The 72,089-nt window shown below is 45.2% G+C and overlaps 1 protein-coding gene across 1 annotated transcript; it reads left to right on the top strand.

Annotated features, from left to right (window-relative positions):
- The first annotated feature begins 16,845 nt into the window (after nt 1-16,845).
- Nucleotides 16,846-45,413, top strand: LOC8024010 (transcription factor E2F4). The gene is made up of 9 exons (XM_029992509.4): nt 16,846-16,979; nt 19,660-19,769; nt 21,476-21,752; nt 30,314-30,418; nt 32,742-33,134; nt 35,457-35,625; nt 36,827-36,916; nt 38,566-38,604; nt 44,045-45,413. The coding sequence occupies exons 1-9, from the start codon at nt 16,872-16,874 to the stop codon at nt 44,158-44,160; spliced, it is 1,407 nt and encodes a 468-aa protein (XP_029848369.2). The 5' UTR covers nt 16,846-16,871; the 3' UTR covers nt 44,161-45,413.
- Nucleotides 45,414-72,089: the final 26,676 nt, after the last annotated feature.

Below are 72,089 nucleotides of genomic sequence, written 5' to 3'. Positions count from 1 at the left end.
TTTGGGTGGTTGGCCCTTTATTTATGTTGTCAAATGTTCAGTTAGTTATTGAATATATTTTTATAATGATAAATAAATTTTACTTTATAAAGTTCACGTAACCGCTTGAGACTGCCACGGAAGGACGATACTGGAAACTACTCGAGCTGTTGAGTCTGCGCAAACGTGTTTTTTCTTCGCTGATAGGCCGAGTGAAACATCGGGTTGCAGGGTACGCCAAAAAGGACTCTGTGCTCGCATGATAGATCGGAAGGCAAATACACGAAATGTGCAAGGAGAGAGAGACAATTAACGGTATTTTTTCTAAATAATCCCTTACATTCGGAACGCCTTACTGCAAAAAGAGATGCATAAAGATGCATGCAAGGAAACTTAATTTTACATAAATATCGCGAAGGACAGACAAAGATTCTTAAAATCTTAATATACGAACCACCCTAGGGTCGAACTCGAAAAAATTCGATATTTTCGAACCGAAATGAGGTTCGAAATCGAGAGATTTCGATATTTTCGACCGTACCGAGGTTCGAAATCGAAAAGTTCGCAACTTTAAAACACCGTGGAGTTTCGAAAGCGAAAAGTTCGAAGCTTTCATGGTTTCTGAAAGTTCGGGTTCGATTATTTCGAATATTTTTTTACTTGAGGTTCGAGAAATTCGAAGATTTCGACCTTCCCTAACTTGAAAATTGAGAGATTCGGAAGTTTTTGATTTATTGGGATCTAAAGTTCGAAAAATTCGAAGATTTCGGATTTCTTTGAATCTGAAGTGCGAAATATTCGAAGATATTGAATTTCTTTGCATGTAAAATTCGAACGTCTAAGGTCGATAAATTCGAAGATTTCGAATTTCTTTCTCCGAAAAGGTCGAAGGTTTCAATTCTCTTTTAGGGCTAAATTTGAAAAAAAAGAAGAAAAAAAAAACGTTTAGCCTTTCCACTTTCGTGAAGAAGGAAGACCAGCGGAGCTGTACGCGATACATTGCCGCAACGCGCACGCGCCCGTTTCTCGCTTCTCGTCCGACACGCCGCCGATCATGGAAACGTCTCCGACGACCCAGAGTCGGTCGCACACGGCGCACGTGTGCGCCGTGTGCGATCCACGAACCACGAACTCCCTCCGGAACATCGCCGTCGCGCCCGGGAACTGTTCAGCCGGCGTGGAGTGGTGCAGTCGTCTCCTGGCTGGCCTGGCCTCGCGCTTGCGCTTGGCCTCCGTGGCACGATCGTCGTGCGTTGCGTTGGCCCGCCGGCGCCCTTTACATCGCTGGTTCTGTTCTCGGCGGCGGCTTTCCAGGCGAGAGATGAGCTTTTCTTTGGCAAGGGAATCTGAAGCGCTCGACGCGGTGGAAGTCGAGGCGACAGCGGCTTTGCGGCGGTTACGGACCCATTCGCGCTGCTGCGTACGTCGCCGCTCCTTCCGCAGCCAGTCTTCGTTCCCCGAAAGGGCGCTCGGCTGACCCATCCTAAGTCCAAGCCGAAACTGATAAGAGCCTGAGCGCATCAAAGAGTTCCGTGATACGTTTCTCGAACTGCAAAAAACCGACAAGCCCTGTATATACTGTAGAAGGTACCCCATTACCCGCATCAGACCACCTGTCCATCTTGGGTGTCACGTTTTCTCAAAACTTGGATTTTTCCGTACATATTGCCGGCGTTATCGCGAAGTCCCGCAGGACGCTTGGCTTCATCACCCGCGTCGCAAGGCCAGGTGGGCCGGCGGTCCTGCAGGCACTATATACATCCTTAGTCCTGCCTTCATTGGAATACTGCTCTGCAGTTTGGTCTCCCCCTCAACAACACCTAATCGAGAGACTGGAGAGTGTGCAGCGCCGCGCAACCCGCAAAATCTGCGCCTGGTCCCCTGGCACGACCGACGTGCCGCACCACACACGGCTGAGAACCCTTGGCTGGCAGCCCCTCGATCAGAGACGGCGGATTTCTTGAGTTCGCGTGCTGTGCCGATTGCTTGACGGATCTCTTTCGGGGACTCGCCTATCGGCAGCCGTACGTCTCGGTAGAAGATCAGGTCAGCCCGAACTTCTTCGAGGCAGGACTGTTCGTCACACTGAATCCCTGCTGCCTGCCGCCATTAGAGACTTCTTGACCATACCATTAGCTTCTCGTAGCCCTCTGCCCACGTCACACGATGAATCCCGGGAACTTTGCAAGGTATTCGCTAGACTAATGCCTTTGCGTCTGCTGCCATCATGATCTTCACTCCCTCACCCCCTCTTCCTCCTGAATCATAATCATCACCATCGCCATCGTCATCACCACCACCTCCATCATCACTTCCATCATAATTTTAACGCTTCTAAAGCTGGGTAGTGCTTAACTCCCAACGCACATGGCGGCAGGCTGGCAGACGCACACTCGTAAGGGTTTTTGCCTATCTGCTTTGCCTGGCACGCCGCCGTGTGCGCACCAATTTAAGTGCAAATAAATCACTCACTCACTCAGCGCGCAAAACAGACGAGGGCGAAGAAACATACGTGACGAGCGCTGCGCTCGTTACGTGTGCTTCTTCTTTGTCGTCGTCTGTTTTTCGCGCTGTTTCCGACGATGAATTCCCTCCAACGCTGCCAATGGAACGTGGTTATATACGCATTTGGGCATTTGACCGCAGCGTGACATGGATGGAAACGAACGAAAGGCTCGGCATGCTGCGGCTCAGCGTCTACGCAGACAAGCACCAACAGAGCTTCGCCCCAATCAACATCATTCACCACGTGGAGATGCGGTTGTTTTTGCTTGTTTTTGTAATTCTAATTTGCCTATAAGTTTTAGAATAAAGCGAAATTTGAGAAAAGAAAAGTTTCATTATGGTACTACGGTCAATGCGCTCAGGATCGGTGCAAATTAAAATGTCCAAACAGGCTACTACAAAAATCGTCAGGCCACACGACTCCTGCAAAAATCGTCAAAATTGAAGCGTCCGGTAGTCGTCGGTCGAATGTCAGTTTGGACACCGGCCAAGCCAAATTCAGGACTTTCCTCCCCGCCTCTTCCACTTTTCTTTGACGTTGGTGCTCGTCAGACCTGACGTCACACGCCACCTGCCAATCGTGTGCCTGATGCATCTCCCGCGGCTCACGAAGTCGCCGACCTTGCTCCCGTCGTCACCTCGGCAGGAAGGCCAAAGAGGTCCGGCTTGGGGTGGATTTGGGAGATGCCTGCGTCGAAGCGCGCGTTTCGGCCGCCCCGGCTCAGCTTTCTTTGGCTGAGTTTACATGGATGCGATCGTAGCTAATCGAATCGAGATTAACCGCCTATGATTGGGTAGACGAGGAAGGGAAAGGAGGATCGCGGGCGCGTGACTGGTCACATCTCGATTCGATGCGCCATAGTCGCATCCATGGAAACGTAGCCTTTGTCAAGATCCACCTTCGTAGCTCGAAAAGAAAAATAAATAAAGTGCAGTGCGCGACAGTGAGACGTTTAGTTGTATGTAGAAACACTGAGAACTTAAAAGGCCTCTGACACGCCAAAAAAAATATTTTTTTTTCGTGTTAGGCGTTGAAATGGCATGTCAGGACATTAAAAAAAATGTTTCACTATAGAGGTGCGTATTTTTTTTTTTTTCAATAGAAATACGAGGCCCAATTCAAAGTTCCCGCCAGTGCACTGTGACGTAACAGTGTACCGCAAGGTGTCGGGGCGGTCAGAAGGGAGGCATCGACCTACGTCACTAAAAGTGGGTCGCAAGAACCCACTTCATTCCTCGTGCTCTCCGCGACCGTGCCTAAGACCTCTTTTTTATTCTGCTCTTTGTACGAGCGATCGTAGAAAACGAAGTTTCAGTTCCACTAGCTCTTTATCGCTGCACCGTCGGTTAGTTTGCGTGCTGTAAAAGTTGAGGACGAAGAGTCAGTGGATCGACGTGATGGAGGTCAATGATGAAAGCGTTGCGAGTACAAGCCAGTGTGCGAGTGCATGCCGTCCACAAAAGAAGCTATCAAGTTTTGAAGAAAAAAAAAATAGAACGCTCGCAGAAATTAGGATTGCATTGCTGAAGGTTCGGACACCTTCTCCTCCTGGGGCCGAGGCCCCGATGATGCCAGCCCGGCGTGCTCCTACTGCTCTGCCAGGCCGTCCGCAGTTGGCCTCCGACACATTCTCTGGAATTGCCCAAATCTTCAGCACCGCCTCCTTCCCCTGACTCAGGCACGAGACCTCAACCTGGCCTCCCCTGAGGACTACTACAAATGGACCAGAGTGAACGCGCATGCCGGAGCCCTTTTGTGCTTTATACGGGATGCACAAATAGCGCATCTAATCTAAACAATCAAGCTATGCTTGTTGCGCAAAAAAAAGAAAAAAAGTTCGTCGAATTATTGTATACTCTCCAGGCTGAAGATGCCTGCCGTCTCTTGGAAAAGCATGCAGTGTGATCTCTTCTTCAGTTGCTCAAATCCGGGACAGTCCCTCACACAGCACCTTCTAGGCATTGTAGTTGACCACGTCATTTCACTGACTGCATAGGCCACGCACAGTTAGGACTCCCGAGGAGACGCGTGAATACTAGGAGCGGCAAAGGGAAAAGAAACGGCAATACGACCAGCTTCTCCCTTTACAGCAACATTAGGCGATGAAAAGCAAATAAAAAAAAAAAAAGAAACCTTGTCTGCTTGGATCGCTCGTGGAGGTGCGGAGAAAAACAAAAATATTTAAAAAAATATTACACGCGCTCGCGGTAAGCACGAGGAGGAATACAACTCACGTGACTTCCTGCGATGCCTCCCTTCTGACCGCCCCGACACCTTGCGGTACACTGTTAGTACACTGTTACGTCACAGTGCACTGGCGGGAACTTTGAATTGGGCCTTGTATTTCTATTTTTTTTTGTAATGTCCTGACATGCCATTTCAACGCCTAACATGAAAAAAAAAAATTTTTTTTGGCGTGTCAGAGGCTTTTTAAAAATATATCATTAATTTTATTAAACTCCTAACCAACCAGGTTTGCTTGTCTATACGAGGTACGTTGGGAACATAAGAGCCGCGGGAATCCGATCCAATCCACAGAACTGCTTGAAGACGAGGCTTGAAGACGACACGACCTTGGACACGATGCGCGCTTGCCTGGCTTGCCCCCTTACCGTAAACTCTTCCCTTTCCCGTTTTCGGGACTTGCAAAGCGGCGGAGGCCTTGAGTGATTGACCGACAGCCAACAGAGCGTGTGAGTGGCCCTCCGGACCCACGTGATGAGCAGAGCAAGGCCGCTGTGGAGGTAGCGAGGGGGAGACTTGACGGGGGAAGTTCCCCCCAGGCAGATCTGACAGGGGGAAATTTCCCCCCGGCGGCCGGAAGCGGAGCGCCGCACGATTTGTCGGAGTCGTGAGTTTTGTAGTATCCTCTTTGGCATCTAGGCCTCAAAGCATCTAGCTGACTTGGACGTTCCGGTGAATTTCCAGAAGCGCAACCACTATATATAAAAAAAAAAAAAATATATATATATATATATATATATATATATATATATATATATATATATATATATATATATATATAGCAAGCGCTCCTGGGACGTTGATAGCTCTCAGGTATAACTTGAGTCTTCGTAGTGAAGAGAACGAACTTTCCGCTTCAGCGGTGCTAACGGGCTTGGTGGCCAGGATTTGCAGCAGGCGGCTTACATTATTATACAAGGCCTCCGGGCAAAGGCAAGGTACCGCGGAGGCTCGGTCAGCGGTGCGATCCCTCCACATCTGTGCCTAAACCATATAACTTATCAAATCAGTTCATTCAACGAAACGAATGGTCCGTACAGGCTGAAGATTTGCTCGAAGTCGAGGCTCTTCTCAGCTTTGGCGATATTATGGGGCAACAAATCTGAAAGAAGCTCCACAGTCTTCTGTTTCTTGAATCTCTCGGAAAGCTGCATCCGGAAATGGTCGAGAAATGGAAAGAATACGCTCACCCTGAAATAATCTTCCGCGGTGGACACGGCGACATCATCAAAGTGCCTTTGGCGGGCAATGAGTCGCGGCATTTTAATTCGAAGGTTGACTTGTTCATACAGTTTTTCCGCAGTTGTGAAGACTGCGGGGTACCCTGACGTTCACAGCATAACAACAGTGCCCTCCACATCATCAATATGCCCGATTGATTGGACCAAATCAGCTGACGGACATTGCTGCATCTTTGACTACTGAAGCGTCAGTGACAAAAGCTTAGAACAAATTACGATTGTGACAATAAACGAGGACGTGAGAACGCACATGATCAGCTGGTGGGACTTCGTGGCCGTTTCTGCGTTGCCTTCCTCTTGAAGGCCTTCGAGAGCTGCAATGACATGCAGGGATGAGCTCCACAAATGTTTGAATGACTTCGTGCCGTTCTGCCCACCGGGACTTGCAGAAGGCGCGTAAACGTTCTTTGGTCGTTCCGATATTCCTCTGCGCGATCATATGTTTTATCTTGTGCGCTGACTTCTGAAAGAATGCGCACACTTCTCGAACAGTTCCAACGTCATTACGGATCCCTGGAAGAGTACATCGTTCACAGAGCGCCAGATTCAGAGAGTGACTGGCACAATGGGTATACAACGCGCTGCTGGATATTTTTCTTAGATGCCTGCCTTAACACCATTCAAACGACCAGCCATGTTGGCAGCACCGTCGTATCCTTGCCCGCATAGGTACATCGTATCGACTCCCCGTTTTTTTAGCACCTCCATGAGCACGGTCACGTGACGTCAATTTTCCCGCTAAATCTAGCGGAGAAACCGAATTAGTTAATAGGTGACGTGACACCAAGTCGTGACGTCATTTTCCCCGCTAAATTTAGCGGGGAAACTGAATTGGTGTTGAGGTCCCGTGACGTCACTTTTTCGGCTAAATTTAGCGGGGAATTGAATTGCCGTTGAGGTCACGTGACGTCAATTTTCCCGCTAAATCTAGCGGAGAAACTGAATTTGTTCATAGGTGACGTGACACCGTCATGTGACGTCATTTACCCCGCTAAAATTAGCGGGGAATTGAATCGTTGTTGAGGTCACGTGACGTCAATTCTCCTGCTAAATTTAGCGTGGTTACGCCGACGCCGCGAAACCCGGAAACGGGCCCATAAGAGCTGCGCTCTAAAAAATAGTGGGTAGACCTTGTGGGCATTTTGGACACAGAAATTGGGCAGCGACGCGGCGGGCGCGCGAGGGGCAAACGTGGTGCCAGGGCACGTGGCATGAGCGCGTGTCGGCGGAACAGGACATTTCAGCCACGGCGGCGCCTCCGAACACCGGAACATCGGCTCAGATGCCACAGCGATGACCGGAGCCCCTTTCTCCGGACAAGCGGTGAGCGAGAATACTACAACCTCAAGGCATCTAGCATTGAGGTCTACCCACTATCCTTCCAATCAGTGGCGTAGGCAGGATTTTATTTCGGGACGGGTTCAACGGCATTATTACCCCCCCCCCCCCCCCCCCCCCGCCCCCCAAATGACGAAGCAGGGTGAACTCGTGGGCACGGACGCTCATACAAAGATTAGGGAGGCGCTCATTGTCATTTTCAAAACGGAGCAGGCTTCATTTCCAGAAATATGGGCGTGGTGGCTCACTGTTCTACTGCCGTCGTTGTTGCGGCCCACCAACTTTTAAAGCTTCCTCACACAACTCCCTCCGCTTTTTGAGGTACCTCTGCATTACCAACGCGTGTCGGCCAGACAAAACAAAATGATAGCTATACTATCACAATAAATTAAACAGCAACCTACAAAAAAAAAAAAAATCTTGACGCTGAAAAATTAGAGCAAGCGTCCACCCTCCAATAGCCAATATGTTCCAAGTGGCCGAGACAGCGGAAGTTGAAATTCAGATGCGGCGAGTAAGAAGTCGGCAACATCACCGCTCTAACATTCCCGCTGTTCCTTCCTTTCATGGATTGCCTGATCGTTAGATGAAAGATTTAAAAAGCACCGGCGTACGTTGCAATTACTTTCGTCGCTTCTGCCTGCAAAGGTGCTGCGCGTCATTTTTTTGCCAGAACTGGAGATTGAAGCGAACGAAAATATGCTGGAATTCCATTTCCCATGTATTTTGTCACTAAAGGCGACGTGCGCGTTATTTTGTTTACATGCCGCTACTAGAAGCTCGTTACATGGCACGTAAACAGCGTCTCGGTAAGGATTAGGGATGCCGCGAACTTTTTTCGAATCGAATCGAGCGGTTCGAAAGGTCGAAAGATTTCGATTTTTCGAATTGTCTACATCGTAAAATTTGACAGAAGTCGAATTTTCGAACTTTTTAAGCTAAGAAGTTCGACGCTTTTCGAACCGTCGAACTTATCACGCTAAAAAATTCGATCTTTTTCGAACTTTGGAACTTATTGCGCTGCAAAGTTCGATGCTTGTCGAACTTCCGAACTTGACTGACCAAAACATTCGATGAATTTCGAACTTTCGAACTTATTTATCGAGAGAATTCGAAACGTTTCGAACTTTCGATTCCTGAAAAGTCAGAAGTTCGACGAACTTCGAACTTTTAGGGTAAAAGTTCGACGTTCGTCGAACTTCGAAAGACCAGCGGACGGTTTCATTTGAATTCAAGTAGTGAGGTACATTCGTAGTTTTTTTTTTTTTTTTTTTCTCGAACATTTACGCGCGGTGCTGCGTTCCTTACGAAAGGCAATGCCGTTTGTTTCAATGTTCTGGCATGCTTATTTAGTTTTAAAGAAATAAATTCCCGAATGGGCGAGGAAGGACGACGGGTTTTTGACGATTATCGTTTGTGCCAGATTTGAAGCACGCTGCAGCCGAAGCGATTTGTGGTAAAGATGTTATACCTTTTTAAGGATGATCTATGTATAGCCTAGGTAAGTGCCGTCTTGAGATGTGATTATTGTTATTCAACGTAAGTTTCGAAGAGATGTCCAAACATGTATCTACATGCAATTATGCCCTAAACTTGATATTTATTTTCGTCTAAGTTGTTTGAGGTATCGCATGTAAATTAACACCACAGACAGTACATATCATTGCCATCTGCAGAATACAAAATAATGTGTTTATTGTTTTTTCACGCTAAGGAATAAATTAACTCATGGCAGAAGATTTCTAAGAGTGTTCAAGTTCAGCACGTCATTAAAAGAAAACATTTTTTTTTTTTCGCTTCACGTTCCTGGGACGTGTTTCTTTTAGCCTGTACACATTTTGGTAAAAGAAACTTGTTTCGAAGTTCTGAACCTCTGAATATGCAAGAATAGAACACTTCCGGCGAATTCTTGAGTTTTTTTGTTTTTTTTCTCCAACTTTTTATCCCCTAATTTATTCTTTTTTTTTTTTTTTTTTTTTTTTTTTTTTTTTTTTTTTTTTTTTGGCACAGGTATTTAGGTCGAAAAGACATAGCTTTGAACTTCCGAACCACTAAGCATGTGACAAGTAGTGCCTTCTGACGACGAGTTTCTAACAATGACCATCTACGCAATCTTTTATGCGGTGAAGAGCGACAGTAGCTATACATATGCATAAATAATTTCAGATTAAAATAAGCTCGACCGCGCCCTTTTTCCCCGTATTGTTTTCTTTAACAGTCCGAAATATCTGGAAGGGGAAAAAAGGAACTGAAGCCCCGTTGCCCCCCCCCCCCCCCCCCCCAATAGTCTACGCTATATGTTCCAGTAGTATTTCATAGACCACCCCTTCCTTGCAATCAACCGACTTATAACGGTGCGCTTTCCGACACACTTTCTGACTCGTCTGTAACGGTGTCAGACGGTTGCTACATCTATCCCAATATTTTTTTTTTTTTTTGCGAATGCTTAGGTTATGAGAAATTGCGTGAAAATACGAAATAACCTCATAATGCCTTTTCGCTTCCTTTTCTGGTCGTTGCTTAGCCTTTTACTATAATTCCAATTGTCTTTTTAGAACACACTGTCATAGCCTGCATCCTCTAACCTTGACCACTACCGCACAACCCATAAAATGGGCACACGACTTCTCCAGTGCGTTGCTGATTAGAGACCTGACTATATCTGCATTTACTGATTTAGCACGACAACTTTTCCTACTCAAACGGGTTTGACGAGTCAGAAAGCGTGTCGGAAGATGCACCGTGATAAGTCGGTTCATTGCAAGGAAGGGATGGTCTATACGAAATACCACTGGAATGCGGTTCCACGCATATGGAACAAACGGCAAGGTGCGTAAATGAGAAATTGGTTGAGCACAAAATAAATGTAAAAATAAACGCACCCAATTCAGAAATTGCTAAACACATTAGTGAGTGCAACGATTTTACGGCACATTGGTCGCAAACTGACATTGTACACAGAGAGCGCAACAACACTAAGAGGTTCATAAGAGAGACAGTTCGTATCAGATTAGACTACTTCCATAAAGCCCTGCATGCAACACGGCGCGCGTTGCACTCTGGGAACTAGTTGGCCAGGGAGGAGAGTGGCATGGTTTCGGTTTCGATCGACACGTCGACAAGAGATTACACACAACGTGGACTACTAACGGCCGTTATCTCATGTTTTCTGGTCCCGAGAGCCTCATTTGTGGTCTCTAAACTAACCTAAATGGCCAGACCTTGAAGCTTTAGCACAAGCCCGAGACGTATAGCTTGTCTTAATACATGCTTGTTGTATTTTTGTACTTGAGCCTTTCTGTTAGCGTTCCAATCGAGGTATGTGGACGAGCCAGTGCTGGGAATGTCGACGCTGCGGAGCTCGGGGATCTTGCTTATGTACGAATCAACAAGCTGTAGCAACCAAAAAGTATGCACACATCGAGCTCGCGCCTTTAAATTAGTGTTGTTGATCAGGAAGTTTGTTTGTTTCGTGCGTCCATAGACGAAATATTAATTTTTGCACTTACTGTATTCTTAATACGCCTGTGTACGCGAGGTAAAACTCGGAGGCGCCATTGAAAAGCTCAATTATAACACACCTCTTATCTCTTATCTGTACTGACCCGCAGCACTGCACGAAGCGAAAGGCCCCCACTTGCATTTCACTAATATTCAACATCGCGTATGCGCGTAAAGTTATTTTGCAAATCATATAGGCACATTCGCACATACAAACCGTTTTAAGAAAGCAAAAATCGAGCACTTGTGTGAAAAATGTCGCACCATTCGCCAGAAGTACGCCGGACGGGTATGAACCCCTATGCGGTGCGCCAAACGAACGAAATTATTCAAAGTGCATTTGACGTTTGCTAATGGCCATAATATTTGTTATGTGATTGCTTTCTTCCTGCCTGAGTATGCTGAGATAATTTCAGACACAACGTTCAGCCACAGCTCTTGGGCGTCAGTAAAAGCTCGTCCAAAAAGGCTTAGCGAGGAGTAGGGGATGCTTGTTAGGGCCTCCGTCGTAGCTAGCCGATCTCAGCGTTTGCAAAAACTTAATCTTTTTATCAGCATAAAATTTGAGTGGGAGATATATGATGACTCGAGGAAGACATTATAGTAACTATAGTGAGGTCGAATTTATAGCGTTTCCTTAAAAGTTCATGCGTCAACGCTGGGCTCAACTTTGATACTCCTGTGAGGATGCGGCTTGCTTTTCGCCCAATGAAGTAACAAGAAGCGGACGTTTGGCAAACAAAATACGTGTAATGCTCCAGGTGACCGAATTTCACTTGTAGTTCATTGCTACTAGACGGGATTACTGACACGAGCTCAAAGATGCACTCGTGGGGTGAGGTGACTAAGCCACGTCTTACTACGTTTGCATTCGCACGCACTATATCCGGTGTTTCGGGAACCAAGGAAAGTGCCCCGGTCTTCGTTTTTGTATCGCTCGAGAATGAGTGTATTGTAAATTCGTAAAAAAGTCAGATAATCGAAAACGCAAGCAGCGCGTTCGGTCCCGGCGTGATAGCACGAGATGAATCTGCACAGTCGAAACCGAAACTGAGTGGCCAACTAGTTCCCAGAGTGCATTGTGTGGTATTTCGCCGCAATGGAGCGCGTCGGTTTCGGAAAAAGTCCAATGCTTCGATGCAACTCGGAACGGAAGTAGTTCTAAGAAGTTTCTTAAAATGTAATGTTTTTTTTTGTTTTTTTTAATAGTTGTAAGTGAACGTGCGATGAGTCATTTTGCGGGCAGGGGTTCAGTTGAAAGTCCTATCAGTTCTCGTTTAGATGAAGCACAGCCTTTCCATACTCCGGCTAGAAGGGAAGTGGGATTGAGGTCACCGTTTACGGTTGAGGTGAAGACCAGCGTGGGTAGGATTGCATAGATAAAAAAGGTTGATCTTGTGACGTCGGTGGTCGGTGGTTAGGTTGTGGCAGGGATGGGCAAAATACATGCAAATATGTATCGAAATACAAATACAAAATACTTCGTCAAAAATGTATTTAATTACAAATCTAATTACATTTCCGAAAAAAGCATTTAAATACAAGATACAAATAGAACCAAATGTATTTGGTCTCCTCCAAATACTTTTCCAAATACATTCCTCCAAATTTGCGTCAGCGACTTCAGGGCACCTGCAACGGGTTTCTGAATATCTCACGTTAATTTTACATCGCACACTCGGGAGTTAGCGTTCATTTCAGTAGTTGCCTGACCGGCGGGTAGAGAGCGCTGGCGCAATCGCCGCCATTAGGTTGCTTCAATTTGGTCGGTTTCGGTTTCAACCTGCACGCGATTGTGATGCTGTTTCATGTCACTTTCGATTAATTTTGCGATATGAATTTCTTTCTAGTAGCACACAGCGAATGAAACAATAGTATTGAGCCATTTGGCAAACCACGAAGTGGTTTCGAGCCTAAATTGCGATCTTTTTTTACGAACACTATACTTTGTTTCATACTTAGCGTGCAACGCTGTCAAAGCTACTGCCGCGAGTGCGTGGCTTCATCAATGGTGTTGTTTGCGCGAGAACGCTTGCAAAGGATCAACGGGATGAAGCCCCATGCTCGCGCCAGTAGCTTTGACAGCGTTGTACACTAAGTATGAAACAGAGTATATATGCGTCTGATTCCGTCCATCGTTAACTTCGGCCAGGTTCGGCGGTGAAACAACTGCGCTGATGCACAGGAAGGAGCACCATTGTCCACATCCGTACCCGCGGACACTAATTTTAAGAAAAGAAAAAGAGCAGGACAAGCTCCGCCTGCAGCGTGCGCTCGTTGCCTGCCGCCGTGCTTTGGCTGTGCGTGCACCGAGCGGTGCGGAAGGTAGATAGCTCGCGCTCAAGTCAGATATTGAACTGATCATCTTATATTGCAACAGACTATATTGCATGAGTGCTTAGTGAAAAAGCTGGTCGACAACATGATTAACAATCTGCTGAATCACCAAGAACAGATGAACTGCCAAGTTTACTGTTCGATGTTTTGTTTCCGTACACCAGCCTTTTCTAACTTCGAGACTCGAAACGTCTTTTATGATGACTAGAAAAGTTTCATATAATCACGTAGACAATATAAAAAAAGTGATATTGTCTCGGCCTGTTTTATTTGAAGAAATTAAGCGCTCGAGACATATATGATAGACCAGCCTAGGCTGACTGGAAAATTTCTTCAGCTAAAGTACTCATTTACAGCATTTCAAAATATTGGCCCTATGAAATAAACTTTTTGTTATATGGACATTTGCTTACGACGTTCTCAAGGTATGAGAATCGTAAGATAAGTGAATGCCAGACTTTAAATAATGTCTGATATTCATCTTCCGTAAAATTTGCCGAATAAAATTGAAGAGCGCAAAAGAAATGATCTCCGATAAGCTTGGCTCAAGTCGAATGCCAGGCGCCATTCAATGGACCTGTGTAGAAAGCTGTTCACTGACTTGAAGCGATGCGCTTTGCACATTTTGACGTCGCCAGCTACTGAAAGTAAATCCCTATTCGCCGTCGACAACCGGCTGCACTCGGGTGATTTTCACGCAGAACGATTTTTTTCGGCGTTGCACTTTGTGAATCATAGGCACTATCAAGCTGTCTGTGACAGTTTCTTACGCGGGAAGTTCAAATATTTGTGTTGAAATAAATTAACTGAAACTGGCATGGTTATATTAAAAAGATGACTCAAGCAACTGAAAGACTATGAACATGGGACCAATCACGATATACAAATCCGTGGAATTCCTAAATAAACCGATAAAGCGAATGCTTATATCACACATGCGATTAAGAACAAAAAACAAATATAGGTGTAATATTGCGAACAAACAAGTTGCCTAATGTTAAGGTGGCATTATTTCTAGCATAAAAAATAATTCAAACTAAATGTTTGTTCCCGCGCCTTCTCCACTAGTTCCCTGGAGTAATCAAAAGAAACTGTTTTCGATCTGTTGTAACTACAAAACACCATGTTTTTAGGAAAAACATGTGGCTAATTACGCTGAGTGTTTTTATTTCCTTCCTTGACACCACTGCGCACTCATATATATATAAGAACATTGGGTTTCCTATTGCAAATGTTCCGCCCTTATTAGTAACCAAACCTCAGTTTTCATAAGTTATTGGTATTTGAACCCTCGAGGCTCTCTTCAAGTCATATATGTATTCAATGTGCGCAAGTGCTAACGCCGATTCATGTTCCTATAAAACCTTTTTCACACGTATCCCGTACGCCGGCGGTAAAAAATATTCAAAACGTGTTACAAAATCAACTACAGAAGTTGCGCGCATAATGATGTAATGCAACTGCATGGTAAGTATAAGCATCGGAATACACTTTACAGAGTAAGGCAACTTGCAAGAGACGCGGTGAAACGCGACGAAAAACACGAATTCAATTAACGCATCCGCCAAGGCGCGGACGGGAGAGCAGAGCAACAAGTTGAAGCAACCTAATGGCGGCCGCATCACGTGATTCCAAGATGGCAGCGCCCATGCGGCGGAGGGTGAAAAGGTCTATTGGCGGCGAGATGTTTTGGTGGCGCCCTCCTATGGTTACCTTTCGTGACGTCATTACCTAGTGAACAACAACTTCGATGGCGTTTGTAATTAGTACGGTGGAAGCTTGAAATCATTGCGCTCTGAAACCAACGCTGCCAACACCGTCAAAATTGAAGTTCTTACATCACTCTTATTTCCGTCAATGGAAAATCCTTTGCTGACGTCATAGTCAGCATTCGGCCAATCGTGGAAGGCCAATCACAGCGACGCTTTCGATCGCTCACGTCGCCAATAGTCGGTTACAAGTCAAGAAGGTAGGAGAAGCTCCTCCCAGAAGCGTCATGCGCTTGTTTCAAATCTCTCCGCACCCGAAAGAAGAGTTCACTGGAAACGCTCCTTGTTCCGCTCCAATGGATTCCAACTTGTCTCCGATCCCCTTTTTAAGAAAAATAAGAAAAAGAATACCTCTGTATTCATCGGAGGGGGAACCGAGCCCCTGACAGCAGCCTTTGTATCTATTGGAGGGGGAAGCTAATCCCGGAAAGTCGTATTTGTTTTCATCGGAGGGGGAAAACTCTAATCACCCTCTCGTGGTATCCACAATGCTAAGTCAAAGTCTAAACATAAAGTAAATATGTACAAAAGGCAAGACCCTCCTCGCGCGTCGGTCGCAACGTCACGGAAACAAAGGGACGCTATTAGATGCGCAGATGGCGGAGGGATATATGAGTCCCTTTGAGGGGCATTTGCCGCTACCTTCTTAACCTGTAACCGACTATAGTAACATAATAGAAATATAATCACAAAAAAATGTAATCAGCTTGGACGTAACAGGTGAAAAAAGTACAGAACTGCAAGCAGCTTTTTTTTTTTTTTTTTTTTTGCCGATTACAAATTTTGGTATAGAGTCAGACCAACAAAGAACCGAGACGACCAAGACGCGCAGCACTAGCTAGAGAATTTTTTTTTTTTGTTGTTGCAACTCACACCAGTTACGAAACTCTGGACGACCCGTGCATTTAGAATGTTCCAGGCAAAAAAATAGATGGAAATCAGGCTGGAAAGCATCACAAGTTGTCACAGGCACTTATTTATCGAGTCTGCCTGTGAACGTCGATTTCTTCACTATTCTTGCCCTGGACTAGCACCGTAATCACAAAGTCTTTAAACGCTTGTGCTTGATTAAGATTTGGTGCAGAACATGGTTTTCTTCCTGCTCTGGACAGTGACAATAAATTTGAGGGATGTATTTTCGCCCACAAAATTGTATTTAATTACAATTGTATTTGAAATACCCACATTTTAGTATTTAAATACACACGTGAAATACATTACCCAATTTGTAATTAAATACAAATACAAAATACACAAAGTATTTGAAATACGTATTTCAAATACTTGTATTTGAAATACTGCCCATCCCTGGGTTGTGGATATATATATAAGGCATTGAGTAAATAAACGCAGTAGCTGAGTTTGAGGTATTCTTCTCCCCTGTCTTTCTTCTTCGACCAAGTTTCTCTGCTTTTACCACAGTCTCGGGTTTTCTACATCATGATCAATATTCACCAGCTCGCCTGCGCCCTCACTGTTTTTTTTTGTTTTTTGTTTCAAAAACAAATAGTTGGCAAACCTCAATGCATCTAGCACTGATGTCTACCCACTATCCTACCAATCAAAGCCAATCGGAGCTCGGCGTCGTTCTGGCGTCGCCGCAACTCCTGCGCAAGTTGCAGACGACTGCTCTCCGCATTGTTTCGCCTGCGTGACTGAGGAATGTTCCAATCTACCTACTACGTAGGAATTATTCGTGATATTTGCTCTCATAATCAAGCGCAGGGAGAAACTCGCCTTTTCCCATAGAAATGTATTACCGGAAGTCGATTGCCGACTGAACACTGCAAACCGTGCAACGAGGTAGAGCCAGTAGAGCTGATGGAGGGCTGGCGGCTGGCCCTGGGTGGCTCTAGGGATTTGTTTCGAAACTCAGTTGGTAACACTGGCTCTCGCGAAGTCGCGAGTGCTGCGGGGCGCACGCGAGATATCCAACGGCTCCGGTCGTTTGTGAACATGGCGGATGCAGCGCCGAGTCGGCATGAAAAAAGTTTGGGTCTTCTTACGACAAAATTTGTCACGTTGTTACAGGAAGCACCAGATGGAGTTTTAGACTTGAAAATTGTAAGTGACTGTCATGAAATCTTCCTTTGCGTATTTCTGTTACTGCGAGAGCGGTCTTGCAAGCGCTGTGTCTGCCTGCATCGCAGCTTTTCCTACTTTTGAGCTATTCACGGTTGAAGTTATCTAGGTAGTTGCTGCTTCTTATATGCAGACGCTACTTTATTGCCAATTTTTAATTTAATGTCTTTGATTCAGCTGCTTTGTAAATCAATGGCACCTGCCTGTTAGCATGTATGTATCTATCCAACTAGAGCTTTTGTCTTTTCAAATCGTGGCCCAGGAACACCGGGTGCATAAAAAAAATCAGTCAACTGGATTTGGAAGGTGTCCCCACATTGGAAGCCAGGCATTTTTCGGCATCTAGGTCGTGCGTGTTATTTTGTTCTACGCTCGCGTCTGCACGGCCAAAAAGTGCTGCGATGCAAACTTCTTTTTTTTTTTTTTTTTATCCTAATTTCTGCATATGCTTTTTTTGTGTTCAAATCATAGTCTGAAATAACCACTAATCGTTAAAAACAAAATGCAATCAATATACACGCGAGTGGGTTTTAGCACGGTAATGCTAGACAAAAACAACAACGTAGTGATATGTATATAAATAAATAAATATTGTTAAACGCTGTGCTGAGTTTATAACCAGAAAGAAGTGCAGATAATACTGTTTGTGGATTATTATTTTTATTTTGTTTAGTTTGGAATGGGAGCTTGTCACTTGATCTGTTGTCATCCCATATTACATACAAACAGTCATATCCTGTTTGCATAACACAGCCTTCAAGCTTCAGTAACCTTCATACTGAATTCGTTTATCGGTTCCATTTGCGACTGAAAAACTTTAAAACTTGGTAATTTAACATGAATAAACCTAATGGTTTATCTGCTATTTACCTACATTGTTTACCTCTATTATTAATAGATGCTTATGCCCCAAACCACTGTCTTGTTTATTTAATTAATATACCCTCAAGGTAGTACATACTTTTATTGTTTCTCTGACACCATAGAACTTGTTAATTAAGAGATGTACAGGGGAGACTGCGCAGGGACAGAGATAGCTCCCTGTTAGATGTACAGGTTGTCTGGCATTTGTATTTTTTACGAGAAGGGAACAGCCGTGGCCCCATTTCAGCTTTGGCATCAGTAAACAGGTTCCTGGTGGACCCCCTGTCACATCTAATAATACCCCCATGTTGTACAAGTTTATGGCCTCTAACCAATCACAAGGTGGGCCCTGCAGCAAGGTAGGGCAGAGATACTCAAAAAGTATTTGGGAATACAAGTACCGAGATATACGAATTTGAAGGCTAAAATGCAGTTACTGCTATACTTTTGTCTTTTATGTGACGGAATGTCCCCGAGATACTTCTGCGAAAATGGAATACATATACAGATTTATACTGAAATACAGTTTCTTTCCAAGCGGTAGAAGGTGCGGAGGGTGACGTTTGTGGCAAATACAAAGGGTAGTGCTTGTGTTCCTCTTTCTTTCAGTTTATGCCTCGCCCTCTGCATTGAACTCCTCATCTATGCACAGCCATCACCCTCAATGCCGATAAAAAAAACACCAGATTTTTTAACAATATTTTGTGAATGCCGATTAGCCGGTAGATCAGCGCTTTATTGCGATGGGAAACAGCAAGTCAGCGAGGCCAGCCGTGGGCCTTCCGCCACACGCGCATAGTCTCGCTTACCTGCTCTTTCACGGTGCGATAAGGCACTGGTCAACCGGCCGGTCGACATTCGCACAATATTGTTAAAAAATCTGGCGGCTGTACTGCAAGCCGCGGTGACTGCTTGACGTGCTTGACAAAAGGCGTCTGCCAGAAATGAACCGCGTTTTGCCTCATGTGCCATATAGAACTTAGTTATTTTCAGTCAGGTATTTGTGCTTGTAAGAAGTCTCTTCTCACACAATGTTATGATTGAGCGGGGTTTTTCTTTACGATGGTTAAACCTGGGATTGAGGGCATGTCTCAAGCTGGTTGTCTTCCGAGTCACTCAGTGGTTGGGATTGAACAGCAGAGCTGAACCTGTCTGCACTAAGGCATCCTAGTCTGCACTAGAACAAGCGAAGCATGTGCAGTCACTTTAGTGTGCGCGGAACCTACAGGAAACGAGAGACCGCTAGTGCCCAATATCGTATACAACTTTTTTTTAACCACCTTTTTTTTCTCAATATTGATTGCTTTTTTTTTTCTCAATATATCAGGCAATTGACCTAGAGCTCTCCTGCAGAGGAAGTTACACAGCAAGTTCATATTAAATATTCTGGGACCTCTCACACTGAACGCGATTTTCGTTTTATCGTAGCAGCATGGCAGCTAGTTTTCACAACAAATGTAATGAGATAGCTAAACCTGGCAGAGTATAGCAATACAATCGATACATTGTAAATGTATTTCACTACTGAGATGCACATGCATATTTTCAAATGTATCTCGCTATAGCAATGTGGATACTCAAATACTGTCTCGATACTGCTCAGCCCTGCCCTGCAGGCTGATAAAGCTGTATGTTGAAAAGATAGTAGCATTGATAACAGCTGCGAATTCTATGTACCAGTCCTAAACTAGCAATTGAACACTGTAGACCAATGCTTATGTGCCATTTATTGTGAGTATCTAATTGATTTAGATGACTTCATTTCAGTGAGTAGACTTCAATAACTATTATTTTGCAGGCAGCAGACCTGTTGGCTGTGCGGCAGAAACGAAGAATATACGACATCACCAATGTCCTTGAGGGAATTGGCCTCATTGAAAAGAAATCGAAGAACAGCATCCAGTGGAAGTATGTTATTTTGCCTTCACTTGTATGAATATTCTTATCGCTCATTACTTGACATGTTTGCTGCAAACTCTATTAGTTGTAATTTAGTGCTCTGAAATAGTCTGTGGTACTGTTAAGTTACTCTTTTCTGAGGAATTTGTAGAGCACCAATCCTTTCTTCATCCGGATTCATTTTGTGGGACTGTCGTGGTACAAAATTACCACAGTGATAAAACAGCAAAGATCTGCTACTGAAAGTGTATCTGAGGTGCTTATTGCTAAACACATGCAGATTTTTGTGCCTTGGTGTCAAAACATGGCAAACATACTGTAGGCCAAGTCAGATGATCTTTCCATGTCAGACGCCATTGTAACAAGATAGGTAACACCACAGTTCTTTTAAGTCTCTAAACTGGCACTTTGTTGATATACGACCTAATGGATTTTTTCTGCAGTATATGTTGGGGGTTATTGACTTCATCCAGTAGACCTTAAGAAAACCCATGTACTTTTCAAACACAAAACTTCTTGGGCAGTTTTAAGGTTTATTGGCAGCACAGTTTGTTGACACCTTTGGCCTGAAAGTACATTCAGGGCCAACCCTGTCAAGAAAGTGTCTTTCATAGATGATATCATGAGGCACCAATCTATTCCACATGGTTGTGCTCAATGCTAAATTTCCTCTCAAGTGTTGCAAAGACATTGCAGCTTGTGTGCAAAGTTTTCTCAGCATTTCACCATGTTACAATTTCTCAGTAGCATCAGTGGGGCTTGCATCATTGGGGTTATCACTTGTGAAGGCTGCAGCTATATGTGCACTGCACTTGTATCACTTTGAAACTCAATAGCCTTTTCATTTGGTTTGTGCATCAAAAGATCCCAAGGCGGTTGAAATTACTCCTCAATCCTTTGGCTGGGGCATGCCAGATCTGCTGTTAATTTGGTATCCAAAACTCTCAAATTTGACTTCATCTGGTTTGTGGGAAATCTCTTACAACCTGTGAACCTGCTTTATCTCAAGTGCTGCGTGGCTTTATGGAAGCCACGAGAAAAACTGGGAACGAGCCCATTTTGTATACATTTCCAGAGGACAAGCAAATCCCCAGTGGGCATAAAAAAGATGCTTGGGGCACACAGTGGCCAGTCCTAGAAAGGAGAATTTCTCCTATCCAACTGCTGCTATTTTGCTCTCGCACCTGTACCTTTGACAGCGCTGCCCACAACGTGGCTCCGCACCCGAGTCGATTAGTCATCTTGCATCGAGAGTACCTCTGATAGAGTCCTCTTGCAGCATGAGTGTATGCTTTCGTGCCCAGAAACATTGAAGGACTGTGGTACAGTGATGTCTCGTTATGGACGCCTCCGTTCCCCCCAAAAATCGTCCATAATGTGAGTTGTCCATATTAACGAGACAAAAATGAATGAATTTTCCCCGCTTGTCCCTGAATGGTGTCCATATAGCGGGGTATTCATATTAACGGAGTCCATATTCACGAGACATGACTTTAATGCATTCTTTTTGAGGGTTGGTCAAGACCAGAAAAGAGTAACTTTGTTTCATTACTTTACTGGCACAACATGCACGTGTCTCTCGATTATGTAGGCTACTTAACTCTGTACATGCTACTTGGATTTCGTGGAGCACCAGAAAGGTCAACGAAGGTAAAGAAGGAATTTGCCGTCCGAGCTTGACACTGAGGCGTTTATTTTGCCTCTGCGGCTCGCAGGGGAGCCGGGCCAGGCTGCAACACCCGGGAACTGAGCGACCGGCTCTCGGCGCTCCAGAAGGAGCTGGAGGAACTGGAGGCGGCGGAGCAAAAGCTTGACGAGCACCGCGCCTGGGCTCAGCAGAGCCTGCTGAACATCACGGAGGATGCGGCCAATGTGGCCCAGGCCTACCTGCCCATCAAGGCCCTGCATGCCTGCTTCGAAGGCACTGCCTCGACGCTGCTGAGCCTCCGAGGACCCCCGGGCACCTCCATTCGGGTGCCTGACCTGCGCCAGGTACTGTCGCGGCGACGTGCGCTTGCTGCTATGCGGTCGGTCCTTCAATCGGGGTTGGGATTGACGGGTAAAATGACGCTAAAAGTTGTACGAGTTGCCGAGGAGGCAAATAGAGCTAGTTGGGTGGTTTGTACAAGCAAATAATGTAATTTCAGGCATAGAGTGAGCAACATGCATTCTGAAAGTATGGGACTGGCTACAAATAGTAAACAAAAAGATTTACAGAAGTGTTCATTTAAAGGGTAACTCCACTTTTTTTTATATATTCAGAAAACAATACAGTTCTCTTGCGATGTAGTTCCACCTGAAAATTTGTGAAACTTACCTACAAAGTTTGAGATGCGTAAAGTCGCCAAAATCTGCTAATTCTAGCAGGAGGCGCGCGGCATAGTCGGTAGTGCCGTGTTGGCACAGCCAACGTTGCACTAAGCCAGAAGCATTGCAATTTCTTTTTTTTTTTTTAATACTTTTTTAGGGAAGGTTTACAAGTGGCTCTAGCAATGTGCTCGTTGGTGTCTACAGGATTTACGTAACATGCATGCTCTAGTACGTGTTAGTATATGTCCGTGCACTGCACGCTTCATCACTTTGTTGTGAACAAAATATTGAGCCCTCTCCATTCCATTAATGTTTTGTTGACACCCCAAGTGCTCAGGCCCTATCTCCGATGCCTAGCTGCGATGAGTGGCAAGAAGCTTTCAAAGTTGTGTCCCTAGCTGCTCTGACAATCAGTTTTGCAGCCCAGGAGTTGCATTTCACGGGTCCCCTCTCAATAGAGCATGTTAGAAACTCTGAATGGATACAGTGCGCCAATAGGGATTCAGGAAGTCTTTTTCACCAAAAATGATTGTACAGCGCCCAGCATGTCGTATGATGTGCCTGGCGTTTTGTTACGTGTGTGTGTGCCAATTCATGCTCCATTTTCACATCTATACCCCTTCGTGGAAACGACAGGCCTGAGGATGTAGCTTGATCGCCCAATCAAATGGGAGCATTTTTTAACTTCATGGTATACACCAACTCAACTCTGTTACACCACCAAAACCTGCCTTCTCGTTAAAACGTCCCGACATGCTGTACCAAAAGAGCTGAGAAGGGTGTGAAGATAAGTTTTCGTGTGTTTTCTGCCTGCTCAGTTCGTCCGAGAATGTGCATAGGTGCCGTGAAAAAAGAAAACCATACACTGATGGACCAGGTTTGCTTCTGCGGGAAGCACTTTGTGTTGAATTCATAAATACTTGTGGTCGTCAGATTTCTTTGTTTTGTTCTAACATGAACGCAGGCTAATAGTCAAGTTGTCTGGACCGCGGACCACATTCGTGCGTCTTTGCATTCAAGCGGTCGTCTGATCGTTCAAACTGTCTGCTCTTTCAAACTCACCTGCTTGTTCAAACTGTCGTCTGCTCGTTCAAACTGTCGGCTCTTTCAAACTCATCTGCTTGTTCAAACTGTTGTCTGCTCGTTGAAACGACGGTGGCCCGTAGACCAAACATTGACCCGGTAATTGCGATAAGAAGTGCGGGCCTCGGAAGTCTTGAGTTTGAAGGTTGTTCTGGTTAAGTAGGCTCAGTGTAAAAGTAGGTACAAAGAGACCATCACAGACTTGTTACATCTAATTCACTTAGTTTGATTCTGCTTGCGATTTTAAGTATTGTTGTCGAGCTACCTTCCATGCCTTTGCAGCACAAGCGATGGCACGACTAAAAATGGCGAAGAAAATCTCGTCGTGTGAATCGGGCTGTAGCAACCATTCTGCGGCATTCCCGCGGATTGAAGGGGTACACGTCACATTATTTATGCGAAGCTCGCGGTGTTACGAGCATTGTTAATTTTGCTAGGGTCACTAAAATAGTAAGACATTGCTAGGAAGACATAGTATCGACTATTCCAATGCGAAAAAGGGCACGGGGTCATACACCGACGCCAACAACATCATATTCCAATGGTTCGTTGATGCGGGACAGTGTGCTTTTGGCCCACACCCCATGTAACATGCGCAGCACCGGTGGCGGGCCGCGAGGGGCATTCCGGTTTGTTTGTAAACATGAGTTGGTGTATAGACAATTTACAGCAACTTTACATGGGTGCCTCCATCAAATTGATTGTATATACTGCCAGTTGCAAGGCGAAATTCAGTGCAGAGTTTCATCCATGTACATGAATTGTAAAATAAATTATGGTCGTTTTTATCAGGAGCGCACCGACTTTGTTTAGGAAAATTATCGTTAGGAAACAAACATAGTTTTCCTAAAGTGAAATTTATGCCAAAAAAATTGGACATTTACAGTTTTCTTTAACGCCGAATTAGAGTGCAGCTCTTGAGGAGGAAAGGAGGTATGCCCCTCCTCCTCATCCGTACCCTCTCCTCCTCCCGTGCTCCTCCCCTCGTCCTCTGCTCCTCCTCCCCTCCTTTCCTCCTCTCGTTCCTCTCTTGAGGTATTTCGATTTTGTGATATACCGTGCTAAACAATCTGAGAAAGATATATATATATATATATATATACAGGGTGTTTTTTTTTTTTTTATTCTTGCAGATTTATTTTAAGAAAAGCCATGAAAGCTACACTTATGTGGTTTGTGCGAGTGAGTTATATGCCCAGGGGGACATTATGTGGGTGGCTGATATTTGCGATAAGTCATTTAATTAATTAAAATTCCCTAATTAACTTTTAATTGGTGAAAATAGACATATGGTTCCAATTAGAAACTTGCTGAGCATCGTTCAAAACCCCTAAATCAGTTTTTTTCAGAAAGACTTTCAGTGCGTGAGAAGCGTAGTAGTGCACTAAAGTTACCACTCGTGGAGCAGGTACAAGGCTAGCGGTTTCGGTAAGGCGCCCGCGCAATGTTTCGTCTCTTATTCCCCAGCCTTGTACCTGCTCCGCGAGTGGTAACTTCAGCACGCTACTGCGCTTCTCACGTGCTCAAAGTCTTTCTAAAAATTACTGGTCTAGGGGCTTTGGACAATGCTCAGCAAGTTTCTAATTGGAACCATATGTCTATTTTCACTAATTAAAAAGTTAATTAGTGAATTTTAATTAATTAGCCCACTTATCGCAAAGATGAGCCACCCACATAATGTCCCCTGGGCGTATAACTCACTCGCACAAACCGCATAAGTGTAGCTTTCACGGCTTTTTTTTTAAACAAATCTGTAAGAATAAAAAAAATGCCCGGTATATATATTCGGGTATTCTCGCTCACTGCTTGTCCGGAGAGAGGAAATGTAGTTCTCACATCTGGACGCTCCACTCTAAGTTCTGCCGGTGCCAGGAAACAGGACAGCAGGATCACGGCAGGAGATTGAGACAGCGTTAGAGTCAACACTTTCACGAGGAACGTGATACTCTCGATATCATCCTACTTGCTGTCGGCTCTGTCGAAGAAAGACAGCATTAGTCTTGAGCGTGTTACCCTAAGATGGCACAGCACAACAGCGAGTGCACGTCTTTCGGGGCCAACGGTATGTTTTCCTGCATGACTGGCATGAAGTTCTTGTTTGTCTTGCACAAAGTATTGGGTGAGTGCCGCAGGCGAGAGATACAGAGCTACCACAAGCAAGCCGTCGTTGACCTTGGCAGCACACAATTTACCAACTTCATTTGACGTGCCACAGAGATTGATGGATACAGCACAGACCTGTACCCATGTAGATGGCTACTTGGAATGAATACACCACGTTTTCACACATGCCTCTCTGTGATTTATGAATAGTGATATCACTTGCCTGCACAACGGGTAGCTGGGATCTCCCCTCCTCCTTTTCTCCTCCTCCCTCCTCTCCTCCTCCTCCCCTCATCCTCCTCTTCCCTACTTTCTCTTAACTTTCCCAAGTCCTAACTTCCTTCGTCAGTTTTCATCACCCATAAAACCCTCCTCTCTCCTCCTCCCGTCCTCCTCCTCCTTCGTCCCATGATGCAGCGTGCGGGTCACGAGTGAGACCGGTGCGTTGCATCATGGGACGTTTCCCGTTATGCAATGCGCGGGGGCCCTCGTGACGTCACGTGTGACGTCATTATGGGAAACGTCCCATGATGCAACACGTGGGTCATGAGTGAGACCCGTGCATTTCATTTTGGGACGTTTTTCATAATGCACCGCGTGGTTACGCCGACGGCGATGCCGCTCAAACTGGAAGCGTGCACCAGAGAGCTGCGCTCTAAAAGGTGTGAAATAAAGACCCCCCCCCCCCCCCCCCCCCCCCCCCCCCCTCTCCTGAAAATTCAGACGCTCCCCATAATTTTAATTCCTGGGGAAACCCCAGGCACAGGTAATGGTCGCAGTGACGCAATGCACAGGAAAAAAAAAAGTATGATGGGAGCTTTTAAGAGAGAAATAAAAAAATGGTTGGAGGCTGTTTGGCTCATGTTCAGGTTTCTTGATGTATTGTTGCAAATAAGGAGTTTTCTATATCTAAATAAATCACTCTGCTTCTGCCCCGACAAGCTGTCTGACAGGGTTACTTTTAGAATAAAAAGTCCTTAATTAAACTGACATTCTACATGATGTTGGTGAATGTAAATATGGCATTTTTCAAAATCAACTTTTTTTTTCAAATTTTTTTTTTTCTGGGTAGTGTCCCCCTTTAATAAAGTGGGATTAACTTTTGGTGCAATGTTGGCACGAAATCCTCACATTTCGATAATATGTAGCAGAGTAAGCAAGTTGGTAGAAATGGCGCTACAATCACATCACTGATCCGTAGGAATCGTATGAGAGTGAGTGGTTAAGTGTTAGTGCTAAGGGCAGACAAGCAGTGTGTTACATGCTGCGACATTGTTTACGAAATGCGATCTTCAGTTTACCGCATTGCTCGCACGGCTTACACTAACGAGAACACTATGTCTGCGTTTGAATAAACGCATGGACCTCCTAAACTTGCATGGCATTTTTTGTGCAAACAATTTCTTGCGCTCGTAAAAACAAGTGAACCGACGACGTCCAGCTTGAAGTGTGTAAATTATGCATGCCTTGCTTGATGACATTGCTACTTTGATGGTTGTAGTAGTGCATTGCAACACGTGATCAACCTGCACCATGGCTACTAATGGGCACTTTTTAGCATAGTGTAGCTGCAGGCTACAGTACGGTAAGGCATTGCGACCAGAAGTTTGCTCTGCAACTTTGAAGCGCGATTTTTTAGCGTGTGCCAGGAGCTTTGTCATAACCACTGTAGCCTGCGGTAACACCATGCAAGAACTGCATAATAACGTCATCGGCGTGTTCGGGGGTTTTCTTTTTTTTTGCTCTGACAAAAGAAATATAGTAAAATATGCAGTATACTACACCTGTGTACCGTGTTATTTGCATCGTCGAGACCCACCTCGCCAAAGCTGCACATTCTAAGCACACCTCATGATTAGCATACAGACGCACTTAAAATGCTACGAGCATTTCTTTATTTGCCTTTTTAAATAACTGAAAGCCGGTACAATATTTTGTCTTTTGGGAGTGCTCGAAGATTATCTGTCACGTTGCTTGTCACGGCCTTTCGGCGCATAAAAAATATGAACCCATTCCCGATGCCCATTGCTCGGTACACTGTTTGGCGAGTGGTTCTTTCCTACTTTTTGGTAAGAATAAATTCTTTTGTAGATCTTATGCGAGAGCTCTGCACTACTAGCGGGAGGATTTGCCATCATGTTGAGCACTGATTGTGCTGGCAGCCGCTGGACCCGAAATCCGCAGTGTATGTTTTACATACTCAGGGTAATGTGTTTATTAAAACCATAACAGAACGGCGCAGCGTGATGCACGCTGCGTCGTAGGTTGAGAGAGTCTGCTGAGGCCCCCGGTAACAGCAGTCTCCGTGAACAAAACTTGATCTGTGCGAGCGGGCCTCGGTCGGCGGTTGGACTTTGCACCAGAGTTCTTATACGCACAGTCTCGGTATATAGCTGAGCACGCCGCCAGATACTAGCAATATATATCAGTTTCTCCCTTCTGGGTTAAAACTCAAGACATAGTCTTGCAAATGTGCTGGTTGCTTGATCCTGCGGCCGAATCTATTCCTTGAATCGGAGGTTGTTGGACCGTCCGCGGTGTTGTTGTTCATGGTGATCTCTTCTCCATGTGGTTCCGGTTGTCCCAAAGCTGCGGGTTCGTTGGCGGTCTCGGCGTTTGGGTAGCTCATGAAGGGAGATATTTTCTCTTCCATGTCCGGAGCTCCTCTGTTTTCTTGTCGACAACGAATATGGTCCACGTGTCGACGCTGAAGTCTTCCATCATCCAACCTTGTCTGGAATGATTGAATTCCCATCGGCTTCATGATTACCGCTGGCAGCCAGGTCGGACTTCCGCTGAAATTCCTCACGTAGACTGGTTGTCCGATAGAATAATCTGCCGTTACTCCACCGCTGGGAGCCTCTCGGTCTTCGTTCATAGACCCTAACTTCATGAGATCGAGGGGTGTGGCTATTCGTCAACCGAACATTACTTCGGCGGGTGTTTTTCCCGTGGAACATGAGACCGTCGTGGCTATCGGAACAAGAACCTGGCGATTCTGCACTGAATTGTTCCCTCCGTAAGCTTCAAGAGGGCTTTCTTCGTTTCGCCCACCATCCGTTCTGCTTGCCTGTTAGTTGCCGGATGGTACGGTGCACTAGTGTGGTGCTTGATGCCGTTTTTTTGTCAAAAACTCGTTCATTTCGCTTGATACGAGATTCGGCGCATTGTCAGAGAAAAGTATTCTCGGTACGCCAAAAGTTGCAATAACAGAGCGTAGACCGCCAATGACGTGTGTGGACGTCGTGGCATGCATCGGCTTCACTTCCAACCACTTGGAGTACGCGTCGACGATGATCAAATATGATACCCCATTGATTAGTCCTGCGAAATCGATGTGGATTGTTTCCCAAAGTCGGGTGGCAGGTGACCAGTCAGGTGTTGGTGCTGCTGTTTTTGCCCGATGATGTTGCTGGCAGGTCTCGCACACAGCTGCAGTGTCCTTAATGTCGGCATTTAGCCTTGGCCACCAAAAAAGACTTCGGGCAGTGCTTTTCATCGCCACAATGCCTGGATGATTTGTGTGCAGCATCTTCAGGGCTTGCTCGCGCGCTGCTTGTGGTATGACACATGCTCCCCAAGTTATGCATTTTGTGTTGCCAATTCAAGTTCCCGACGCTTGTACGGTGTGAACTCGTCTCCTGTCCACTTGGAGGTTGTGCCATCTTGCAGTCCCTTGTACACTTGCGACAACACCGGGTCATCTCGAGTGAGACTTGCTATCTGCTGAGCAGTGAGGGGTGGACTCTCCATGGCTTCCAGCAAGAGTACATCACCTGGTGGCGCCGGTTCGTCCTTGTGTCTGACAGAGGTAGCCGGCTGAGCGCGTCTGCGTTCTGGTGATTACTCGACCTCCGAAGGCTTCTTGGGCGCTAGCAGGGCTCGTACAATGTCATAAGTTGATTCAACGCAGGACGTCAGAAGGACGGCTCGCTTCTTTGCGGAGCTTGTGATGTTTTTAGCCTCGAAGTAGAATTCGAGGCGTTCCAACCACAAACTCCAGTTTCCACCGGGGAAAAAACTCCGGAATCTGTCCGTGATGAGCGTAGTCGTCCATCCTTCGAGAAACTTCCTCGTCGCCAGTTTCACATACTCAGGTTAATGCATTTATTAAAACCATAACAGAACGGTGCAGCGCGATGCACGCTGCGTCGTAGGTTGAGAGAGTCTGCTGAGGCCCCCAGAAACAATCGTCTCCGTAAATGAAACTTGAACCGTCCGAGCGGGCCACGGTCGGCGGTTGGACTTCGCCACAGAGTTCTTATACGCATAGTCGTGGTATATAGCTGAGCGCGCCGCCAAATAGTAGCATTATATATCAGTATGCAATTTACAAAAAGTTCCTATTGAAATGAGATGTCCCGGTCCCCTTGTGCAATGCCATTGTGAAGCGGACCGCAACAGTTATATTTTAACGCACTCACTTCCGTGAAAACCGCACGATGCACGAACACGCCGAACAGAACGAGAGGACCAAGGCCAACAGTCCCTGCCACCGTCTCCGCTGTCGTCCCCGCCCCTCTGGTTCTTAGTTCGTCTGCAAGAGGGCGAGCAGCAGTCTGGAGTTGCAAATAGGAGGGATTCGTGGACTGTCGTAAACGTGGATAGTCGTTTGCAACAAGACACTATAAAAACATGATCACAAGAACAGCAAATGCAATGTAATGTTGACCGCTTTACACTTTCGTTTCATCAAAAATAGCGGCATACTTCTTTGTACTCGTCGCAACATATTTACGTGCGGTTTTCCAGACTTTAGCTTTTACTGATGCTCACAAAACATGCTTTTTTTTTTACCTTTGCACCGCACATCATTTGTTATTAGCTCTGATGAGAGGAGTTTTCTACGCTAACCTCGGTCTCTACATTGCAAATTCAGAAATTCCTGGAAACTCTGAATGGTGAGCCGGATTGCGACTTGGCTACTACCGTAAAGGTTTCTGTCTCTCCCGTTGTATCGTCTATTTTTCTCTATGTATATGTACCTTGTGAATGTCACATAATTATTGTAGATCTGTATTTTGTTCTCATTGCTTTTTTGTTCCTTTTTTTTTAAGGATGTGGAGAAATGCTTTTGGCTCCTTGCCAAGTCTGACCAGGGACCAGTTGATGTCCTCCTCATGGATAAACGATTAGAGTGCGATTCCCCTGTCGTGAGCAAGGTAGGTGGAGGTTGCATCGATGTGTTGAACGAAAACATGGGATACGAGGGTATTCTGACAAGATTCCCGTGTAAGGACCACGGTACCCGCGGTACTGAAAGCGCGTGATATGTGATGTCTTTGGTCCTGGTCTTGCTACTAGTCGGAGCCGCTAAAAGCATCTTTTTAGTCAAAATGCAAAATATAAGTGGCGCAGGGGTGAAACGGCTGCGCCATTTTGCGCCAGACGCATTTATCTGCGCCATCCTTCGCCATATTGCGGAAACTGCGCCACAGCCAATACCTCGCGCCATTATGCACCAAATCGCAAAACGTGCGCCAAAAATTTTTTATATTGTCTTGGTTTCGGTTTCTATCGACTGGATTGGCAACAATGAGCTTTTTTCAGCTTGGTTGGCCTCGGTTGGCCTTGCAATACTTTCTTTTGTTTATTTTCCTTGTGTATCCTAAGTCAGAAGCTCGTGAAAAAACTCGCGGGTCGGATTCTGAGTGCTACACCACATACAACTTGATAGTTATTCTTGAAGACTTAACGCTTCAACCATAAGCGATTAAGCAAGTCGGCCGAGGTGAGGTCGAGTCGTTCAGCGTCAGATTACCTGAGGCTCTGCGGCCTGGGATCTGGACGTCAGCCAGTTGAAAACAAATAAGCAAAATATTCCTTTTAGTACTTCATCATTATAAGTTGGATCCGCATTCCTGCAAGATAAATCGTGATTTCACAGAACTGAAACGCGGTCTGATCCGAAACCTTGCCGGCCAGCAGCTCTCACGCGAGCGGTAGATCTGCTCGGCGTACTTTAACCTTGCTCCTGCTTATCGCTTAGTACGATAACTCCGTTAATCGTGGTCTGCTGCTTCGATATTGAATTGCACAATAGGATAAATTCGAAATTTTTTGCCCTGTTCCTCAGCACAACTGCACGTCCGTTGCTTACGCACATCGCGTGGTTCACACATATAATTACTATGTCGAGTATGTGTGGGTTGTGCGATAAGCAGTGCTGTTTTGCATTTTGAGCATCTGAAAGCAACTCAGAAAATATCAAGGACACTATCTTCAGAAACATGGTACTTGCTTTTTGGTTCTCATTAAGGCTCACAAAGTTTCAAGTTTTCGCATCTGTCACACTGTTATCCCATCTACCTATAGCCGGTAACAGGTCAAGAACGAAGTGGAAGCTTTTCCCACCTCTTTCCACTTTAATAGAGCGAACGCTGGAGAGGAGGCGACCTCCTCTCCACCATTCGCTCCGTTGAGTCTAAGACACAAGCTGAAGTGCAATGAAAACTGATCTGAGCTGCTCCCAACCTGCTCCAAAACAGTGTTTCAGCTGCTCCCGTGGCTGCTCCCAAGTAGATTTCATGAGATCCACCCCTGGTGGCGCCAACCGTTTCAATTATCTATAAATGTAGTTTTTGTTCAGTATTTTAGATCAGAAAAGGAACAAATGCAGTTTATAAAGTACGGAAACAAGAAATGACCCGTGGACATATCTGCCACCAAGCGGCAGAAAAGGTGGCGCATACTAGAAAGGAGTAGTGGAATCAGGCGCTGACACGGAAAGGTCCCGGATATACGCGGCAGCGCTGCGGTCGTAGGGACTGGGGGATCCTAGCGGCTCCGAGCGTTCCGAAAGCCTTCGGCGAGCAGTTTTCTCTGGCGGTTTGGCCGTTTCGCGGTATGGCAGTGCGAAGTGGCTCCCATTCTGAACTGATCTTTACCCCGTGTTTGCTGTCGTTTATGGCCAATGAAGTGTCATGCCGAATTAGTGTTTAATCGCGCAGCAAATGCAATGAGAGCCGCTCTGGCTGCCCGCTGCATACAGCCTATCCAGAACATGCTTTAGTGGCGCCCTCTAGCGCCGTCTACACGGAGTGCGGCAGCCCATGAGCGCTCGCTAAGCTCGCTACCCCTCATCTAGTTCATGGCCTCTCAGACAACCAAGGACGTCATGAAGGAGGTTATTTTTTGCTTGTTTTTGTAATTTTAATTTGCCTATACTAACTGTTAGAATAAATTGAAATTCGAGGAAAGAAAAGTTTTATTAAATTACTTAGTTTAGTGCGCTCAGGTTCGGTGCAAATTAAAAATTAGTAAAAAAAGTAATTTCAGGGCCCCTTTAAGCTGCATATCGCTTCGCGCAAACGCCAAGACTATGGCTAACACGCAAATAATTTTTTTAATCTTTTCTTTTAATGCTTTGGTTTAAATACGGGGAGTGCCGGCCCTTACTCGTGTGGCCCACACATGCAATTAGACAGTAGTATCGCGGTGTGTTGTTTGCTGTTGCCGAGCTTGGGGCCAACACCTCTTGCACAGTTCCAGCCCGTCGAAGGACAGGAGACGTCGGGCGACGTGTGCAAGGCCAGCAAGCTGGTGGTTGTGGCTCCGGCTGCCGAGCGGGGCGACAGTCAAGAGGCTGAGGCCAAGGAAGCAACTGCGGCCAAGGATGCAACTGCAACCAAGGATGCAACTGCGGCCAAGGATGCAACTGCGGCCAAGGATGCAACTGCGGCCAAGGATGCAACTGCGGCCAAGGAAGCGACTGTGGCCAAAGAAGTGATTGCGGAAGTGACCACCACGAAGGAGCAGCCTCTGACAGAGCTCCAGGAGGCGGAAGAGCCCCTGCCCAAGGTGCCCTTGACACGACGGAAGTCCAGGCAGCAACAGGTTCCCCTCAAGCGCAAGCAGAATGGCAGGATGCCCTCCAATGTATGTGCCTTCCATTCTTTCACACTTTCAGTGTAGACTTTTGTAAACATGCTTTCGTTAGATGCCCATTTGCACATTTACAGATTTTCCATTTTGCAGTCAAGGCTCTGTTTAAGGGGAATCTGAGAAGCTTTTGATAAAAATGAGTGAATGGTGAATTCTGGCAGTCATTTAACCTAAAACTATCGCCAAATGCAAAAAAAAAAAAAAAGAAAAGATTGGAGAGAATGCAATTAGTAGCATGCCTCTGGCTGGTCGAGAAAGGGTCCCGTGATTCTCGGTTGCTTTGCAGCTTGTGAGAGTATTCAGGTAAAAGACTTCTAGCTTCTGTAATTCAGGTTCGGCTTCCAATGCTGCGAGTGGAGCTCAAAAGATCCTGGAGTGACACGTGTCCGGAGGGCCTTCGATGGGACAATGTACCTATGTGTTCAGGCCCTTGTTAAAGCTGGAAAAGGGCTTCTTTGGTGGCACAGGGAGTCGCACGGAGCAATTTCCTCAAAAGGATAGTGGCATGGCATGTCGGGCTCCGTCCGTGCTGGAAGCATCCCCCCCACCCCCGCTATTTAGGAGACACATATACTTTCGTAGAAAAGCCATACATGTTTGGCAGCGAGAGTAGAGAAGCACTCAAGTACTGAAGTCCTGGTGGTGATTGTGATACCATTCTGCTGCATTTCATGGGTTTACCACCAGTTATCATACCCTTCCAGCTTTAGAGGAGGCATGATTGGGCATCCAGTAGCTCTCAATTTTTTGTTGAATTAGCAAAAGCTTCCTCAACCCCTACAATCGGATGCTTGTCTCGAGATTTTTAGACTGCATTGGACATCCACCGTGTGTTATTGTCTAATTGTATTTTTATGATACAAAGAATAATTCCATTACAGGCTAGATTATTCCAAAGCTGGCCGGTTTCATTTGAAATCGGAACACGCGTGTCGGGGTGGGTATTTTGATTTGTCTAAAAGATATATATATATATATATATTATAGCCCCATTTTTGCAATGAACAAAAACCTGTTTTTAAATTTTTGTAGAAAAGTTGTTTTTCCCCACAAATATTTTGAAGTGAAGCAACGTGAAATGCTACATTTAGGCTGCTTGATTTTGGTAACCAGTTCTGTCGTTTGTTATAAATGGGTAAAGATGAAAACACTCGCATTAATTTTTTTTGCAGGTGGCCTTTTTTTTTTTTTTAAACTAAACTGCTTTGGTTGTATTTGTTTAGTCTTGACTTTTATATAGGTGTGAGTGAAGTAGAACTGAATTAGCAGGAGCAATGGATTAATTGTTCACATGCCAATTTTTGTTATGAAGTTCTACATACATATAAAATGTATTTGACGTTCATAATCAAGTGACAAGTGCTTTGTTTTTTTATCTGAATTATAAATTGCAGTTTTATTACAACCTCTAGAGTAGTGGTTCTGAGATGGGGGTCTGCGAAGCCCTACCTCATCAGTCAACCCCAGCAATAAAAGTTGTCTTTTATCCGATTGAGAAAAAGCGTTGCAATTTTCGGATGAGTTTTCTTGTGTATATGTCAACGAGAGAAGTCTAGCTCACACCACTCCTTAGTAATATCCACTTATTAAATCATTATCATAATTAGCCTATACCTTTCACTTCCCCTCACCATGAACGGGGTCCTCCATCATCTCCGCCAATCAACAAGGGGTCCGCGAATCATCAATGGTTGAGAACCTCTGCTCTAGAGCTTGAAGGAAACATGAATTTAGGTGCTCAAAATTTTTCTATTCTAACATTATTTCAATGGGATTCAGTACATAAATACTACAATTCACTGCAGTTTCTGTTGTCCTTCATAAGTCATCTTGTTACCGTGTCTGGTACTTCTCCACACAAATGAACAGCTGATTCTGTGTTTGAGGGAATCGCTCCTGCTGTGCTGTCGATGCTAACAAAGGGTTGCACATAACACAAGTTAGAGAGCAAAATAGACATTGTCTTTTACTTGGACTGGCCAACACATGAAGCTTAACATAATATCTGCACTTATCCTTGAAAAGTTTTTTGCTTGTACAAGTTGACTTTTGGCTGCTCCAAAATTAACTTGGCTGCTCCAAGAGCTGCTTCACAATGACCAAGACCAATCACGTCACTGCAGTATGCCATTAGGGCACACTAGGTGAAGTTTTAATTTGTTTCAAGCACAGCAGTAACCAAACATGAGCCCCCTGAAAAGCCAGATGTATTTGGGAACAATTTGTCTGCATTCCTATTGCATGTAAAATCCTCAATTTGTAAAAGCAACTTGACTTTTCTCTCGATCTGAATGAAATGAATGGTCTTCTGTACAGGGAGAGGTGAAGAAAGTTAAGGAGGCTGTTGTCGAGGCCCCCGTGACACGGATGACGACGCGCAATTCGCCCCGGAAGAACCTGCAAGGCTCCCCGGGACTGTTGACGCGGAGCCAGAAGGCAGCCGCCAAGTTCACCGATGTGCCCGACCGCACACTCCTCTCTCCAAGTGAGAAACACTCCCTCACTCTTATTGCTTGTCTTTTCACTGTCCTTGTTTTGCGGGGAAAGTGTTAATGTTAGTGGCCTCCGGTGTTCATTACGTCGGTTGATGGTGCGAGGCAGGTTGTGCTTGGTTTCGTTTGTCCTTAAAGGCTGATCTACAAAATCATTTTCCGCACGGGCTGTAACTACTGTAGATGGGCCATGATGGCCCTCCATCGGGATATCTTTGCCAGCAGAGAAAAATTGGTATTGTCGAAGACTGTGTTCAGCCTGGAAAACCTCAGAAGAGTTAGGGAAATTTCTGAGTAAATGTTGCTCTATTGCTTGCTTTTATGTACTCTTGTTCCAAAGACAACTTTTGCTGTATTGGTAGATCATTCAATAAAAAGTAGATAATCGTACAGGTACCAGTGGAAGTTCCAAGCACGAATATTGTTGTTACTTTGAGCTCACTGGAGGTAAGTCTACAATGGCCCACCGTCATTGTCATTACTTGGGAGCATTAGTTAATTTTTTGCATTCTGGTCACAATACCCAGTTATTATCATGGGTGCCATATTGTGTGTATTGGGTTACTAGGAGTATTGCTTTGTGATATTGGGAAGTTGTGAACTGTCTTTATTTGGCCAACTGCAGCTTGCATTTTGCTTGCTTCGATTTGGATTTTTCATTTTCTGAGACAACTGATTTTACAGCTGTGTTTTGTGAGACTAAAGATTAGTTTATTAACCTATGGCTTCTCAGAGGTCATTTACATTTACTTTTGACTATCATTTTTCCATCATTCTAGGAACTTTTCAGATGTCACTTCCAGGGAAAACTGCCCCACAAGTTGGCAAAATTGACCTTGCTATAACCTATAGTTTATTTTACAAATGTATATAGTTGAATATTTCTATTTGTTTACCATGTTGTTATTGGGCATCATTATTGGGATGCAAAAACAATCTATTAGAGCTCCCTATTGATTTTTTTAAATTTATTATATTAGTTTAGTAACATTTTAGTGAATAGCCAGGGAAAGCCTGGAGGGCTCGAGGGAATTGAGAGATGTAATTATGGTATACACCTGTTTCACATTGTGGTGTTCGAACCAGGTGGTGGTTGCGTACTCTTTGTAGCTTTCACTGCTTAGTTTGGGATCTGAAATTACATGGAGTGGGAAATGTGGCCTTTGGAGCTGCTCAGAAAGGTTTTTCTTCCAGTTTCAGGAAATTTTGGGCCCTCTCCTCCGTCTTCTAACAAGCCAGACTCTCAGAAAGACCTTTCATCAGAAGAGCTGTTTGATATGAGTGGTATGGAATGGAATATTTCAATCTTTCTGATATTTTCTTACAAACAAAAAGAAGGGTTTTTGCAAACAGTTTTGCTATATGTGAATGTTATGTGGGCCGGGGGCCCAAAAATGAAACTCAGTGCAACCAACCAAGTAACAAGACTGCCAGCACATCCACTTTGACAAATGTGCAAATAGCTTTTGTCTGAGCATGTGTAATTGCACATTGTAGGTCCACATTCATACCCCATCTTTGTTTTCAACTGAATGCAGATGTGAGGGTTGCGAGTATTTTAGCTACTAACCCTTTGATCGTCAGATTATTTTCCCGGAAGACGTCCCCCCGGCGGTCGGATTTTGTCTTCAAAGGAATCACAGTATTAGGAAAGGGCCAGTGCAGAGGTTTTTTTCTTAGTTGCCTGGCAGGAACATTTACAGTGTTCACAAGCCGTTCAGGTTTAGAACCATCAAATGGAAATATTGAAGGTGAGAAGCTGTCACCTTTCTTCCATTCGGTTTCATTTTAGCACGTCTGCTTCTGCGACATTCTGGCTGTTTCAGATTCTGAACCGGAGTTACTTTGCAGAGCTTCTTCATCGGATGGTAGACTCATCATCTGAATTAAATTTTGAGAAACATTAAAATGCCTGATTTGGAAGAGCCGGTGCTCTAATTGCCACTACTGTCAGAGCAGTCGACATGCAAATTGAATCAAACGTCTGGCGCGTATCACGTGTCTAATTTCACAACTATAAATACCGTATTTACTCGAGTAATAGCCGCAGTGTTTATGAAGAAAACCCGAGGGTTTGCTTTTCCACGGAGCACGCGGATCGCGAATCACCGCAATCGACAGCATAATTCCAGCTGTTTACAGGACAGAGATAACGTCTTTGCGCGAAGATACCATCTGTGAAGATTGCATTTGTATGGAGAATCGTGTTCTCGATCTAGTTATTCGCTATGTTATTTATGCACAACGCAATGATTGGCTGTATATGTGCTTTGCGGAAAAGTAGACTCGAGGACCTTGTTCATAAATAGTGCGGCTATTACTCGAGTAAATACAGTAGCTCCAGCAAAGCAGAAACTCCCCGAGAATATGTTTATAGTTCGCCAAAGACGTAACAAATGGTACACTTACCACAGCATGCACAATTTTCCTTTTAGGCAGGCACTTTCAAATGCGTAATCGCCGCTGTACATATACGGCAACGACCAACCCTCAAATAATAATCTTTTTTACAGCGTAGCTGTTAAGGGCTAGGTTCCCCAGGACCGTGTCAGTGTATGTCGACACAAACCTACCTGGACTGCTACCACCATCTATAAGCGATAGCAGCAAGCACACAACCAGTATGGTTTCCGCCATCGCTTGTAGATGGCGGCTACCTTTCCAGCTATAATAGATGAATGGATACTTGGGCGTGTTGGTGGGAGTTCATCGTAGGAAACAGCGCGAAAAACAGACTAAGACGAAGAAGAAGCACGCAGTGTATCGAGTACAGCTCCGCTGGTCTTCCTTCTTCACAAGAGTAGAAAGGCTGAACGTATTTATTATTTTTTTTTTTTTTAATTGCCGACTTTTTGTATTTACGAAAGCCTCAGAGTCCTAGGTTTGCACCCTTGTGTTTAATGCAAGCTTCAATTTTTTTTTTTTTTTTACAGACATGACATTGGAAGGTTCGGAAGAATTTCTCGAAAACAGTAAGTTTTTGTTTAACATATTCACATCTTTCAAATAATATATCTAAATTTAGTTATAGTAACAAAGGCTGGTCTGGACATTTGCTTCGGTTGCATTCACAGCATCCAAAGTAACAGCATTGACAAGATCACCGAAACAACTTAGAGTTCCTGTATAGGCTCCCTACGGGAGCCAGAGTTGCGCATTTGTTTTCCCCGCGCCGCCACGCCGCTATTCGCCGAGATCCATCACGTGAGGAGCAAAGCATCCGTTGGCGTGCAAGAAAGCCACCTTTACGGTCGCTCCGCCGACGTTTCTCTTGCCCCGGCGTATGTTTCCCTGCTTTCCGCCTCCTTTTCCTCCTCTCCTGTTTTCCATGCGCGGCGGCGCGCGCGGCGCCGCTATTCGCCAAATTTAGTCACGTGAGGAGCAAAGCATCCATCTCGCGCGGGAAAGCCGGCTTTACGGCCACGCGCCGAGGCTGAATGCGCAACTCTGCTACCGTAGGTAGCATATACAGGAACTCTAAAACAACTGTGCTTCGTGTGCCCCCTGGTGACCAGCTGGTGAATTTGGCGGGTCGGTCGCAGTTAAACGAGGCAGCTCGTGATTGCTTCTTGCAGCTAGTGCCCTTTGGATTGGTTGCCTCGTAAACATCACACGGTACCCACAGTTAACCTGGTGGTTCTCTCATGACTGTCCCTTTAGTCACAGTGAATGCCAGTCTATGAACCTGGTGTGTCCCTTATACCAGAGTCTTAAACTCGTTCGAGTGTGGGGGCCAGATAGCCCACCCTCAAAGCGTCGAAGGCTAGTGTAGGGTCCTTGGCAAACATGACATATATTGAGACCAAAAAAAAAAACGAAAAAGGGCGATGGCGTTTTACGTTGCAAAGCAGCCAACTCTTTCAGTGACACCCAGAGATTTCCTAAAGAAGGGTTCTCATGCTGCTTGCTTTTTGTAAAATAGCCATTTTGCCAGTGCCGTCTTGAGCTTTGATTCATTCATGCAACTACTTCGGGTTTGTACCTAGTGTGATTAAAATATAAAATAACATCATCGAGCGGACACGCTTAAATTTTGCGATACTCGGGAAGTATCGGAGTTTAATCTCTCTTGAAAGAAATTCTTTTCCTAGGGTAGTGTTGGCTTTCCTGACGATTTTTTATAGCAAAATTACAAGAAAATACTAGTTTCACCGGTATGTAAGACAGTATGTAACAAGCCTTGATCTGAAAGAAAACAGATTAGTGCCAAACATGTTCGTTATGAGAGCAGAGCTACGTTTCCAGTGGAAATGAATGGACGACAAGAGGTCATTATGGTTGGTGCATGCAGCGCTTGAGGCATAGGAGCGGGAGCTTTCGGCTACGGGATAATTGTGGGCCGCATCTCAGAGAGTCGTGGGCTGCGTGTTTGACATCCCTGCCGTAAACAGTAGTCCCTCATTATAACCAAGTCAACGGGACGGCAAAAAAAAATTCTGTATAAGCGGTAGTTGAATTTAAAATGATTGGGCCAAAAAAAGGGCGACGGCAGCCATGAAAGTGGACATGAACCATAGGCGTAGACTTCGGGGGGGCATTGGGGCTCGTGCCCCCCTCGTGAGATCTGGGGGAGCAGAGCCCCCCCCCCCCCCCCGGGGCCCAGGCCATGATCCTTACCGAGACGCTGTTTACATGCCATGTAACGAGCTTCCATAGTAGTGGCATGTAAACAAAATAATGCCCACATTGCCTTTATTCATAAAATACATGGGAAATGGAATCCCAGCGTGCTTGCGTTAGCTTCAATCTCCAGTTCTGGCGAAAAGGTAACGCACAGCCCCCCCCCCCCCCCCCCCCCCCCGGGAAAATGGAAAGTCTGTGCCGCTGACAGGAACACTATAAAACACTCAAAGCATATATTTAACCGTACAAACCTTGGTAGTGAACAACTTGTGGCACCTTTACGGAAGAGTGAAAAACCAAAATAACTAAGTGGAGTTTGCCAATCATTTTTTCCGGGCATCAGTCCCGGAAAACAGGGACTAGGGTACTTAATTATGTTTTTGTATCTATTGAGATACCTTGCTGAAAGTTGGCATGCATATGTATCATTGGATGGTGATTTCAAATCTGCAGTTGAATTTCAGATATCTCTTTTAGAACAAAAGATATGGCAAAATATAAAATTCCAATAAGGTAATTTCTTACAGCTCGTTATGGTAATTTCACATAAAAAAAATTTATATTTTAACAATATGTAACAATATGCAGTGATTTCCAAGGGTTCACCATATATCCTAAAGCTAATTGAATGTTTACAAAGCCATTTTGTCTACCAGAAATAAATCATGGAATTTCAAAGCAAAAACTTGTCACTGAATAATCTATGTTTCAGCTAATTACTTTTTATCTATTGATTCTAGACGAAAAAGAAAAGCTTTGGATACACCTCAGTTGTTACTGAAAACAATGATACCAAGCTGAAATCCGCCCATGCAAACATTATGAAAACTTCCTTAAGGCAATGGCTCTGGACAAAAAAGACAAAGCTGAGACAATCGTACTTGAAGTTTCTCCGATGTTGGCACTTTTATATATCAAGTCTAGAGAAAAAAGAAAAGCTTTAGGGTGCAGTTCAGTTGTTGCTGAAAACAACAGCACCGAGTTTATTGTGATCGGCTTATGGAAACAATCAAAACCTCCGTAAAAAAATGGCGTCTGACAAAAAAAAAAACATGGAACCACGAAATTACTTTAGTAGTCTCCGATGTGCGCACACGGTCATAGCAGTCCTGGGTCCTGGCAGGCTAGTGTCTCTTGGCCATCCTCTTCTTGACCTTTTCACTCTCAGAGTGAGCCTTGTTGGCCTTGCGAAGCCTCCGCCTGTCCTTCTCAAGACTCCTGCTAATCGGGCAGCCACCTGTGCTGTAGTCAAGCTGTGCTGCTACAGCCTTGTTCCTCTTTGACATTCCCTGGTAGAAGCGTGACACGGCTTCAGCGACAGCCCTTTCCACTGACAGCAGAGAGTCATGTGTGTTCTTAGAGTTCTGGCCCCAGATCATAGAGTGTAGGCATTCTGCGTCATGCCATCACTGCAGCACTTCAGGAGTGCCCGGTTGCCCAGCCTCTCAAAGACTGGCTCCAGTGCAGTGCGAATGAAGCCTGGCAGTGGGTTCTTGTGTGGTGGTGGCTCCTCGTGGTTGGCCAGTGCCCGATTGTAGGAGCACCAGAAACTGTCCTCCTCGGGACAGTGGCTGTGGTCCGGGGCTTCATCTGTCGAGGTCATGTGCAACAAAGTTGCTTGCACTGCCTTTTCCATCCCTGGCACATCATGCTTGTGGCTTCTCAAGGCGTACCCATAGTAGTTTGTTATTTTTTTTATGTTGTCCTGGGTCAGCTTTCCCTTTTCTCCGAGCGACTCTCCCTGTGCCTTCTTCTTCTCCACCAGGGTACGAAGAGCTGCTCCCATCCGCTTGTGTACGTGGTTCAGGCAGTTTTTTTTTTCTCAATGTCGAGGTATCCATAGACGCTGTCTTGTGTCAGGGCATGGAAGGTGCGGCTGTCACCATCGGAAAGGATGGGGGTGTAGTGCAGTCCATTCTTCGCCAGGGACCGCCTAAACAGAATGAAAGCTGCCTCGGCTTCCATTCGTTCTGCGTTGCAGTCAATGTTCTTCATACACTTGTGGTTGATCGCCCAGTCCCCATTGCTGTCATCGTCTGGGTCAGGTGCACCCTGGCAGCCACGGCAGTACCTTGAGGGGACAACGTGGTCCAGCACCAGGCCAGTGTAAAGCTCGAGGATGTACCCCACTGCGATGTTGGAGTTGTATCCGCGTGTCTTCCATGTTCCGTCAAAAATTAAATCCACGTTTCCAGGAAGATTGAGGAAGCTCTCGTAGACGTCCCTCACCACCTCAACACTCGCTGCTTCTGTGGCTGTTGCTGCTGCCTGGCAAGCCTGCACCATGGTGTCCATGTGTCCCCTGAACGCCTTATGATGAAGCCCTCGGTGGGAGAGGTTCAAGGTTGCACAGAAGTCTGCAAGCGCAGTCGCCCCCTTTCCTATGCTCTGTATTCCCCTCATCGCCCTCAAGTTGATCTCGAAGGGCGTAATCTTGGCTTCCCCGGCCACTCGTGGAGAAGAAAATAGACTAGGCGAAATCGCAGCTCGAACACGTGAAGACCAACTTCACTGCCAGGCCGTACTGCCTCTCTTCGCACTTCAAAAGTCCTACGGTAGCCATTCCGCACTTGCCGCATGCCGTGGACGCAAAGAGTTCTTGTAGCACTTTCATGTCCACGATGACGCACTCCGTGCCGCGGTCGGTGTCGTCGCTCTCCATGCAGACGTCGAGGAGCTCAAACTTCCGTGAAGTCGCCGACTGAACTGCCAACGAAGCCTTTCTGTCGTCCGCACGTTGTTTTCGCTCCACGCACTCCTCCTCCGTGTAGAACACAGTGTCGATTCGATCTCGTTGCAGCTCTGGGAATCGTGCGCTGACTCGGCAAGAGTGCGCGCACCAGAAAATCTGACATGCGCGAAGCAGTTGGCGATCTTTGATCTTCGAATCACAGGCGCACCTTTCTCTTGCATGAGAAACTCTTCTCGAACCTGCCCAGTAAGTCTTGCTTGTTCTGCAAGAAGGTCGACGGTGTCGAGCAGTCGATGCCGGAATGTCGAATGCCTTGGAGATTTTGGACTTGGGCCGGCTGCTTTTTTCAACCACACAGATCAAAGCGACTTTCGGTGTACGTCGCAGACTTGCACAGGTATGCGTGCCAAGGGGCTCTTGAAGGGATGACCTCCTCCGGGCTCCTTCGCTTCCTTGACCCAATTGCGACGGGAGTTGGGCTGCGGGCACCTTGCGTAGCGTCGGAATGTAGACGCGCTGCTTCCTGACTGCATCGGCGCATCAGCGTCGGAAACTTTTTTTTTTTTTTTTTGCGGTTTTTCGTTTGCTTTGGTGAAGGAGAAGGAGGGAACTGGCTGCATCGGCCGTCGATACGCTTAGAATAATCCGGATAAAGCAAGTTTGTTGCGACGAGGGACTACTGTATGCCACTAATGGACTGAAATTTGTTGAAACCTCGCCTTTAATTGCATTTAAGAATTGTGAACTTTGGACATTATAAACTGAGACTGAGGGGGAAAAACAGACCTGTGTCCCCCTTTTTTTTTGTCAGTTTAAGGTTTTAATATGTCAATTTCTAACCAGCTTGCCCACCTAATTACACTTTCTTATAAGTGTTAGCTGTGACAAAGTTTTACCTTGCAAACTTCATCGTGAGCGGTGGCAAGCTTTGGCCGAGCTTCACCTCTTGTTCCTTGAAGACCCATTCGTTTGCTCAGGCAGGCTGTACTGTATTTAGAACAAAGTCAGACTCCTCACAGTTCTTTATAAAATGTTTTTATTGTATAGCGAAGCTGTTGGTCAATTGAGAAATGACACCACTTTATTTGTTTCTCTAGTGTCTCCACCGTCTGCCTTCCTCTGCTTGAGCCCACCACTCAGCGAGCGAGACTACTACTTCAACCTCGATGACTCGGAGGGAATTTGTGACCTCTATGACATGCTTCCTGTATGACAGCTCAATTTCTCATTCATCTCACTTTGTGCTGACTGTCTAAGTGGAATGTTTGTTTGGCTGCGGGGTTGGCAACACCCTTGCTTTCTTGGGCGTGTGTTGCATAGCGTGTCTGCACATTTTCGCGCTTGTCATTTTTTGTTGTGGAAGTGTGGAGGTTACCGGAAGGACATTTTTACATGTGCAAAGATTAATACGGGGGGATTCAACATATTTTTAGGCATTGTGATTACTCGAGGATAATTTATTCTTGTCTGCTTTTTTTTTTTTTTTCTCTCTCTTTTTCTTTGGGAAAAGTTTTTGGCGGATGGGCTTTTAAGTTGGATTTGGAAATGAGTTGTTTTGTCTGAGGAGGCTATAGAAAGAAATGCTGGGGTGGAGACAACACTGTTCAAGTCAAACCGGCTTGCCTGTAGCAAGATGGCGGCATGCCAGACAAATGAATGGGACTTGCTGCCATCTTGGTGTCTGCCGTTCACAAGGCACGGTAGACACTGGTTTGCGCAGTAGGCAAGGCAGGTTGCCTGGTTCACAAGGATATCTGAATAGACGTAACGGCATGCAACACGAATACGACAAGCATGGTTCACTCCTGCATTACATACAGATGAACAAAGTGCCAGTCAGGCTTCACTCCCTCTAATTGGTAGGTACAGGTGGCCTCCACTGCAGCAACTCTTTACATAACTCCCTTGGTTTTGTCTATTTTGCTTTTGCTACTGCTCACCACCACTGCAACCTATGGGCATTTTGGTTTATTTAGGAAATTGGTTTAGTTATTGGCATAGTAACATTTGACTCCTGTGTGCACGAGTGAGGTGAATTAGTTACGGTAGTAATCGCTGAAAATGAAAAGCAGCATTTTGTGAAAGGTCTACTCCGGCCAAAACTCAGTATTTTGTGCTTGCCTTAAAAACTACAGTAGTGGTTTACGGACAGCGCAATTAAATATTTTAGGAAATTTTGCCTGGATATAGGAACTAAGCCGTGCTAGTCGCATCTCAAAATGAGCATCTGAAGACATTCTCCATGAGTGCTGTGTGACATTGGGAAGATGCTACAAGCCTTTCGTCATGCTCTTCCTCATCTGTGTACCTGCTATGTTCTCTTTTTTGCTAATGATGGAGAGGACAAATTGCGATAAATGTGAATATGTTCGTTTCTGGTTAGTGGTGAAACTAAAATTGTATTAGCATGATTCCCAGCTTCTAGGGCTGATTTGGTAATTAAACATTTGGCATTTTGGTTTCCAATATTGGTGATGTAAAAGCTGAAATTACTTGGACTTCCTTAGCATAACAAAGCCAAAGATTTGCTTCCAAAGGGACTTCTTTTGTTGATTGGTTACATGCTACATTTGGTTTCTTTTTTTCTTTTGTTTTATTGCATTGTCTTTTTTATGAGAAATCCTGTGGCTTATGATGATCCTTCAGGGAGGCATTTTGAACTTGGAAGGATGCTTTGACTTGATGCTTGCCTAAATGGACCACGAAATGGAAGCTAGAGATAGCGAATCGGACAATCCGTCACTATGTCGTATGATTATGTCAATGGCCCGCTGTATGGAGGTGTCTTTGATGTGTCAAGTGGCACACATGGCTTTCACCTCTAGCCAGCCTGACTAGACATTAACTGCTGCTAAGAGATAACCCTACTTTTCTCGGTTTTGCTGATACGGTAAGGCTTTGTCAATTGCAGTGGACATGTGCATACCTGCCAACTCTCCCGAATTGTCCGGGAGCCTCCCGAATTTTGATCACATCTCTCGATTGTACGTACGCGACCTCAAATCTCCAGAAAAATAGCCGCCATAGTTTTTTTTTGTTTTTTTTTTCAATTACTTTTTTTGTTATAATTATTACGCGTGTGTCGGTGCGAGTTATTCGAGAATAGGTTCAGGTTACTCTGGCGGGTTACCGCTTGACAACTCAGAGCAGTAGCGTAGAGCACGGCCGTTCTGGACTCGGTGCGTGCGCGCCTCTAGCCCGGCCGTGGTACGAGGAGGTGTCAACGCAGTTCCCTGGGCGGCGGGTCCGATTATTTTTATTACAGTTTTTCTCCACTTCGATTTGTCACTTTTTGCTGCAGGCAACCGCTGCACTGGCAGCACTAGGCTTTCTCCACCCTCTTCCGGGAGCTTTGTGTTCTTTCTGTCGAGTTTGGTGCATGGCTTAGCCATGGCGTTGAGCAAAGAGCATAAAAAATATCTGCAAGTATTCTTGAAACATCAAAGTTTGGGGGTGCATTTTGGCATCACGCAAAGGGGAGCATTATGCCTTCTGCACTGTGTGCAATTGTGATATTAGCATCTCACACGGCCGGAGAACCGACGTCGCTACGCATGTTGCATCGAAGAAGCCCGCCAGCAACGTTCAGTGCAAAGAGAAGCAACATCGTCTCCAACAATTTTTCGGTAGAGAAGGCAGCGACGTCATACATGCGGAATGCCTGTTCACAGATTTCTTGCTGGAGCACAACATCCCGCTGAGTGCCTCTGAGCACGTTGGACCTTTGCTGCACAAAATGTTTCCGATGTCGGACGTTGCGAAGTGCTACGCATGTTCTGCTACTTTTTCTCTCCCTCAGCCCCCCCCCCCCCCCCCCCCCCCACCGGTCAGATCTCCCTAACGCCATCCTGGCGAGCCTGGCAGGTATGCATGTGTTTATCTGGCTCCATCCATTGCGAAAAAACTGTGCACTGTAAATACAAATTTAGTGTTTTTCTTGTTTTTTCTTTTTTCAAAAATGTTTACATGTAAGCAAGATCTAATACATTTGCCATGCTTTTTAAGTGTGTGTCCTGAGCATGAGGTAGCCAAAGTTACAAAACCATTTCATGGTCCTTTTAAGCTCCTCACAGAGCTTGTACATCAGGATGTGTAAAGAAAGTTCTGTAACTCTCAGCTCTTCTAAATCAGCCAGAAGTTTCAGCTTTGAAATAATCAATGTAAGTATTGTATATGTTTTTTTTGATAAATTAGATTAAGAGGTGCTGATTGCACATTCATAACAAAGAAACTGTTCCCATGATGTATCTTATTCATGTTTGTAAAGGGTATGATTTGTGCTCTTGTGCTGTGTATTGTTCTTGTTTATTTTGGCAGCTCTTGAATCTGCTTATGCATGACTATTTTAAGGGGACACATTTCAATAAGCTTCCATCCCACAGTCTCATTTTGTGTATATAGTTGCTGTGCGTCACATCATTTTCACAAGAGAACTGCTGTAGAATTTTACTAAAGGGTATGTATGTATATATATATATATTATACAGGGTGTTTATTTTCAGGCTTTATAAATTTGTTTTAAAAAGTAAAATAAACGGGGAGGACGCTATTTTAAAAAAAAAATTCTGCAAAAAAAAGTTGATTTTGAAAAATGCCATATTTACATCCATCAACATCTAGAGAACATTCCCATGAAGTTTCATTAGTTTACATTGCATAGTTCATTTTTTATAACTTGTTTTCGGTCCACTGATGCTAAAGAAAAGGTAGAGGCTGAAGCACTTTGAATGCATTTTTCAACGTTCCACTTTTTGGCATATATTTCACTTTAGGAAAACTGTCGTTTTCCTATTACACATTAGAGAATCGTTATTAGGTGGTTTTCTGGGTAGATTAGTTATTACAATTATCATAGAATTTTGTGACGAGCATGCCTGGCTGGTTAGTTTTTCTACTCTAACATTCTTTTATGCTAAAAAAAAGTACATTTGTAAAAAAGCACAGACAAAAAAAAACATTTTTAATCTTGTGTAGATTTACTTATAAAAAACAATGCAATATATAGCAAAATAACTATCTGGGTATGTGCTATGGGTATTCCTATTACTATATTACACATAAAAATCACAATTTTTTAATTTTATTTTAAAACTAGTTTTCCTAAGCAAACACTCTGACTTCCATATTGTAACATTCATAACAAGTTTCAGTATTGACATAGGACAATGAAATTTCGCAGAGATGGTCTTGCCACTCATAAACGTCCACCGCAAATTTGATTTAAATCAAGCAAGCAGTACAGAAGTTGACTCTTCTGGGTAGTTTAACCAAAAATTGTTTACTATTTAAAATTCGTAGATACAGATGGTTCCAATCAGAAACTTGCTGAGCATCATTGAAAACCACTAAAGTAAATATTTAAAGATTGGGGCGCATGGGAAGCACGCTGGTACGCTAAAGCTACCACACTTGCAACGGTCATAATGCTGGCTGTGCGAAAGTGCAGATAAGAGAGAAGGATGCGTAAAAGACACGGATGGCTAGTGATGTGAAAACCGCACGCGAGTTTTTACACCACTAGCCTTGCGCCTGTTGCATGAGTGGCAACTTTAGTGCACTTCCAGTCTAGCCATGCACCCTAAATATTTAAAACAATTACTTATTTAGTAGTTTCCAATAACGCTGAGGAAGTTTTTTTTTTTTTTTTTGGAATTGGAATCTTTTTGGAATTGGAATTTTTTTGGAATCTTCATCTCCAATTAAAAAAAAGTTGACAAATTTTAGTTAATTTACCAACTTACTGTGACAATTATCTCCCTAAGTGATTTCCCCCTGGGCATAGAGCTCGCCTGCACAAATTGCATTAGTGTAACTTTCTCTGCTTTTTTCAAACAAATCTGTAAAGTCTTACAAAAACACCCTGTAAATGTGTCAGTGTTTATAAATTGAACATCAGTGGTTTTTCAAAGCATGTTATTGATTTATGATAGATCACTTAAAAATATTAAATCTAGAAATGAGCCTAACTAATTTATGTTTGCATCTTGTTTGAGTATATGTAGTTGCATTAAAAAGCTGCATCATATTTCAGCAACACTGTTGCATCTTTAGTTGTGCGTTGTGCCTTTTCCAACATTTGTTAAACTAAGATTGGTGGTCAGAATAAAGGAAAGGCAGGTGAGCTTTGCTTAGGAAGAGATGTATGTCTACGCCCCCTTTCCTCTCCGCTTGGGCTTGTTGACTGATGTGTCATCCGCTATGCTGTGATGAATTGATTGGCAATTTTTTTAAACTTAATCTGCAAAAGAGATGTTCCAAATGGAATGTAAGCTGATTAAAAGGCCTCTGACACCCCAAAAATAGTAATTTATTTACTGCAGAATGCTAGAACATGGTGTCGGGCATGCAATTAATTTTTCGCTTCAGAGTTTGGTATTCTCTAGAGAGACAGATAACGTCAAACTAAAACTAGGGGACCAGTGCGGAGGAATGCTATGGCGGTGACTCGGGAAATTCAGTTGATTCACTCTCCACAGCTATGCTGTCCATATTTTAGAAATAAATGAACTGCGTAAAGGACGAGGACAGAGGTAGAAACGAGTACGACACACGGAGCGCAGACTTCCAACTGTTTATTTGGCGCAGACACAACAGTATATATGAGTATATATCATGAACCAACTAGCCTGCCAAAGGGTGTTACTTGATGCTGTCCATACTTTCTTTAAATCAACATATTTTCAATGGTTTGCGGGTCATCTTATTAATGAACATATGCTTGAGATGGTTTAGGGCTTCTCAGATATTGCGAGTTCTTTGTCGTCATTTCACGCGACTGAGAAGAAAGGGGAAGCCCTGAGCATGGGGTTTTTGCACAGACAAAACCAAATTATGAAAGCTACCCTTCTTTTTTTTTTTTTTTTAACATAGTGGGGATTTTGTATGTTCAGTTTAAGTTCCCTGTCGGAGGCTCTTTTAGCAATATAAAGTGTTCTGTTTATAATGCCACATTCTACTATAGAATGCGTCTACTACAGTCGGTTCAGGTTTGATACCGTATTTACTTGAGTAATAGCTGCACTATTTGTGAACAAGGCCCTTGTGCCTACTTTCCCACAGAACACACATGCAGCCAATCATTGCGTTGCGCATAAATAATGCGGCGAATAACCAAATGGAGAACACGATTCTCCATACAAGTGCAATCTTCACAGATGGTATCTTTGCACGAAGACGTTATCTCTGTCCTGTAAACGGCTGAAATCATGCTGTCAATCGCGGTGATTGGCAATCTGCATGCTCTGCGGAAGAGCAAACCCTCAGGTTTTCTTCATCAACAGTGCGGCTCTTACTCAAGTAAATACGGTATTTCAGGAGAAGCTCTTCTGGCCTCTTTCCGCTCTAGCAGAGCAAATGCTGGAGAGGAGGTTGCCTCCCCTCCAGCGTTCGCTTTGCTAAAATGGAAAGGTGAGGGAAGGTTCTCCTGAACTATTAACCCATCACCCACTATAGGAATGTTTCAATTAGTGTCTATATTGTAGTTAGGAGAATTGTATAAAGTGGAAAAAAAACAAACCTACAATTTCTTACTGCGTAAACTGCTTGTCCGATTTCATTTGCCAGAATTGTCTGTAGTCCCTGCAGCTGTGAAATGGCAAACAGTGCACAGGCGTGACACTGTTAGCACGAAGAAGTGGTGGCTTATTCATGCTTTATTTCTGTTTTGGAGCGCAGCTCTTGGGCGCCCGTTTCCGGCTTGAGCGGCGTCGCCGTCAGCGTAACCGCACGCGTTGCATTATGGGAATAATGCAAGCCGGCACAACTATGCGTTGCATTATGCAAAAATTTCCCCGCTAAATTTAGCGGGGAAATATTCACTAAATTTAGCGAACATTTCGCGCTAAATGGGAGAGGAAAAGGGCCCTCCACCCCCCTCTATACCCTTTCCTCCTCCTCCTCAAAAGCTGCGCTCTAATTCGGCATTACAGAGAATTGTAAACGTCTTTCATTTTTTTCCCTTGCAAATGAAAGGCTTTTGTAAAAACTAGGAGTGTAGCGGAACATGCTCACTTGACCCAACCGCTTGGACTCTTAACGTCTATTCCTCACTATCATATGAGTACAATGCAAAAACAGTGATGCTGTGTTTGAGCTGTCTCTGGAGTTTTACGTTTTTCTCTGAGAAATAAAAGGCCGTCATTAAAACTACTAGCGTGGTGGAAATTAAGTGCTACTTTGGAGCACTTTAACTCATTATTGAAGTAAAATGCAAAGCCGTTATCCTGTTCACGCTTAAGGTCGGTTCACACAGGGGAGTTTGCTTACGATTTCTTGCGTTACATGAGGAGTCACCGGGACATTCGTGTTTCGTATGCCACGTGCAAAGCTGCTCCTTGAACCGGTCGCCATGTTTCATTCGAAGCAGGGGTGTCCTGGTTATTCGCGTCGTAAGCAGTTTCAACGTAACGTAAAAAAGCGCCCCTGTGTGAACCAAACTTTACGGTGTCGTGCAATGTACAGTCGTAATCAAACTCGCGCGAGCTTGCGTCTTCCTTCGCTTTGAGCTCTAGACTGGTGAAAAGCTGTTAGGGCAATGGAAGCTGCGTGCTCGTTGGATCAGTCGTACGTCTACCCTTTGCCACGTGATCGCGCTTCTGGTCATACCCACGTGCAGAGATTGGTCAGGGGGTCGAGGAGGGCGTCGATTGGTCCGGCGAGCATGTAGTTCCCACCGACCTTAGGGAGAGAGAGAAGAGGGGAAAGGGCTGTTGGCGATTTGCCTTTTGCTGGTGCGTTGAAAAGAGTGAAAGTCCCGTATGGGTGGCTTTGCCGGTGTTGGGTGTATGCATTGTTCGCGCTTTCTTCTCCGTTTTTAACTCCCAAACTTAAGTCGAGCCACGGGCTTCGATGGCGACAGTCCCCAGGCATCGGGACACTATTGCTCGGTTATAGGGTGCACTAATAACGACAGAAAGCGTCGAATACTCTCCGAGAACCTATGTTGTCACGGAATCGGGCAAGTGCGGCAGCAGTGTCTTTAAGCTACATCGCTTTCCACATGACTGCGATCTCCAACGGCAATGGGTTCGTCTGTAAACCGAAAACACCTTTCCCCAACGCCATCCTCTTGACTGTGCTCAGAACATTTTGTTAATGGAGCGCGCTCCCAACGCTCTACCGCCGATGAACACGGGGTACGCTCGCAAGGTGCGTGCAAGTTTTCTTGTGATAATTGCTGTTTCAGCTTGTAACTTTTTGTAACTGAATTTATCTTAATACTGATATTTTGAAGTTGTGACATTGACTCCATTTTATCATCTACAACACTTAGTTGAAGACTCATTTCCGCCGCCGCCCAGGTAACACGAAAACATTAGAATAACGTTATTTTTATGTTCGTCCCAAACGTTCGAGGAATGTTCTTAATGTCCGCCTGTATAAAGCTATTTGAACGTTTGGCAGAACATTCTTATAACGTTTTGACAAACATTATTTGAACACTTGGAAAACAATGTTGCAACGTAAATATAATGTCTGGAAAACATTAACATAACATTACTGTAAACATTGTAATAACATTTGTACAACATAAATAAATCCTTTACGCAACGTTATTACAACAGAAATATAATGTTTACAAAACATTAAAATAATGTTCTGGTAAACGTTATAGTAACATTCGTAAAACATGTTATTACTACACTTTAGCCGGTGACAGGTCAAGAACGAAATGGAAGCTCCTCCCACCTCTTCCACTTGAGCGGAGCGAACGGTGGAGAGGAGGTCGCCTCCTCTCCAGCGTTCGCTCTACTAAAGAGGAAAGAGGTGGGAAAAGCTTCCACTTGGTTCTTGACCTGTCACCGACTACAGCAAAATGTATGCAAAATGTTCGGAGGAGTGTTCTGAACCATGAAGACAAATATATACTGTAAGAGTCTGGTTCAGACAGTTGTGTTTGACTGCATTGCTAGGGCTGTTGCCGAGAGACGGTGAATTACCATGGCAACACCTGTCACGTACGGTAACTCAGTCGTCTTACCAAAGTGCAACACCCTGCAACGCAGTCAAATTAGTGTTTGAAGTAGCCTTAGTTCAGATGTGCCCTACACACAACATATATTTGCCTTAATGGTTCATAAGTATTCCTCCAAACTTTGCAGGCATTTCACCAGTGCAGTAACATTCTCTTCTGTTTCACAAGCATTAACACTCCTTGAAACAATATATGGTGAGCAAAAAACAATTCTACACAGCAATGACACCCTAGCTATTATTGAGTATTGTTTACTCAGAAGATGGCGGCTTTGCAATGAGCATAAAAATTTGAGGCACAGTCATTATTAGACCTTTTCAAAACAACAGATTAACACATTTCAATATTCCACACCAGTGAAAAGACTAAATAAAACAGACATGTATGGTTTGTCTTCATGACTCTTAACAGTCCCTCCAAACATTTTTCCATAGGAGCAATTGCATTTCTTTTTCGCAAGCACTAACCAAGCTAGCTGCGCTTTTTGCTAATATAATCGTAAAAAAAAATAATAAAACCAACAAAGCCACAGTAGCGTGCAACCTCGAACTGTGTGTGCGCGTCCTGCCGGTGGCGTGGGGAACTATCCCCTTCAAGTACTGGCAGATTGCGAGATTAGCGACTATCAACACCCAGTTATATGACCTGCCCTGCTGCCGTACTGACAGTCATTTGCCTAAAGTGGCGCACTGTACACTGACATTGATATGTTCTGTCAGCTGAATAGACAATGCGCTTTTCAAGAACTTTATTTGCAACGATGCATGCTTTTGGTTGAATATGGTTGTCGTGATGTGAATCAAAGCTTATTGTGCTTCACTGGAACTGTAGCGAAAACAAAAAGGAAAGACATTCTGTTGCATTCCGCAATTCAAAGTACACACGATCAGCTTATTCGATACAGATAACCAGCCTTATCGAAACGCAGCGTAGAGAGTGCCACCTAGGCGTATGGTCATTAGTACGGTAGCAGGGCGGCAGAGCAGGTCATCTAAACGGATGCTGACAGCAGCTAATTTCACAGCTAGCTGCAGCAGCCATCGATACTAGTTCTTTTCGCTGCCGTCATGAAGTGCGCGAGTATCTCGAGGACGCAGGCTCCTGTGGCTTCGTTGAATCTTTGCACGTCTGTACATATATGTCAGAAAAGGATTTTACTCCAAGTGGCCTTTTAATTTATGATTATTGTAATATCTTTGCACTCTTCACCCAAAGTTTCAAGTGAGATCTAAGCAGAGAATGATAAACAAGCAAAAGTGTTCCCTTGGTAGAAAGTGTGGGATACGACTATCACCAGATTTAGCACAGCACAAACAAGCATCCATACAGGTGATTAATTGTAGAACTTGTAGTTGGGCTAGTTGGTGAACGTTGGAAATCGGTGTAAGGCGCAAAAAAGCAATGGACACAAGAGAGAAAACAGACATACAGGTGCCACTCACAACTGTATTTGAAAAGTGCAGAAAGAAAGGAATACATACATTGTCATCTTCATCACGTCCATGCGTGCGCTTAGCTATGTGTTAGATGAAGCGTAAATCACATGGCTAAGTGCATGCGTGGACGTGATGAAGATGACGATGGATGTATTCGTTTCTTTCTGAACTTTTCAAATACTGTATATACAGTTGTGAGTGGCACCTGTATGTCTGTTTTCTCTCTTATGTCCGTTGTTTTTTGCGCCGAACACCATGATTCCCAGGTGATTAATTGCAGTCTACCCCTGCTGTGAAAAGAAAACAGTTTGGTACATGTTTATGAGTACATTTATTGACTCTCCAAATTTGAAACATGGAAGTGTACATGAGCAGCGACAATATTGCTAGACTATGCAGTTAAAATTATATTCCCTCTAAAAAAAAAATTAAAGTGAACAATTATGAAAAACTTTCTCACTTTCGAAGAAGCTTGAAGGCCTGTAAATTGGGTTCATGAAGCTCAATTATTAAAGAAAGGAGCGAGAAAACTCAACGGTGTTTCTCTACCGCAAAAATAAACTAGACATCACAACGACCTCAAACTCTGGTAGAATGTAGCCCTGGCGATTGGAGTAGGGTGCAAAAGTTTGAGAACACGACATACATGGATCAAAAGATAATAAAGAAAAAACTAAATTTCTCTATGAGCTGACGTCCATCTTAGGCCTAATTTGTGGTACATAAAAAATAGCACCGAGAATGCTAGCACTAATTTTGGTGGAAAAAGCTTGCCATCATGAAAGAAAGCATGATTATCTTTCCTGCTCACAAACTTTCTCATTGAAATGAATGCCACAAGAACTAAAATGTCATCTTACGGTTTTACTGTGGACTCGCTTCATACCAAAATTGTTTCGCTTTATTATCATTTTATTAAATGTTCTCAAACGTGCACATCCTACTCCAACCGCGAGGGCGTTTCAGAGGAGTTTGAGCTCTCCGCATTCGCATGCCAAGCAGCTATAAATGTTCAAGTTGCAAAAGTAAAAAGAGCTATAAAAAGCTTAAAAACCTGTCTGGAACACATGATTAGGAAAAGGCTTTAAAAGAAATGTCCACAACCGATGACTAGATGAAGCAAGACATACCAAAAAAAAAACAACATTATTGCCATATTGAGGAGGTGGAAAATACTCATGAATAAATTGTTTTTAAAGGATAAAATAAAAGTAAACACCGAATGTCGTCGTTCTATAGAGCTGAGATTCGCACCAGCACTTCCTGCTTTGGACACGATGCTTACGACTTCTTTGCCTGCAAACAAAACAACACAATACTAAATGCAAAACACCTAAACAATTGTTAACAAGGTGCTATAAAGGAAGCATAGCATGCTTTCCTGAACTTACTTCGCTTAGTTCAATATTCAGCCCTTGTCAAAGGGGATGACGGAGAGATAATGTGGGCAGTTGTCGAACTAATAGCAAACATTTTTGTTGAAAAAGTAGTGCGAGTTGCACCTGTTTTCATACAAGGTTCTCCAAAAGTTCTCCTGCCCTCCTTGCCATTGTGCATACCCGTGGGGACTGACATTTTCAGCTTTCGCAACAGTCAAAACAAACAGTCATGTCTCCATGTGGGACCAGACCTCTCCCTAGCATTTGCCCAAATTTCACGAAAAATTTCCAACATCGCAAAGAAACTGCTGGGCACACCGTCGCACTGATGACCCAGCCCATGTCGCTACTATAGCTCGCTTGCCAAGCTGGACGACCGGATTTCAGTACCACCCGACTCTGAATCTGTGTCCACGCAAAGTTCACCGAAACCGTTCGGTAGCACTGCTTAAAACCTCTTTCGCTCCGTTGTCGCTGTCGTCTGCTCTGTCGACCATCAAATCCCTATCCGCCGCCACAAAAACCGAGTTCGGAAAAATGTCTGCAAGATGGTGGCGCGCGCTCTCGGCAATAATTCTTGTTTGCCGGTTGCACAGACGATGTAACGGTTTTCTATGTCATTTCAATTTTCTCCCTCTTGTTACTTTTGAAACAAAGAGAACGACAGGATACCAGTTTACGTCAGATTGTTTTCAAGAAAATAAGCACGCGCACAGTGGTTATAAAAAAGGTGGTTACTTACGGTTCTCGAGACCCGCGGTCCAGAAGCTGTTCGGTTGTCCGCTTTATCAGTCAGCAGTCACTGTTGTGGACGCGGCTGGACGTAGCTTAATTGGAAATCAAAGTAACTCACAGTTCAAACTAGTTCAAGCTATTCAAACTGTCCCAGAAGTTCGCTCGAAGAGAATCGAACCGGCGAATCCAGCGGTGGCAGTTGCAGTGGCGGGAACGCGGATGGATGAATATTAGCTGTTCCGGCCGTTCCCTTTATAACGGGCGGTAGCTTGCGCCACCTAGCTTTGAATTAATTAATTGAGAAAAATTTCCTTTTTTCTTCTTTCTGTTTTCTCCCGTACTTAATCCTCTTTTCCCTTCACCTTTTTGCAACTATCACCGGGCAGGTAGACTACTTTTCAGAAAGCCCTTTAAAAAATCAGGCGAAAAAAAAAGGAACCGGCGAACATATATTTTTTACATTATTTTATTTCTTTTACGAATAAAGTTGTATAAATGTTTCATTATTAACACGTAAGTAACGTTTTTGAATATTATATTTTCAACATTATTTTATTGTTCTACAAATAAAGTTGCATTAACGTTTTATTATTAACACTGAAATAATGTTAGTATTAAATGTTCCAAAATCATTATTTTAAAGTTTTATTTTTAACATTATTTGACAATTACGTATGTGATGTTACATTAACGTTTCAATATTAACACATAAATAACGTTAGTAATAAATGTTCCAAAATAATTATTTGAACGTTCTATTTTCAATGTTATTTCAAAATTACATATGTGGCGTTACATTAACGTTTCAATATTAACACAGAAATAACGTTAGTAATAAATGTTCCAAAATCATTATTTGAACGTTCTATTTTTAACGTTATTTCACAGTTACATATGTGAGGTTACATTAACGTTTCAAAATTAACACAGAGATAACGTTAGTAATAAATGTTCCAAAATCATTATTTGAACGTTCTATTTTTAACGTTATTTCACAGTTACATATGTGATGTTATATTAACGTTAATAACACAACATATAACATTATATGTTTTACTGGAACGTTATACTAACGTTTCAAATACAACTAAAACATAATATGTTTAACTTGAACGTTACATTAATGTTCAGGTATAACACATAACGTTATTTAAACATACGCAACAATAAAATAACGTTACTACAATGTTTGGTGCTACCTGGGCGGGTGTAGCTGGAAATTGTTGAAAAGTTAGTTCTATTGGTTTTCCTGAATCGCGATCTCCTGCGCGATACCAGAGAGCCGTGAACCTATGTTGAGCGGTACAATGCGGCTCGATTCTTCCTATTCTCAAAATTAGTACATAATGTAACTGAAAAGAAACCTTCAATTGCTGTTGCTGAAAGTTCAAACATGCTCATGCATCGATTTCGAATCGTTGAATCATTGATCGACTCGCTCCAGCGATAGACCCATTTCGACTTTGCTGTTTTCAGTTCTCGACAAAAGACACACTCGTCCACATGGGATCCTCAATTTAAAGGCAAGCTGCTTCTGCTAATTCGTACCACTAACTCCCCACTCCACCGAAGTGACCACAACAGATATATGATCCACAATATCTGTAAATGACAATCGCACGTTTGTATTTTGAGCCTGATCGCTGTATTTTTCGTTATAAACTACCCACTCTGGCAAGTGCTCGGACAGCAGCCAGCGGAGAGCACGTCACATCCGCCGCAATCGTGACGTAGTTCGTCTCGGGACCTTACGTCCGTACGCACGGACGCCTTCGAGCTATCCCAGCTAATCCCGCTCTGTGGACGTAGCCCGTGATACACTTTCTGCGCGTCGTTGTGACCCCTCTCCAAGGTCACGTGACATTCACACGCCCTTAGATAGGCCCCGATGGCTCGTAGCATCCGCTGAAGGCAGCCGAAGCACACCAGCGATCGGGCCACCGCAAGTAACCCCAAAGCTGTCTTTGTATGTATTTTGAGTGACGGGTTAATCTTCTATAATTTTGTAGAGGGATAGTAGCGACTTCTGGGACACAAAAGAGTCTTGTGGAGAGGGGAGTTCCTCCTTCAGCTCTTCACTCGTGGTGGCCGGAGGCGAGACAGTAGGGAGTTGTAGAAGATCGTTTTTCTCCTCCGCTACGGTATCCGTGAAGAAAACGCCGCAGCTACGCATGCGCGCCACCAGCTTTGTCTGCATAGTTCAAGGTCTTGTGGCGGATTACGGAGCGCTATCCGGGTGCTTAGCGGGCTGCGGAAACGGTCTACTACAACCCCCTAGTTACCGTCACAGTGGTTACCGTCACTATCTGTTAAGGTTCCTAAACGGGTATTACAAACTGTTACAAACGAGGCGTTAGCGACATCCACCAGGTGTTCTTTGGTCTGCCTGATGTGATACTGCTCCCCTGAACACGAATAGACCAAGAAATAAGCGCCGAAATTTCGATGTAGTATCCCTTTAATGCAGCCCATGTGCCTGTAAAAAAAAAAAAAAAAAAATCGGAGGACACCTAGACACTTTTTATGAGTTGTGAATGCGGAAGCATTCTTGGCGCCGAGAGGAGCAGAAGCGGCCGCAGCGCCGGCAGGGAGTGCGGCGGTGCGCCGCGCAGACTGCCCTTCCTCGCTGGTGATTGTTGCGCCGCTGGGCGTGGCAGCGGCGCGAGCGTGAGGCGCGGCGCATGCTGAAATTGGCGGAAATGCTAAAATCATGTGCCCTCTCATCATCATCGCTCCAGCTGCAGGTACCGGTTGACGACGTCTGTTTTGAACCGACGAACTTTTGCCAGGTGTCCGACATTTTTGCAAACATGACGCTTGTACTTGCGGTACTTGCAGGGCTGTCCAGTGTGTACCTGTCCGCAGCAGGAACATGAAGTCGTGGCGTTTCCCGTATGACCGGACGTCTGTTTGGTCATCGAAGCTCGTGGACCCTCAGTTGACTTGTAACACGTTTCCCTTTTTTGTTGCCAAACCGCGTTCACGTCGTCTCCTCTCGTTGGCTAGATGACCCTTGATGACCTGCAGCAGGCTGGAACGTGATGGTTTCCTTGCGTGCGAGCTCGATGCTTTTAGCAATGTCACACGTGACACCAACTGTCAATGTCGTCGTCTTCAACGAGTCGGACTGTGTTCACCTGTCTTTTAATCCCGCGACGAACCTGTCGTGCAAAGCATCATGGAAGGAACCGCTAAACTCCCAAGTCGACGCGAGCTTCTTCAACTCCACTAAGAAAGTGGCTACCATCGCCTCTTCCTTTTGCTAGCGACGGTTCAACTTAAATCGCTCGGCTACCATCGGCCTCGGAACCCCAGGGGCAGCGAATAGAGTTAACGTACAGTAGGCTCGCGATAATTCAAACTCGGATATGTTGTACTTCCGGTTAGATTTGACAATTTTGGTTGTCCCGCTATGTTTTTAATGTATTTATAAGCCGCTTAATTCGAACGGAGTTTTCGCTTAATTCACACCTTTTTGTTCTCGCGGCCACCTTGAGTGCGCTTCTTTCCGAGCACTGGTGCGCCGCAGAAAAGCAATACCCGCGGAGCTTGCTTTCGCGAGTGTTGCTTCTCCGCAGTGCACCGGTGCCCGGAAAGAAGCACACTCAACGGGGCTCAAGCGGCACACATTAGCGCAAAGCGGCGTTCACATTATGTGGTTCAAGTCTAGCAATGATGACCAAGACGACATCGAGGATGAGGAGCATCTCACTGGCATCATGTTTTCTGGCCTTGAAGCACATAATGTGAACGCCGAGCTGGCGGAATATGCTAGTCTTGACGACGATGTGCGTGCTTGTCGTGATGACTCATTAGAGGACATAGTACAGGAAGTAATGCCAGCACAGTGCAGCAGTGAGAGTGAAGATGACGGTGAAGAAAGGGATGACCCACTACCAACTGTTGCAGCCGCAGAGGCCTTTGAGCACATCGCTCAGCTCCGGAAGTTTCAGTCTGCAAAAGAAGAGTCCCGTAAAGAGTTACTTGCGTTGGCTGGTATTGCAAATTTTGTTTTGAGATCTCATGTGCTGACTAAACAGTCCACTATCGACAACTTTTTTGCCGGATGAATAAACTTAACGTCACAGTTCTTCCACCAATGTGTTATGCCTGTACTGGTTTATAATTAGGCCTATGTAGAGAAAACTGGCAAAAATCTGCTTTGTATGTGTAGCTATCCATGTAACCATAGGCATAGACTACGGGGGGGCATCGGGGCTCGTGCCCCCCCCCCCCCTGGTGAAATACGGGGGGGGGGGGGGGAGGGAGGGGAAACAGAGCCCCCCTCCCCGGGCCCGGGCCATGATCCTTACCGAGACGCTGTTTACGTGCCATGTAACGAGCTTCTAGTAGCGGCATGTAAACAAAATAACGCCCACGTTGCCTTTATTGACAAAATGCATGGGAAATGGAATCCCAGCGTGCTTTCGTTAGCTTCAATCTCCAGTTCTGGTGAAAAGATAACGTGCAGCACCCCAATAGAGCCTTCCCCATTAAGTGAGCATATTAAATTGATGTTGGCATGCCTTTGTTCTGGGCCAAACACATTCAGTCTATTAAATAATGCTTCCAGATCCCCTGGTACACTTGATGCTGCCTCCAAATCTGCATCTAAGCTCTTGAACAATTGCTAGACATCTTTGTCTGCCCAAGGTTTGAATCCAGTGCTGCTGCGTGCTTTTAACACAAGGTACCTCCAGAGCCATTCAACACTACTTATGCTCACTAACATGAAGGACATACTAAGAGGCTGCTGTCATTTTCTTCAAGAATCTTAATGTTTTAATAATCTTGTCAGCTGTCGCAGCTTCAGCTTTAAGTAATTTTTCCCTAACTCCTTATAATAATCAAATAATCTTCACATATACAATATGTACCATCATTTATCTTTGTGCTACAGTACATTAACAACTCATTTTTTGCCATGCCGTCTTCGGCACACTTCCAGCTCTTTATGTTTCATGATTTGTGGGCATTTGACTGATGTCGCGAGTGTTGCTGATGTAAACTTGCTTTTACAAATGCTACCTCACAGTGTAAAGTGGCAGCCGGTTTTCTTGCATAAAAATAAATGAATGGATGGATTTTTAAAATTTCTGTTAGCTGATTACTGTCAGTTACATGCCGGGCTTGGAATGTCTGCTTCTCGGCCTAGTTTCTTGTGTGCTGTGCTGCGCGACCAGCGGGGCTGCCATAGATTTCGTCCGCGACGACGTATTCGAGTGTACCAAGATTTCCAGTGTTTGAAAAGTCCTACGCGTATATCGGCAACACGCGATTTTTTTCAAAAGAGCCAAAGGAATTCATGTGATGCGTTTAGTGTTTGGTTCGGCAAATTACTGCTTCTGCCACATCGTGTTGGATCTTCACGGACCCCTTTCCTTTCTTTTCTGTGTTTGTGTTGTGCTGCAGTGCCCGTGTCGACATATATTTCGGATTACATATTTCGAGTCCGGTATTTTCATGGTAAGTGCTCTGCAACCTCCTTTGCAACAATTGACCGTTCCGTTCCGGATTACCTCTAGAATTAGGCAGTGTCTATTTTCTAGCAGCCGGGAGAACCATTTCCCCGAAATTCTATCGGCAGTCGCCTGCCATTAGCTGACTACAACCATGTGACAACTGCAAGTAGAATACTGACTTTCTTATTCTCCTGGCGTTTTGTGAAAACACGTTTTCGTTGATACACGTTTTGTAGACACGTTTCATGGATACTAACGTTTCATCGTCACTCGTTACGCGGAATGCACGCTGTAGGGACATTTTGTCGAGGGTGTATCTCTGAGACTCGTGCTCACCGACTCAGCCCACCCGTTTACGCCGCTTCGTTGCGACAGTCTGCGGCGGCCCATTACAAAAATGTTAACCCACCTGTCTCACCCGTACACGTCACTTCGCCGATACATTCCGTGGCGGCTCATTAAAAGAAAAAAAAAGAAAAGCTAATGTAGGAAAGCTAATCTGAGCTGTCGATGAAACGCCGTTCGATGAATGAATGGTGACTGCCGGTGGAAGTTTCGTGGAAATAATTCTGCCGGCTACTTGGAGAATAGACCTAAGACTCACCCCCGGTTCATGTTTGCTTAGTAATCTTCTCAGTTGTGTAACAGCTTCTTCGTACCTCTTCACATATCACGGATTGCTTGCAAGTTTGTACTTGTTTACGGAATAAGCTGTCTAATAAACTTCTATGAGATTTGAAAACAATGCCGTGTGTCCGTTTACCTGCCTTTTGCAATCACCGGGGCGCATACATTTTTCAAGGGTTTCCTTGTTGTCTTAAATAGGTTCATGAAGTTAGTTGTCAAGCGGGTGTATAAAGTGGTGTGACCATGCACCTTTGAATCGGGTGCATCTGTGTTCTCTTCGAATTCATTGGGTGCAGAAAGAGGTGTAACAGTACTCTATTGAACGGGGTGCATCTGTGTTCACTTTGAGTGAGGTGGGTTTATGTAGCGGTGCAATGGTACACCTTCGAATGGGGTGCATCCGTGTTTCCTTTCATTTCATTGGGTGTCGAAAGAGGTGTAGCCGTACACCATTGAATTGGGTGCACCTGTGTTCCCTTCGAGTGAGATTTCTGTAGAAAAAGGTGTACATGTGCACCACACCAACGGGTGTACACATATTCCCATATTTGGGGTGTACAAGTGTTCCCCCGAAGGGTGTAGTATATATAACAAGCGCTTACACCCCCTTTGGGTGTACCCCATGAAACCTTTTTTTTTTTTTTAGAGTGTTGTTCTGGTTAATTGCGCTAAAAAGCGTTTGGATGGAAAGTATGACAGCTACAGCATACAAGGGACGATCGAGGTTTTTATCCTGCGTTCTATGTATCCAAACAGCGGTATCCTTGGTTTCATATTGCGATCAGCTGGTCGCCGACCGTCCTGTTTTTACGCATATGTAAACAAGCCCCGGAAGCGCCAATCGCATTTCTATGTGCTTGTGCACTTCGCAAGCCTCATTTTGGCTCTCGTGGGAACCTTCATTGTAATAGCAATAGTCTCATCGGTCGTTTAAGTTGTACGTGCTACGGTGATATCTGCTGACAAACGTCTGTATTAAATGCCAGAAGGAGAACAAAGGTGAAGTTTTTAAACTTTTTTTCTTTTTACGAAACAGGGCAAAGCTTCTAAAACGAGAAAAATTTAGGCTGATATTTGAGTGTGCTCAAGAATGAATGGCAAAAGGTGCTTATGCCAAGTGGTAGGTGTACACAGTTGATTTTCTTTTCGCCTTTGCATTTTAATTGGAAGATATGTATCAGCAGAAGACACATGTCCTTTTGAAAATGTCTTTTATTAAGGCAAAAATAGGTTTTCATAAACAAACACATATACTGGGTATTAGAAACATGGCAGATAGTTTTGGTTTAAGGATCTGTTATTCAAATGTACGCTGTTGTTTACAGAGTGGATACACATCTAGTTATATGAAGGTTAAGAAGAATCGCGGGGTCAGGGAAGTCCACCACAGCATTTGTACCAGGGTTATCCCTTTACTGCCCGACCTTTTCATTTTGACAAAAAGTTGCTTTGTATAGGTTGGAGATTATAAACAACCCTTTCTCTGAATTTGCAGACGCGCTGGTCTCAGCGACTCCGCTACACTCACCATTTGTACGAGAAAATCGTAGTTCTCCTTTATGTTGGTCATCCAAGAATCATGTAGACCGGCATGAAGCTCCATTCTTCCTCCGAGAAGTTCTCGGGTGAGACTGAAGTGGGGTAAGTCTTCCGAAGACATTTTCTCAGCGAGGCAGCCGAGTCACGGTTGCAGAGCGGGATACCGAAGTGACGCCTGCTGCAACTGTCATTACGTCATCCAAAACAGGCACCAGTGTCCATGCACGCAGAATGCAGAATAAAGACTTTGATCGTCCCTTGTATGCTGTAGCTGTCATACTTTCCATCCAACTGCTTTTCAGCACAATTAACCAGAACAACCGAAGAGTTCGCAACACCGTTTAATCCGAGGCCTGAATGGTTACATCATCTAAGCAATGTCGACAAAAATATTTGTAGCCGCAGACCGATAACTATAGGTTTAGATAAAGTATGCATCATAGTTTCAGCCTCAACGCGCAAACATTGTTGATATTGTCACGAGTTACAAGTGATGAGGCGCAAATAACTGAAGAAACTAAACGTTTAATGGGGCGAACTTGTGCCCAAGAATAAAAGGAAAAAGAAAGATAACGGCGTCGCGGGCGTCGAAGGCGGCGAAGCAGCAGGGTCGAACGCTGAGGCGAAACTGACTCCGGCTTGCCACGCGGAGCCGCTTTTGTACGCGCGTGGGCTTCTGGAGCATTTGGCGTAGAAGGTTCGGCGCGTAGAACATTCTAACCTCGAATCAGCAAGACGGTTCTCGAATTCACCATGCAGAACATCACATTACAGTGTCAATAAAAATGTGTAGCCGCGGCCAGGAATCGAACCCTGGCCTTCTGCGTGGAAGGCAAGCGCAATAACCGTTAAGCCACGGGCGCTCTTTTTTTTTTTTTTTTCTTTATTCGGCCACGGGCGCTCTGCCTATTTTGTCAGCTGCGCTCGCGGCAGTATGTCCCTTTCTTGATGACAACTGCACCACAGTGAGAGAGCCCACGTCGAACACTTGAAGACATATCTTGACTATGACAAGATTTCTTGCCTTCGGCTGGCTTGAACACTTCATTTGTAGCATCATGGTAGGTCTTGCTTGAAGCGATGATAATCTCGCTACGACTGTAGCTACGACCACCCGCTGCGGCGACGCAGGCGTCGAAGGAGCGCAACCTGTGTACTACGCAGTCAGTCGCCGTCACTCGACGCTGCTCGTTTGGCATTCAGGACTTTCCGCCCAGGTTCTTTGTTTGTACTTGGCACCGAGTGTTATTTACTGTGCTTGTGTGTGTGCTCAGTGGCTGGATATGGGCCTCATAGAGCAGTTTTTCAGGCTCAACAGCGTTCGCCGAAGAACGTCTAAGAAAAATGCCACCTAGGAAAAAAAGCACGAAGACACAATGCACCAGCTTGACGGACTATGCACTGGGTGCGGAAATCAGGCCCTGCGGATTATACACCAAATGCAAACTATCTAAACAAAAACAATTTTTTAGTCTCAAATTGGTTTTTGCGGGCTATACGCCTGGACACAGGTGCCTGTTATTAAGCATTGTATATTCACTGCTGTTTGTTGTGGCGTTGAACTGCCTTTCTGTAATGATGCAGAGAAGTCAACTGAACCTTGAAATAAATATATTTAAGCACATCTAGATGTGATGTCCCTTGAAGCCACATGGTAAGGGAAAAGGACTGTCATCACCTAGTGTGCCAAGAGCATACCAATCGGCACGATCAAAACCCACCGAATCAATGGTCAGTTTCTGGATCTGTGAAGCTTATGCTATAGACATGCATCATCACATGAACATGTTTCTTATCAACCTTAAACGTAAAACGCTAGTTATGCAACGAAATTCCCATTTCGGAACATTTTTAGCAAACTGAATTGTCCCACCTGTTACGCTTTTAGCTTTGGAAGCAAACCAATTCACGATACCACCAGTGGCATACATCGTGCCAAGCATTAGTGCCGCATGTGGCAGCAAAATGTTTTAACTAGGGAAGCAAACCTAATCGATCCTGTTGATTAAAGCACCTAGATACGGGAGAAATTATCAATAAAAAAAGAGGTCACTCGAAAGGAAGTTTTTTTTCGCTAAACAAACACGACTTTTTATTGGACGTTACGCAATATAAGGCCGAAGACATTCACTCCGTGATCGGTACAGAAGCATTTGCTTATACTTCGTTTCACCTTATGTCCGAGCGCGGACGATGTTATGACCCGAAGGGCCAATCAAACAGCGGAAAAAGCGCAACGTCATGGCGTGCTCTCTGCGCTTGATAGGACTAGCCGGTATTTGCCGTGTCTCTGTGCGTGCTCCTTCGCCGGCTAGTCCTATATATCAAGCGCATAGAGCACGCCATGACGTTGCGCTTTTTGCGCTGTTTGATTGGCCCTTTAGATTATAACATCGGCCGCGCTCGGACGTAAGCTGAAACGAAGCATAGTAGTCGGTAGTACATGATAAAAACAACAAAAACAAAGGTGGATTAGAAACACGATACGATAATAAAAGCGACGCCGTCCGTGGTCCGAGTCCTCGCAAAGCACGTAAGCTTACCACCGTGGTCGAGTGCTTTCGTACTCGTCGGGATCGATTAAGCTTCCTGCGGCGAAGTTCTGGAGAGAAGCCTTCAATTGCTCCTGGGAAGAGGAATAGGCGTCGCAAGAGGAGTAGATGAACGGATGGGCGGACTGTGGTCCTCGCGACAAATTTCCGAAGTGAAACGCAACATCTCATGAAAGGTGTAGCTGTGGGCCACGTCGAGGAACTCCGAAACTGCGCCGAAATTGCCGCGATTACTGACGAATTCTCGCAACCTCAGCAAGACACTACGTCGCCAGCGCAGCTCGACATTGACCCTAAGCTTCCGAGCCCCAAACGACGGCAGCTGATTAACCTCCTCGCCAAATACCGCGACTGCTTTGCGACGTCGTCGAAGGTGCGCCAAACCGCCGTAGCGAAGCACCGCATCGTTACCGAGGACGACGCGCGCCCTGTGCATCGATCGCCGTACAGAGTCTGCGCTAAAAAAAGGGAGATGATTCAGGAGCAAGTTTAAAAGATGCTGAATGACGACATAATCCAACCTTCAAGCAGTCCGTGGGCCTCTCCAGTCGTGCTGGTTAAGAAGGATGGAACGCTTAGGTTCTGCGTGGACTACCGGCAGCAGAACGCGGTGACGAAGAAAGACGTCTGCCCTCTCCCCCGCATCGACGACACTCTAGACCGGCTGCGCCACTCTCGATATTTCTCATCGATGGACCTGAAGAGCGACTACTGGCAGATCGAAGTCGACGAACGGGACCGAGAGAAGACAGCCTTCGTTACGCCGGATGGACTGTACGAGTTCAAGGTGATGCCCTTCGGATTATGCACGGCGCCAGCAACTTTCCAGCGTGTCATGGACACAGTACTAGCAGGGCTGAAGTGGCAGAGCTGTCTCGTCTACCTAGACGACGTCGTAGTATTTTCAGCTGACTTCGACGAGCACTTGAGACGACTCCGAGCTGTTCTTCAAGCCATTCAGACCGCCGGGCTCACCCTCAAACCGTCAAAGTGCCGGTTCGCCTATTGCGAACTGAAGTTACTAGGCCACGTGGTTAGTAACGAAGGTGTCCGCCCAGACCCCGAGAAGACTCGCGCCGTCGCTGCCGTCGCGGCATTCCCAGCGCCGACAGACAAGAAGGCCGTGCGAAGATTCCTTGGACTTTGTGCCTACTATCGACGCTTCGTTCGGGATTTCGCAAGGATTTCCGCACCGCTCACAAACCTCACGAAGGACGCCGAGAAGTTTGAATGGGCCGAGGAGTATAGCAGCAGGCATTCGACGAGCTGAAGCGAAGACTCCAGACTCCTCTTGTCCTTGGACACTTTGATCAGGATGCTGAAACCGAGTTTCACACGAACGCTAGTAAGGAGCGGTACTAATTCAAGTGCAAGAAGGCACCGAGCGAGTCAAGTCGGACGCAGTCCAAGTCGGGAGAGAAATTACTCCACGACTGAAAAATAATGTCTTGCGGTAGTATGGGCAATCACGAAGTTCCGCCCGTACCTGTACGGGAACCCGTTCCGCCTAGTCACGGTCCACCACTCGCTCTGCTGGCTTGCGAACCTCAAGGACCCGTCAGGACGCCTCGCTCGATGAAGCCTCCGACTACAAGAGATCAACATGACTGTTTTTTACAAGTCAGGACGCAAGCACAGCGACGCTGACTGCCTGTCCAGGCCCCTTGTCGAAACACCTTCCGGCAGCAGCGACGACGATGACGAGTGCTTCCTAGGACCAATGAACACCGACGACATGGCACGACGTCAACGAGACGATCCGGAGCTGCGCGCCTTAATCGAGCACCTGGAAGGGTGCGGGAGTACCGTACCACGTGTTTTCTATTTATTATTTTTTATTTACATATACTGCAGGCCCCACATGGGCCCAAGCAGGAGGGATAGCATACATAATAAATATAATGTAATACATACGGCAAAACACATGAACACAGACGCGTACATATAAGGCTGCTTTATACAATTTATCATACAGCATGAACAACACATTATAACAGAGGTTTTCAAATGTGCGCATAAACAAAACAAAACAAAACAAAATTGCAGTTTGGGACCAGACTGCCCCCTAGAGAAAAAAACAAATTTCAAAAAGCAAAACACAACAGCAGCAAACGAAAATAGGTTGTAATGTGATGACGGTGCTAGTATTAAAGATGCGACAAAAAAGATATCTCAGTTTCGAAGGCTTCGTTTGGCAACTTTTTCCAATCTTCAATGGTTCTGGGAAAAAAAGAATCAAGTTGTGAAATATAACTTTGTGGCTGAATGCCCAATCTATGAAAATAAAGAGAATAGAGAAATTTTCTCACGAGCCCTGCCGACCTTTGCCATTCGACAAGGTGTACTCTGCAAAGAGAACTTCGGGGACAACAACTTGCCGTGGCTGCTGGTAATCCCGACCGACCTTCGAGAGGAGATCTTTCAAGCATGTCACGACGACCTTACGTCCGGACACAATTGGTTACAGCCGGACACTGGTCCGTATTCGTGAAAAGTCTTACTGGCCCAAGCCCCCCAAACCGTCCACCTCTACACCCGATCATGGCACGAGTGCCAGCGACGCAAGAAACCGCCGACGAAGCCGGCAGGTCTACAGCAGCCAATTTCTCCTCCAACTGCACCATTCCAGCAGGTCGGAATGGATCTACTTGGTCCTTTTCCGCCATCGACCCTGGGAAATCGTTGGATAATCGTTGCCACTGATTATCTCACGCGGTACGCAGAAACAAAAGCCCTTCCTCTGGGGACAGCTGTTGAAGTCGCCAAGTTTTTTTATCGAGTCCATCATACTCCGGCACCGCGCTCCCGAAGTTCTCATTACAGATCGCGGATCATCGTTCATGGCACAGCTGACCCAAGACATCCTCCGGCTCAGTCACCACAGCCATCGTCGTACCACTGCGTACCACCCGCAGACCAACGGGCTGACGGAGCGACTCAACAAGACAATCGCCGACATGATCTCTATGTACGTCGACGTAGAACACAAGACGTGGGACGAAGTGTTGCCCTAGGTCACGTTCGCCTACAATACGGCGGTTCAAGAGACCACTGGATTCACACCTTTCCAACTGGTACATGCATCGGACCACGCAAGGGGCACCTGAGAAAGCAGGAGTTTGCTGAGTGGCGTCACCGCGGACCCCGAGCCATGCGGGTTCGCCCGCCCACGTATGGCTGTGCGTGGCTTTCCCGTGTCCGAGGAAAAGGGCATCCTGGTGGATGAGTCGAGCCCGGGGTAGGTTTGGACCCTTCAGGGCCCCCCGTGTGAGGCAATACACCACTTCGGCCCCCGCTTCTCGTAGACGGGAGTCCTGGTAAGGCTCGGCCAGGATGATTAAAGTCGCCTTTCTTCCACTATCCCATCCGATCGTTCACGTTTACCATTTTCCTGTTTCTTCTACTTCTCTCTCAACTCTCTTACTCCTTTTTCACTCCTCTTTGGCGGCGAGGGCTAACCTTGGGTGGCAATGGACCTTTGTCTTGACCCACACTTGGGTATAGTTTCCCGGCAGTGCTGTTAGAGTAACCTTTCCAGCAAAGCCCTTTTTGTTATGGTGCGTTACCTAACCCCTTGTTGGGCTCGGTGGTGGGTGGTGCACCGCGGATTCCGAATTTCCTCTCGCCTTTCATGACTCGCTCTCAAACCAAAAACCCCGGTTCTGGACGCGCCTCTATATAAGAGGCAGCGTCCTGAACTCTCTGTCATTGCCAAAGATCCTGAAGACGAAACATTCCCGAGATTCTTGGTCTGAAAACCAAGACCAACATCTTGCCAATCTGTCGCCTTTTGTTGCAAAGATCCTAGACAGTAACATTGGTGCAGAATACAAAGCAAAGAAACTCCATTCCGGAGACCTACCCGTTGAGGTGGTAAGGAAGTCGCAGAGCTCGACGCTTTTGAAAATAACATCCCTTGGTGATCTGCCGGTCACAGTGAGTAAGCATAGAATGCTGAACACGTTTCGTGGGGTCATCTCAGAAGATGACCTCCTTTCGACCAGTGAGGATGAAATTTTGGAAGGCCTACGAGCATCTAAAGTGGTTTCAGTCCAACGCATCACTTTCCAACGTGAGGGCACTGAAGTTAAGACCAAACACTTGATTGTGACATTTGAGCGTCACACGCTTCCGGTGCTTGTCAAAGCTGGCTACTTGAACTGTCGCGTGCGACCCTATGTCCCTAACCCACAGCGGTGCTTCCGATGCCAGCGCTTTGGTCATGGGTCGCGCAGCTGTCGGGGGAAGGAGACGTTCGCTAAGTGTGGGAGCCACGATCATCTTGCCAACATTTGTGAAAATGAGGCTTGCTGCGCAAACTGCAAAAGTCCCCATCCAGCATACTCTCGCACCTGCCCCTTGTGGCAGAGGGAGAAAGAGATTTTGACGTTAAGGGCGAAAGAGGATATATCTTACCCTGAGGGCGAAACAAAGGTTGTCCTTCATCTCGAAGGGCTCATACTCTGATGCGGTGCGCAGGGCCCTGCACCGCACACGGAATGTAGGGCCACCCAGTTTTCACTAGAAGACTTGGTGGGCCCTCCTCAGGCCCCAAACCTAACCGTGGGGAAGCCGTGTGCCCCAGATAACACTGGGAGTACACATGCTTCCTGTGCCCCCCAGGCAAAGCTGCCGGCTGAACGGCCGGCCCGTTCTAGTGGGTCTTCTCCACGGGATGAGGAGCGAGGATATCGCTCCAACTCCCTGGATGCAGCCCACCAACCTAAGGAGCAGCATGGCTCACATGCTGCTTGCACCTCGAAAAACCTGGGAAACACAGCTGTGGGTGACGCTCGACCCGGCACGTCGAAGCCGCCTTCGGCTGGGTCTGGTCGCGGAAAGAGGCTCGTACCGCGGGCTTCTGACCACGCGAACAGTGGCAAAACTGCCCCTATAGAGCAGGCTTCACAAGAAGCAGTCAATCCTGCTAACCCTTCTGGTCCTTCATCGGACCAAGAAGAAATGGAATGGCAGTCCCCTAAGCAAAAACACAAAGTAAAAAGACCGGTAATCCCTCCTCCTTAAGGCACAGCATTGTCACTAGTGCAACAAAAAGGCCTAGTCTCAACTTTTTAATCAAGCCTTTACATCTCTAATTTACATATCGACCACAACCATGAGTATTCTTCAGTGGAACTATAGAGGACTATTATGCAATTATGATGATGTCTACTCTCTGCTTAAAGAATATCATCCCATAGCCTTCTGTCTTCAGGAAACTCACCTGAAGCACACTCCTTATAATTTTCTGAAGCCTTTTCACGTGTTTAAAAAGGACAGGCCTTGCACATGTCACGCTTCTGGAGGTGTTGCAGTCATCATCCCTAGGTCACTGGCATGCGTGGAAGTTCCACTTGACACTCAGCTGGAAGCAGTCGCTGCCCGAATTTTAGGTGTCCGGTTGATAACAGTTTGCTCGCTATATATACCACCCACATA

Source organism: Ixodes scapularis, unplaced genomic scaffold, assembly GCF_016920785.2.
Source record: "Ixodes scapularis isolate PalLabHiFi unplaced genomic scaffold, ASM1692078v2 PGA_scaffold9__187_contigs__length_104089568, whole genome shotgun sequence".
Classification (NCBI taxonomy): Eukaryota; Metazoa; Arthropoda; class Arachnida; order Ixodida; family Ixodidae; genus Ixodes; species Ixodes scapularis.
Note: the sequence above shows the minus strand (reverse complement) of the source record. Positions and strands in the feature narration are given on the sequence as shown.

What these genes read in the sequence shown, in the direction of transcription:
- LOC8024010 (XM_029992509.4), top strand. Translation starts at nt 16,872, where the DNA reads ATGGCGGATGCAGCGCCGAGTCGGCATGAAAAAAGTTTGGGTCTTCTT. An exon ending in ATGGCAGGATGCCCTCCAAT is followed by an intron (nt 33,135 to 35,456) that starts GTATGTGCCTTC and finishes TCTTCTGTACAG; the next exon opens with GGAGAGGTGAAGAAAGTTAA. An exon ending in GGAAGAATTTCTCGAAAACA is followed by an intron (nt 38,605 to 44,044) that starts GTAAGTTTTTGT and finishes TTGTTTCTCTAG; the next exon opens with TGTCTCCACCGTCTGCCTTC.